Source organism: Solanum dulcamara, chromosome 3 (genome assembly GCF_947179165.1).
Source record: "Solanum dulcamara chromosome 3, daSolDulc1.2, whole genome shotgun sequence".
Lineage (NCBI taxonomy): Eukaryota > Viridiplantae > Streptophyta > Magnoliopsida > Solanales > Solanaceae > Solanum > Solanum dulcamara.
The window spans coordinates 67,124,892-67,196,980 of NC_077239.1; the positions used below are offsets into that span (position 1 = coordinate 67,124,892).

Here is a 72,089-nt window from a genome sequence, read left to right on the forward strand (position 1 = left end):
TTTCTTGATATCTGTCCTTACCTTCCTGCCATTTTACATACTCGTACATTCCACGTACTGACGTCATTCGATCTGCATCGTTTTATGATGCAGATACAGGTGTTAGAGATCCTCAATAGGCGCATCGTTGAAGATCATTTCTTTTCAGCTATTTGGTGAGTCCTTCTTGTATTCGAAGGAACTCCTTATCCTTTTATTATTGTTGAGTGTGATGTTTCTTTTGAGGTAGCCATGGACATGTCATTGGCACCATCTAAGAGTATTAGAGGCTTCATAGACAGAGTCTGATGATGTAATCGGAGTAGTTCTCCTTAGAAACTACTTCTTCTAAGAATTATCTATTTTTCCTTTGATTATGACAATCCCACATTAGTATTATTAAGTTTTCCGCTGATGAACAAATGAGTAATGAGACCAAGTGGTTCTCTCGGAAGCCAGAGATGGTTTCTGAGTGCCGGTCACGCCTAGGGTACCCTCTCGGGGCATGACACGATTACCCCCTCCAACCCACCCAAAAATCGAAATCATTTTTTTTTTGCATTTTCGTACACCTTTTTTGTTGACATGGCACATTCAACCAAGTAAGTTGGTTGTACACACGCGTCTGCCACATCAGTAAATATATTTTTTTAATTTTTTAATTTTTTAAAAAATTAAGTTTTAAATTCTTTTTAAATCTTCATATTTTCTTTAGCTTGTATATAAATTAAGTTAATTCACATAAAAAAAATCCTTGTATTTAAACTTTTTAATTTTTTTTACCTTCATTCATTGTCTTTTCTCTTGATTTTATTTACTCTTTTTATTTTCTTTGTCTTTCATTTTGATTTGATTTCAAATTTAATTTCAAACGGATTGTATTTAAAATAAGTTAATTTCAAATGGATATCAAAATAAGTGACGAAAATCAAATAAAATATAAAAAATATCAAAACGTTAATATTAAAAAAATTTAATTATTTATTATTTTTGCCTAAAGTTTCCAAAAAAGAATTGTCACGTATTTTATATTTTTGAGGAAAAAAGTAATTCCCTAAAATTTCCAAAAAGATAATTCATAACCGTCCTAAAATATGTATTTTTTTACAAAAACGTTTTTTAATCAAAAATCATTTTTATCAAACTAGATTAGATGTCTATTAATTTTTAAATAGATTTTGTTTAGCTTTGAATAACTTTAAAATTAGAGTTTCTTTAACTAATTAATTGATGATATTTTGTTTAGCTTTGAATCACTTTAAAATTAGGATTTCTTCAACTAATTAGTTAATGATAGTTGTCTTGTCTCTCTTTTTAAGTTTAAATTATTCTTCTAAAACTGCCATTTGTAAGGAAAAAAGTTAGGTATAAATTTTTCTTATCAATTGAAATCTTGATAATATCTATGATTCAAAGAGATAAATTTTATTGTAATTTGAGATAAGTTTTTTTTAAAAAAAAAAGATTTAGTATATTTTTGAAGTTTCTAATAAATAAATTACCATGTATTCTTGATGGACAATTGCTAATTGAGAAGTTTTTGTGAAATCTTGAGATATCTTATGATTGAAGAGACAAATTTACTTGTGATTTGATGCTAGTTTTCTAAAGTTTTAATATGTTTTTTATGTTTACAATTTGATAGTATCTATGATTACAGAATTATTATTTTTTTGTGATTTGAGGTAAGTATTATGTAATTTTAGTATATATGTTCTTGAAGTTTACATTAATTTATTATCATCTATTTCTGCTACACAATTGTTAATTTCGAATTTCTTTTATGAAATAATGATAGTACCTATGATTGAAGATATTTCTTAACTAAATATTCTGTTAATTAGGTTAGTTTAATTATATAGTTTATATTTTGGAAGTTATTTAGTTAAATATTAAGTTAATTAGTTTATTTTGTTAAGATTAGCATAAATAATTTTTTTCCTCGTTAGATTTTCAGTTCCCTCTTATTTCCTCCCAAACCATGTAGACCTCTATTCTGCTCTCAGTCTCTCACGATAACAATTGAGTGTAAGAAGCTTTAATCCCTGTAAGTCTGTAACTTTTTCTTTCTTTTACTTTTTTGGTTACTTTTCGTATATTCCCTACTCTTTGTTTGTGTAATTATTTTTGTGTCTTTGAAGTTTTACTTGAATGAATTGTTTCTCTAGTCTTTCATCTTGTATGTGTTTTTTATTTTATTTCTCTGTTATTTTAGATTTTCTCCACTGATTTAGGTTTTTTCTGTTGATTTAGTTTTTATCTAATGATTTTGGATTTCTCTATTTATTTAGATTTTTGGATACTTTTTTTCAGATGGAAACTACATCTACTCAAAAAGAGGTGGAGCCAGTGGAGGTAACCAACAAAGTATCTCCAACTACTTTGCTGGAACCTGAACTTGACGGTGATAAAACTCGCAAAATTACTCTCAATCATGCTAAAAAGTGGAAACAAACAACTCTTTGATGGTATTGCAGTAACATTGCAGTATCCATTTAACTGCAACTTGAAGAGCTACAATTCTGGCATACTGCAGAGCTGTAGCACACAAAGACTTCAACAAGAGCAAACCACCAACATGAACACCTCATAATTGATGTGCTGCAACATTCCAGACCTGCAACATAACACACAACAATTGAAACCAAAAAAACAAGCAAGCAAAGAAGTTTGATCAAGTCACAATCATGAGCCACCTCTTACTCCGTAATAGTTTGGGATGCTAGCCGAACGATCTTAAAAGTTAGATGCCTTAAGTTTCAGTTAAGATGTATACTTTTTGTTTTTTCAATATTAGCTATGATTTAGATAAGTTATAGCTTACTTGAATAGGAATAGGTAGCCATTTCTTCTATTTCGATTATGTAAGGGGAGAGTCTCCCTCTCTTAAGCACACTTAGAATCACTGTACCGAAAAGAGCCCTTTTTTAAGTACATAGTCTAAGTTTGCTACTTTCTCTTAATGCTTTCCTAGACACTTTGTACTGAGAAGAGTCTTCTCATAGGTGCATAGTTACCTAGGGGCCATTGTATTGTATTGGAGATGAGTCGCTCGACCCTAGGTTAGTCGACTCATGAACCACCTTAATAAGGGAGGTAAGGTTTATGCCCCCCTCTTTGTATTTTTATTTTTATGTATAATAAAGCTTGGAGGTGTGCGGCTCAACCCCTGGCTTTGCACGAGAGGTGGGAGCCTCGTGTAGAGTCTCTGTTCTCAAAAAAAACTATTTGTGACCCTGATCGTAGCCTTGTGAGTAGTGATAGGAGAACATCCGGCATTTGAAAACACTATACTGAATATCTTGATAAATGGGATAAGAAAAGGGCAAAATGTAATTACTGTACTAGTAACTTTGCTTCTGAAAGTACGAATGGGACCTCAACGCTATGTAGACATTTAAATGAAGTTTGTCCTAATTCCCCTCTTAGAATTATTGACAAAAATCAATTGAGAATCAAGGTAGGTAAAAAAGAGAACAAGCATAGAGTACATGTACTATAGAAAAGGTTGTGATAAACGTCAATGAGATTAGGAGAGCCATTGTTGAGTTTGTCATTATTGACGAATAACCTTTTAAAGTTGTTGAAGGGGAAGATTTTAGGAGATTAATGGAAGTTGCTTTGCCTAATTTTCAATTACCTTCTCGCTTGACTATTGCTAGACAATGTTTGAAAATATATCAAGAAGAGAAAGAAAAGCTTAAAAAGCTTATTCATAATCAATGTGTATGTGTTACTAGTGATACATGAACATCACTTTAAAATCTAACTTATATGATTGTAACTGCCAATTGGATCGATGATGAGTGGAATATGAAAAAGAAAATTCTCAACTTTTTCCAAACATTAGATCATAAGGGTGAAACAATTACTAAGGGGATTGATGCGTGCTTATTTGATTGGAAAATTGATAACATATTTATGGTGACCTTAGATAATGCAACTACTAATGATTCTGCAATTAAACACTTGAAGAGAAGAAGAATTAAGGATTGGAAAGGAGGCATCTTAGGAAATGAGTTCTTACGTGTTAGATTTAATGCTTATATTCTAAATTTGATCATGAAAGAAGGACTCAGTGAACAAAATGAGTCAATTTCTCGGGTAAGAAATGCTATCAAATATGTTAAGTCCTCAGTTGGAAGGTTTAATTCCTTTAAGTCATTTGTCGAGAAGGTTAAGATTGACACACATGGTCTTTTGACTTTAGATATTGAGACTAGGTGGAACTCCACATATATGATGCTAGATACAGCCGTAAAATTTGAAAGGGAATTTTCAAGAATATATGATGATGATCACAAGTACCTTAAGTATTTTTTAGAAACAAATAATGTGGAAGGGCATCCATCGATAGATGATTGGAAGAAGGTTAAAGTTTTTATTAAGTTCCTTGAGATTTTCTACTAGGTAACTTTGAAATTCTCAGGAACTTCATATGTTACTTCCAATTCTTTCTTCCATGAGATCTTTAATCTTTAAAAGATAATTTACAAATATGTTTGTAGTAAAGATTCTATTTTGAGTGGCATGCTAAAAAGATGGAGCTTAAATTTAACAAATACTGAGGTACTTTTGAAAGTATGAACAAGTTATTATTCATTGCTGTTGTTTTGGATCCTCGATACAAGTTGAAATATGTGGAATATCTATTTAAAAACTCTTATGGTTGTTTGGTGGGAGCCGAAAAATTGAAAAAGGTGATGGATACTTTGAGTCGCTTATATGATTACTACAAAGGGGTCTACGACTCAATGTCTGCGATTTGTAAACAATTCGACTAGTGGTAGACATGACTCATCCTACATGTCTTTGAAAATCTAAGAAAACTAGGTCTCTAAACTTTTCTTATGACTCATAGACTCTTTGGCGAGTTGCCGACTCCACTCGTAAAAGTGATATTCAAGTTCTGGATTTGGCTATGTGTCAGCGGGTTCTGCGAGTCATCTCTATGACTCATAGAAACCCTTACAATTCGTAAGGTTAGTCATAAGGTGGCTTCTCAAAATTCAAATTTTGTACCAAGCATTGGGAAGGTCTACAAGTTGTTCTACGACTCATAAAAACCCCTACGGGTCATAGAAGACCAGTCATAAAGCTGGGCTGGAAAAAGTTAAGGGGTCTATGACTCAGTGTCTATGAGTCATAGACACGACTCATCCTGCAGGTCTTTGAAAATCTAATAAAACTAAGTCTCTGAACTTTTCCTACGAGTTATTCTTATGACTCATAGACTCATTGATGAGTCGTCGACTCCACTCATAGAATTGACATTCAAACTCTGGATTTGGCTAAGTGTCAAGGGGATCTATGAGTCATCTCTATGACTCATAGAAACCCTTACAATTTGTAAGGTCAAACGTAGGGTGGCTTCTCATAATTCAATTTTTTTACCAAGTGTTGGAAAGGTCGGCGAGTCATCTCTACGACTCGTAGAACTCTCTACAAATTATAGAGGACACTCGTGTTCCATTGGGTCAGTACATTTCATCAATTCTTCTTATGGATTTCGGACTCCGTCTAGGCTAGAATAATACAGGGTATTACAAAAATCTAGTGAGATCATGTTACATTATGAATGTTCTCATATCAGATTTCTTGAATGAATTATGCTTATGATTTATCGCTCTATGCCTTTTTAGTGATCTTTTCTTTTCAATTTTAATAGCAATAAAGATGATAGTAGATGAATGGTGGTTGATGGTAGAGAGTGGGTGTTCCTTATTATGATAGTTGTGGTATGCTTATTTCAATTAATGTTATAGACGTGGAGAAAGAGCGAGATAGGATCTTGTTGTATGAAATAGATAGGTAATAGTATTTCGGTATACCTCTTGGTAAAAGTTAATACAATTGATGGTGTAGAGATGCTAAGATTGGAATGAGAATTCTTAAGAGATGTTGACTTCAAAGAATCCATAAAGTGATTAGATTGATAGGTTTGCATGTGTGGTGGTCATTATATGATTGATTGCAGTATGCCATTGATGATTTCTTGTTGAGCGTTCAAGTTAGTGTATTGGGATGGTTATATAACTAGGCTTAAATATGGTATTGATGGCATGTGGATGAATGCACGATGCATTAGGTGCTTCTTTTTTTGGACTCAAGGTTGGTTGAATGTAATGGAAAGAAGTAGTACTCTGGAGATGAGGTTCTCTATAAAGGTATGAAAGATGAAGCTTGTGGTCTAAATTAGCATAATTATATTATGTGTAGTACCCTGTGACTTAGCATTAGGCTTGCACATAATAAGGGTATGCAGTTAGACTTGGAGTCCTAGGTTGTGGTGAAGGTAGTCATATGTATCCTTGTGGGAGTTATTAGTTGCAGCCGAGAAAGAGTTATATGTAGAAAGAAGAGTATATAAGCTCAAAATCTATTGGTCATGTCAGTTAATTTATAGTGGTCATACTCTTATATTAGGCTTATAAGCCTCTTTCCTGAAGTTATGATAAATTTTGATGAAAACGTCGGAGATTGTAGCCCTCCTCTCATATTTGCTTCAGTGTCGAGGTTAAAGGTAATGTTCATATTCCTATCTTTAAGATAGTACCTTCTTGATTTTTAATAATTGAGTGAGTTATTCACGAGATTGAGTCTTTGAGTTTTTGCTTTGTATTCGTGCCTTCCAATGATGATAATATTCCTTTTTTTTTATCTTAGAGTTTATGTTCATTTCGAGTTTAAGTATATGATGAGTATTCTTGAGTTTGAGTAATAATGAATTGATTGTTTGAGTGTTTGAGTATCTGAGTTCTTGATTTACTCTCGTGTCTTGTGCAATTTCCAAGCTTGGTAATCATTCGAGGATGAATGATCCCAATGGGGAGATATTGTAACACCCTGAATTTTTTTAAGGTAAGACGGAGCCATCATTCATATGTGTATAGGGTTGTACCAGATGAGCCATAATTGTGTGCATGTGTGGAAGTTAATTCTTTAGTGTGAGAATAGATTTTGAGATGAATAAATGTCATAATGATCCTCTAGCACAAAGTCAAGTTGAAAACTTCCTTACCGATTGAGTTTCGATAAAAGATCTTACTTGAATCAACTTCCAACGACCATATGTCTCAATATATAAGAAGTTAGGTGGCCCAATCAAATTGAAGGTCTTTGAGTTTTCTTTCCAACGCCACTAAGTTTACATAAATTAGAGTCTGTAGGAAAAAGTTATACCCAATTTCTGGCACACTGTCTTGCCACGCGTCGGCCACACGCCTGAGGAACTTTCCACACGCTAGCTCAATGAGGAAGCGACTACTTCCCTCTTCGCGCATTGGTCACATGCTCGAAGTGTTTTCCACATGCTATCTGTTATAACCCGTATTTTTCCACATTAGGACATTTTGGGGATAATGGTAACAAGACTATGTTGGATTTTGTTGGATACAAAATTCTTATGACTAAATTGGGATGTGGAAATCTTGGAAAAGTTTAAGGAAAAAATTGGAATTTCTAATGTGGAAATATTGGAAAAGTTTAAGGGCGAAATTGGAATTTCTCATGTGGAAATACTATAAATGGTTAAGGACAAAATTAGAATTTTACATGTGGAAATACTATTAAAGGTTAAGGGCAAATTGGAATTTCAACTTGAAAATATTAGAAAAGGTGAGGGACAAAATGGTAATTTCACCTAGGGGTCTTTATATCTTCCAAATCCTAGAATATTCAAGAGAATTGAAGCAAGTTAGAAGATAGAAAATATCAAGGCAAACATAGAGGGAGTTTCGACCATGGAGGAGAAAACATAACTCCTTGAAATTTCATCCTAAAAATTATAATTTCCTAGTATTTCCACCATATCAAGGGTCTTTTATAACATGGTAAACTTAGTTTGGAAGATAGAAGGCTTGTTTGGTTGATTTGGAGCTTTGGTTAAGTGAAGAATTTAGAAGGAAAAGGTAAGAATTAATTCAATTTCCTTATGTTATGAGTTTGCATGGTGGGTTTTACATATGTATAAATCCATGTATATGAAGATTGTGGGGGCAAGATGAATTAAATTTTTTGTGTAGTATTTTAGTAGTAGTTATGGAGTAGTAGTTATGGTAAAAAATTTATGTTGGAATTAGAAGTTGAATGAATTTATTTGAAGTTGGAAATATGGGTTAGGTGATGAAATGGAAAAAAAACTAAGTTTGTATAGTTTGTTAGTTGTGTTATGATTCTTATAATATAAGTGAAGTTTAAATGGGTTAAGTTGGTATTGAAATGGATTGTAGAGAATTATGTATTTTTAGTATGATTTTATAATATTATGGAAGTAAAGTTGTTAAAAGTATGGATTATTGATGTTGATTATGAAGTTGAAAGGAAAAAAATGAATTATAATAGTTTTGTTGCATTTATGGAATTTTTGGGTGAAATATGGAATTGATGAATATTGAATAGCTTACTTGGAATACTTTTCACTTATGTTGGAATGAGTTAAAATTAATTATGAACATGAAATATTCATATTTATTTGAAAGTGCAAAGTTAGATTGGAAATTGTTGCATTATTTGGAAAAGAAATTAGTTTATGTTATGGTGCGTTTTAAATTGATTGTTGATCGTATTGGTGTTGCTGTTGGCATGGTTGTTGATATTGTGGCCGAGTTGGAATCTCGGGGTTGTTGTATATATAGGGGAGATGCTGCCAAAATTTTTGTAGGCAAGTATTGGTTAAGATTGGATTCTTAAAGTTTTATGAATAGTAATTGGTAAATGTGATCAATTGTAGATTTTGGAGGAAACGGGAATTGAATTTGGACAACCGTAAAAGGCCAATAAGGTATGTAAAGCTTTACCTTTTCTTCTATTGGCATGTCTTAGGTGTAATAGGTTTGGATACGAGCCTCGCGGATGACTCTACTCTTCGAAATCGACAACTAAATTTGACCCTTTTCTATTCAATAGAATTGAATTAAGTATTTATGAATATTTTTGAAAAATTGTCTAAACCTCTAGAATTTGCACAAATAGGACCCGACTATCTTAAAACTCTTATAAATAATGTTATGAATGTTAACACCTATAATTTTGATATGCCACCTCATTTGTCCGAGGTGGGCCCCACTATTTTGAATTTTTCTTTGTTATTCCGTTTGATTTATATTAGGTAGAATTTAAAGAAAACTCTTAGCTACTCTTCCAAATATTATATGACTAATTATTCCGTTAAGTCCCATAATATATTCTGAAATATGGAAACGATTTCAGAAAATTATTTTGACATACACTATCGGGATATTGAAAAGACTTGCACTATTATTACTATTCAAGTACTTTTATTTATGATTTGTTATCGAAATTATGCTATCGAGTCTATATAAATATTTTGTATTTTAAATTGCATTTAGTTTCTCACTACTCTACTCGTGCATACTGTAACCACTCTTTCACTGAGCCTGGGCCAGGATATATTATCAAGCGTATTTCTTTGCATTATTCGTCGTGCCCCGATGTGAGGGGGCAGGTACACCATGTACATGGGGTGGTGTATGTTATGCCATGGAGTTATGTTGTGCCATGTACACATATGATATGATATAATATGAGATGATATGATATGATATGATTTGGTATGATTTGATATGGCCATCTAATATGATATGATCTGTTACAAAGACATTCTCTACTCTGGTGTTATGCTGTGCTATGGCGCCAATGACAGGAGGGCGACCACGTTTTGTTCACCGAGTCCCACGAAAAGGGGCCGGATATGGCATATGTCTGTGCATATATGATTTGTGATTATGATAAGCATTTTGAAATTCTGAACATTTATTTCATTTTCTGCACCTACTATTCAAATTATGATTGTATTTACTACAGTTCATGCTTTACATATTCGATACATTTTTCGTACTGACCTCCTTTCTTCGGGGGCTGCGTTACATGCCCGTAGGTACCGAAGTTTGATTTGCTGATCCGCCTGTTTAGAACATTTCCTGCGTCGTTGATAGTGCTCCCTTGTTCGGAGCTTGTATGTTGGTACTGACTTTATCTCTATATACTTGTATATGTTGGTCAGGGGTACGACGGGGCCCTGTCCCGTCATATGACTATGTTCTCATCTGTAGAGGTCTGTAGACAGAGTTATGTTGTGGGTTTTGTATATATTGTTTGGGTTTTGTTTGTTTTGTGATGGCCTATCAGCCCTCGTTCCTATATCTACTTTTATGATATATTTAGCAATTTTTTCTAATCACTACCTATGTTTATTCGGTTAAAAAGGCTAATTTGGGATAAGGGTACGTTTGGGTGCTCAATTCGGGCACCAGTCGCGGCCTATGGGATTGGGTCGTGACACTATCACGGACTTGAGGTTTTTTAATAAAACTCTAAAGACGTAATTCATCTTTCTAGTTTAAATATTTACCCTAGAAAGAGAAGTTCTCAAGAAACCAACTCCCTCCAAGGTTCATCTATCATCAAAGGTAAGATTTGACCATGGAATTCCATAATTTCTTCATCTTAACACCAATTAATATCTTTTACCCATGAAATCTATAGGTTTTCAATAAAATCCACCTCTAAGGTTCAAGAAACGGATTCTTGCCATCTCTTCCGCCAAGGATATCACCTTTCTCAAGAATTAAGAGTTACATAAATATTGGGTTGAGTTCTTCTTTCACTTCTATTGACCTGAATTGAGCTTGAGTTTGAGATCCCGAGTATCTTGATAGAATTCTTCAATTATCTATTATCTTGTTAAGTTTCTAGTACCTATTTAAACATGTATCGATGGTATTCATGAGTTGAGTAATTTATTTGAGATACATGTTCATGTTTTCATTCACATGAACCCTAATTAAGGATTATATTTGATTTTATGCATAAATTGAGTTTAAAGGTATGAATTATGATTTTCCTGATTGGGATTGAGCCAAGCATGAGTTGAGTTGAAAGAGTCTTTATAATTATAATTATCTTGATCAGGATTTCACTATGCATTATTTTAAGTTGTGATTAATGATTTTCATGTATTTAACAAAGTATAATTTTTAAATTGAGTCTTTGCATGTTTTAAAAAGATTTAAAGGAATTGAGTGTTGAGTCTCAATGAGTTGATTTGAAAGAGTCTAATGATTCGAGATGAGATTGAGGTTTGAAAAGAGTCCAATGATATTAGTCAAATGGTTTGATTGAACTAATTGATTTGAGGTAATCGAAGGAATTGATCGGAGTCTTATGACCATAATGAGTCTTGGAATGAGTATCGAGCATCGAATTGAGTGAGAGTAACTAACAACTCGAACTCAATAACTATGCACCCAACTTAGGTAAGGATTATACCATAAATCTGGTGAATTTCCTTATTGTCCATAAAGTGGACTTGATTGATTGATTGTGGATCTTTTATTGGTTGATTTGTCCCTTACTCTGGCAAAGTATTGGACGAGCATGGCAACAACATCAGCTCGTTTTACTTCACCAACTCATAAGTGATGGTTGTCGAATAAGAGAAACTCCCAGATAGATCTTGATAGTACTCTAAATGATTGATTTGATTGGCATAAGATTGTTCTTGTTTAAATCATATTTACTTTATACTTGTGATATCCTGATTGAATTCCTTATTCTGATTTGAGCTTATTATATCATGATGGTTATTATTTTTCTGTCGTTTTACATACTTGTACATTCCACGTACTGACTCTATTTAACCTGCATCATTTCATGATGCAGATACATGTGTTAGGGATTGTCAACAGGCGTATTATTGAGGAGCATTCTACTTCCAATTGTTGGTGAGTCCTCCCTGCATTCGAAGGATACCATTTATGTTTTCCTTCTTCAGAGTTTAATAGTTTCTATTTCTTAGAGGTAGCAATGAATTTGTCGTTGGCACCATCTTGTCGGATAGGATAGAGGCTTCATAGAATAGACAGTGATAGATTTGGAGTTGATGTTTCTATTCTTTGTATTTATTTCCTTTAAAACTATTATCCTTTGAGTTGACTTGGACCATTTTGCTTAAAGCTATTCTTATGATATGGAATGATTTAGATTGTTGATTGAGGTAGCCCACTAAGATGTATTTTCTATCAAATTAAGTCTTCCACTAAGTAAATAAATGTGTGATTAGGCCAAGTTCTCTTGGGAGTCATCAATGGTTTCGGAGTGTCTATCACGTCTAGGGTACCCTCCCGAGGCGTGATATAGACTTCCTTGAGATGTGTCTGATCTCCGGAAATAACGGAAAGCACTTCGTTGTTTCAAGTTGATCTCCAAAAAAACCTTTGTTGACCACTCAATCAAAGAACTATGTATTTGATGTTATAGCTTTTCTCCAATCCTTGTAGAATGTCCTCAGAAAATTATGTAACCCTCATATTTATGGTTGTAGAGGGAAGCAGTCCAAATATGGATGAACTCTTTTGTCTTCTTCTAATTGATTCTTGTAAGTCTTCAAGCTTATCACAAATACTATGTGATAAGGTTGCTTTTTGATTAGTCGTTTAACTTTGACCAAGATTGCCATATCATTTGAACATGTGGCATCCTCTTGTTGGTCTTTTAACTTGACTGGGATGCCAAGTCATCTTGACACGTGGCATGAGCTTGGGCCTCAAGATGAAATGGTCCTTGGACTTTGAAATTAATAAAATGGACTTATGCATTTGTGCAGTTCAAATTAATTATTTATTTCAAAAAAATATGAATTTAATCCAAATTTGATATGATTTAATTCAATAAAATTTATGTGTATAAAACATTACATTTAGATTAATTTTTTGATGAGCCCGTTTAATGAGATTTTTTACTGTTCACTTCTTTAAAATGATGAACCCGTTTCTTAAAATCTGTGATCCGCCCTTATTGGTGAAGACTCATAATTACCCGTCCGATTTAATTAGGTGATTCATAAAAATCTAGATCCTCGTACTACTATCTCATTAGTTAGGTACTATGAGTGCAATTAATTTTTAATATATTTTTTTCATTATATTTTAATTATAGCACAGTGAATGATTTATTTTTAAGAAATAATTTTATTTCCATGAATAATTCACATAATAGAATTAAATGTAATTATAGAAAGACACTGTAAATGAATAAATTCGAAAAATATTCAATAGTTGAAATTCTTTAACAACGCACCATGTGTATCTGCTTGAAATATTATTAAAGCAAATAAAAATATGTGGTTGACAAAAGTGAGTAGTATCTATTTAAAAGTATAACGCTTTAAACATAAAAAAAGTTATATTTATCTTTATACTTTAAAAAAAATTATATTTATTATTATTATATTTTTTTTGATATATTTACTTGTACCATTGAATTTTGAATACATATTCATCCTTATACTATAAAATAATAAAAGTAAAAATATGAGACTTAGCAGTACAAAAACATATATACTTAAAATTGAATGATTAAAATATATGTATATATAAAAATATAACGAACAATATATATAATTATTTTTTTTCCTAATAGTATAAATATGACTCTTTTCTAAAACGGAATATTGAGTGAGACCCACTTATCACAGTTTTGTTTAATGAAAGACTGAAAGTCTTTTAATTAGGAAAAATACATCAGCCACTCTCACTACACTTTTGTGTAATTAAAGACTCAAAAGTCTTTTCTCAAAAAAATTTACTATCAGGCAGCGCCACAACCAGCAAAGACGATTCGCCGATCATCGCCGAAAATAAACAAAAGTTCCCTCTTCCTCACGATTCGTCCATGTACTGAAGTAATCAATTTTTGTTAAAATATTTTCTTGGTGTCTGAAATTGTGATCATCAAGCATGCTTTTGTTTAATTACCTTTTTTATGTGATTAAATTATAGTTTGACATAAAATTTAAGAAATAATATAGACCTTTTGAGATTTATGGTTGAAAATCCTCTTGGACTATTTGTGTGGATAGAAAAAAATTAAAGTTTTATTATTTTTAATTATCAACAGATAATATTCTTTTTTGAAAGAGAGACAAATTGAGACAGATGAAGTAAGGAAGAGGAACTACGGGGTGTTATTTTCTACTTTGAATGCTTTTTCACCTGTAGTGTTGTTTACTTACCTGCTAATGTTGACTTGAATGGGTAATTAGGGCTCCTGATTACATTTTTATTAAATTTGAGTTATCCAGAACCTACTGGCCTAATAATTCGACCCTTTAATGAGGAAGGGCTTCCTGATCAGAGGCGGACCTAGAGGTAATTTAGGGGTTCAGCCGAATCCCTCGGCAAAAAGCTATTTTTAAGAATTTTTATGTCTAGATATTAATTTTGACTCTTTTGAATAGAAGATTAGAGGTTGACTTAGTGGTTAAGGGGTTAAACATTAACCTTGAGGTTCCAAGTTCAAATCTTAAGCAGCTCCTGATAGCTATTTGTAAAAAAGGAGAACCCTACTCTCATATTGTGAAGGAGCTAAGGGTGTGTTTGAATGAAGTAAAATGTTTTGTTGGGTTTTTTACTTATTTTTTAGTCTTAAGTAAGTAAGGAAAAAGATATTATTCCAATAATATTTATATAAAACCTAGCAAAATAATATGGGGTTGAGGAGAGGGGGTTTGGGGTTTGGCGGGTTTGGGATGGTCAAGGGGTTGGGGTGCTGCATGAGTGAGGAGAAGACAATGAACTTATAAATCTGAGCAATTGAACGTAAATTTTTTAGCTATTCTTCACCCACTTCAGCAAAGGGAATGGATACAATTTCATATTATAGGAGGAATCATTTTGAATCAATTGTGAATTTCATCTGTGACTGGTATACCAGGGCTTTGCATTTTAACCAAGTCTGTTATTTGTCAATTTCAGCTACATAAGAGTTGTAATTGGTTATTACATTTTTATCAAAGACCGTTATAACAGATTTTTATTTATTTTTTGCGACTGATGAAAGGGGACATCTTTCTTCAAGCAAGCAAAGTGTGTTCCTCTATGATGTGAAGTACAGATCGTGTCTGTTAGACTTATGTTGAACAATTCTAATGGATGGATTAACAATTCGTATAAATTTGTGCAAAATTAGATCTAATGTATAAACTTTAGCATGTTACTGACTTACTGATAGGGGCCTGACTATAGCTGCTTGTATGGCATGTAGGAAAATTTGTTTCTTACCTCTCCTCCTCCTTGTGGTATTATCTCCTTTTATCTGACTATTATATTGCATGTTTGATATAAGTGACACTATTCGTTAGATTAAGATCAGCGTAAGTTGCTTCTCGTGTAGGTTAACTTGGCTACAAGAAAGAAAAGACTGACATAACTTCTGTCTTGTGGACTCTAGGATGGACTTGCTACACTCCTAAACTACTTAGAATGTGACAATTTCTTTCTTTTGTTCTTCATGGTACTTGATACTGATTTTAATTAATCCATTGCAATTTGTTATCATAAAATAAATTAACTAATAAATAACTATTCTGTACTGCAATGAGGGAGCACAACAAACTGCACAAGATGTCAAGATAAAATAAATACACGTTATCCTTTTAGGGAAAAGCTTTCAAGTCTATGTTTTGTGCATTAAAAAAAACTGGCAATCTTGATGCCGAGAAGCTATCTTATTGATCCAAGAAGATGTATTCTACTAGTATTTTAAGCCCCATGTCATTTCTCTAATATATGCACTCTACTAGACATGTTAGTGACTCACCGAGATTTTAAAGCACCTTTAACTGGTGTTAGCTAAGGGCACCAGTTTTGAATGCAGAGGTGTTGCTTATGATGATGGTTTTGTTGTATTCTGTTTAGAACTCTGTAATCGAGTTGATTGGTGCTTTAAATTTAAGTGTGCAAGTGTATAGTTTGCCTGAATTGATATTGCCTGACTTCAGACCATCTTTTTCCTTTTGTTTTGGGTTTTTACATGTTCAAATTCACCATGCACACAAATTCATTTATGTGAATGCAAATACCAAACAAGATGTATATAGTCAGACATATGCAACCTTATCTTTGGATGTTTCTTGCAAGTATTCTGGTCATGTTTTAATCCTATCATGATCAAAAATTAGATCTAATAATTGTGCCCTAAGTCATCTCCCTCCCACGCTCCCTCCTTCCCTCTCTCTCTTTCAGAAATTATTATATAGGGAAGGTCATGATGGGTATATGATCCCATCTGACCATCTCTTCTTTACGGAAGTATAATGCAACCAGTTAAATAGTTGGTATTAGGACTTATCCTTCTTCATTTATTGTGTAATATTCACATCTTTTCTGTTAGCAAACTGTTTTGAAGCCATTCTTCGGCTTAAAGCTGCTAATCATCTTTGTATTTCTTTGTTTAACGATTTCCGTTTGGAGTTTTTCCTTGTAAAGAACCTAGTGACGAGGTAATATTTTGTCTTTGGAAAGACCAAAAGGCCAACAAGGCTAGGTAAGGTGGTAGTAGACAAGAATTAAGTTCCATATAGAAAGTACAAAAAAACTGATGGAGTTTTCTATGTAAAACTCTATTTGCTAAGACTTTGTGCTGGAAATTATTTCTTGTAATTTTCATAAACCTGTGTCCCACCCTCACAAATACTGAAGGAATAACGAGATCCTGGCATGGAGTTTTTTCCTTTTAAAATGTTTTTGTTTTCGTTTTGGCTGCAGAATTCTTTTAGAGCTTTCTTTCTGATATCAGTGGATTTTAAGTCATGAGAGACTGGTGGCCAAGAGGTAAAAAGTGGCTTAAATTGGAATCTGTAGAAACAATCGCGCTTGAACAGCTGAAAGGAAGTACAATATCAAGGGAAACAAAAGAAGGAATGAATGATACTTTAGAGACCAAGGGGAATTGGCTTCCTGATGACTTGCTCTTTAAGATTTTTCTTCTACTTCCAGCTGAAACTCTCTGCAAACTGCGTTGTGTATGCAAGTCACTTCTCAAGATGATCAACAGTCCAACTTTTATTGAGGATCACTTTCGTCAATCTGAAACAGTTCTAATTACTGAAAATTCTTTTCATGAGGAAAACATGCGGTCACCTTTTCCACTACTTTCAGATAAGAATGAATGTTATTTCCATTTCTGGGACATCCACAGCGGCAAAGGCCATAAAGTTTGTATGCCAGATAATTTGAGGAACATAAAGTGCATTTTGGCTGCCTGCAATGGTTTGGTCCTTGCCAAGATTAGGAAAAAGGGAGGTCTAGTTATTACAAATCCAAGTACACGGAACCACATTAGAGTGCCTCTTGGTACAATTGGTTTCATGCAGGAGTGCTATGCCTTCATGTTCAGCCATTTCACAGGTGCTTATAAAGTAGTACACTTGTTCCGCGATAACTCTAGACACATTCGCTGTGAGATTCTGAACCTTACAACAAGATCGTGGCATGCAGTGGATGGACCTAATTCAGGGAAATTTGGATTGATCACAACTCATAGATCTGTTTCAGCAGTTGGTGCTTTGTATTGGCTTCCACAGAATGAGGGGTGTAACCATATTGTCTCCTTGGGATTTCATGATGAGAAATTCCTAACTGTACCTCTACCAATCAGCAGCACCAAAAACGATCGACTTGTTGAAATTGGAGGGTGCCTGAGCTTCATAACTCATGCCACATTAAATTTGATTCAGGTATGGATACTGAAGAGTGGGAATTGGTTAAAGAGATATAGCATCAATAGGTTATATGATATCACAGGATTTGTTCCCCTTTGTGCTTCAACCAAGGAGATATTTTTCCAGAGAGAAGGAGGACACCCATTGTTACATATTTACAAATTTGAAGCTGAAGAAATGCAGGAGGTTAATTTTGAAGGCACCAAGAGAGTTGGAGATGTTTATATGCCTCATGTAAAGTCCCTTGTTTCATGGGATAGTCCTCAACTTCAATGAGATGTGTAAATATGTCATTAGAACTTCGAAAACTTTTTAAGTGAAGGATTTCAAAAAATTTCCAAGTTGAGAAATATAGTAGTACTGCAATAAGAAACTTAAATATGTAAGGTTAAAGAGTTCAAATTCATATCAACTTTGAATTCGAATGGAATAGAAAGGAACTTAACAAGTGCATTCACTGTTTAGAAATAACGCGCGATCTGGTATGCATAAGAAAAAAAAGCCTTTCACAATGTCAATAAAGGATTTTGCTGCAGTAACATGAAAAATAACGAAATCTCATACAAGGCATCAAGTGATCAACTGTAAAAGTAAATCATATTTGCTAAAGCTATTGCTATGTATGTGCTGGATCCAGTAAACAAGGTACAAACCAAAGACAGAATTCAGTCGAATATCCAGTTTCCGAGAAGGCCAAAAATAGATGCAGGGGCTCCTTGGCTACCTACCCTTGCTGATTTCAAATGAATAGTTGAGCTCCAAATGGCATCTCTTATCATCATCCATAAACTGCAGAAAACAAGAATCCACAGAAAAACCAAATTCATCAACATCTTTACTCACCAATATGAATAGTAAATTGAAACGAAAATTGGAAAACTGATAAAGAGGCCAGACAAGTACACAGCGATAAAGTTGCGGAACATGCACACAACTGGTACAGGCAATTGTGCTAAAAGGACGGATACAAAAGCTAAACAACTACTTTTATACTGTGGATGCATTTACTGGTTACAGCAGGTTATTTACTTTATTTTCTAGGTTGCAAAATTAGGATTTTTACAGACAATTACACGTTGGAGTTCACTTTACCATAGTGCAAACACACTCACCGCTGTCATGCGTAGATATGCTCTATTTCAGAATGCAGGGCCAAAAAATATTTCTTTTCTATCATAAATCTGTTACTCATCATGACCCAAGTCCATGACACGTATTGTCTGCTTTGGCCCAACAAGCCTCACGGATTTGTTCCTTGGGCTACGCCATAATTGAGTACAAAAGAGGGCGCAGCATGTGAACTTGTGTTCCACCTTATAAAGCTCTTCACTTTCCTCTCTCATCGCGATGTAGGATTCAGGCGTCATGTGCACCCCTTTTTTAGAAGCTTGCCAGCCTAGAAGCCTGCCAATACTTCTCTTGACCCAAACTCATCGGCCATCTCTCCATCATGGGCATAACCTTACTTGATCAAACTAATTATGTTTTCTAAATACCAGTTAAATGAGCTATGTTCGCAAATTATGTGAACTGTTAAACAAAATCCTTCTGTTTTAAACTAGACAATTATTATTGACGTATACAGCGGAAGGATCATATTTCACTTTAAGTCCTACGTACAACCCACAATTTGGCCATGCACACAACAGAAGTATATCCCTACTGAGTCCAAGCACTGATTTTTGTTGCAGTCTTTTTATTGTCTGCATGAACACACAAATTGACCAGCACACGCTCAACAAGAATGCGATAGGAACTCTACTTATTCAATATGTAACTTCAGATGTTTCAACATTTCTAAACCTAAAAAAATATGAATGTCCTTTCTCACATATATTATCTAGTGCCAATTCAAAAACAATGGGAAACTAAAGGTTATAATCTGTACTATCTTGAGGATACACTAGATCTATATCAGTGGCAAGTTAATACATAATAACTGTACTATATTTATTCTTGTGGACAAGATGGACTTATAGAATGATTTCACTAAAGAACTGAAAAATACCAAGTGATATTGAATCCAATAGGAATATAAATGATCCTACCTTAAGTTTAGCTGTATATGTTCCTCTTGCAAGTGCACCTGATGGAGTGGTCTCCTCTTCTAACATATGTATGTAAGGTTCTCGCTGAGGAGCAAAGGTACCAAGCATTCCCTTACTTTGATCAACTGGCGTTGAAATGACCAAACAACAATATATTATGAAAGATAATAACAGAAGTAAGTGAATTTTGAAAAGTGGAGATAATACTTGTTTAGTTTTAAGTTAGACTTCCATTGAACATAACGTTGATCCTAGCGTTGGGAAAATAACCTTAAGCCATTGTGCAAGCATTTTAGCTTTTAAAAAAAGTGAATCAAGTTGACACAAATGTGTGGAATTAATGAAAAAAAATAAACTAAAGATAATGGAACGAGAAAGGTGCAAGAATTTAATGTGGTTCAGCAAGCATATGGTTTACATCCGTGGGAAAAGGAATTGTTCACTATGATAAGTTTAATAAATTTCATACTTGGATTTACAGTATCTAACAAACCCAACCCTTGCACTCTTTCCAACTGATAAAGAACCATGAATAAGCCACTTGCCTTCCTACTCTTTCTAGTTCTATTCCACAATTGGCACACCCTGCCTCAACTGTTTGTCTGCATTTTTACACACAGAAATGCATCTGATACCTCCTAGTAAAGGGAAACCCAGATAAGTAAAAAATCTACTATACGAGTCCATTCATACTTGAAGGAATCTCTTTCAACAAAGGAAATCACATCTATCTATATATATAGTAAAGCTAGGCATTAAGTAGGTGATTTGACACCTCTCTTAGTCTATCATTGGTATAAATATCTTTTTTGTCATTTTTTTGACCTTTTTCTCTTATAATTCCCTAAAATGTTGGCTGAATAGTAAAATCACTTTATCAATACAAACAACAACAACAAACCCAATGTAGTCAATTATCAGTGCAATTGAGAGAGATTAATACACATTAAATATTATTGTAATTAGAAGTTACGGAAATGGAAAAAAAAATTGTTAGAAATATAGTATTAGGGAAAACTGTTGTGGAATGTGAGATATATAACCTATGGTGACAAATGCTATTTAATATGGTAAGTGAGTCTTTACTATGATCGGGCAGATGGAACATTGATTATTTCATAAACTTATTGATAAAGTGATTTTGTTATGCACTATCTATATATAGATTGGAAGTGGATTTTCATACATACTCTAATTTGCATGCTCTAACATACTTTTTCATTGGTTTTTAGGAATAGATTATTGAAAAAGAAGAGTTGAAGTTGTTCTCCCTATCATATAATGAGGTAATTTCCAAAGATACAATCTCAGGCATTAAGCAGAATTTTTTTATTTAAAGAACCTTCAAATTTGTCATTAGAACAAGCCTTTTCCTGTATATATCAAGTGTTTTATGCTCTTTCGCTGTACAATTATATTACTTTCTTGCGCTCTTCAAGAGTCAAACTATATGAAATTTGGCAATATTTAAAGAATTTTTTCACCATATTATATGACTATAATTGCAACTTATAGTACTTGTAGAAAATTGAAGGCTGTAAACATCAGTTTATTTCATTCATCTTGATCCCTTGGTTTAGGTGCGAGTTCATTGTAGTAGTTCAACACTAAGCCTAATCTGGAAGGGTCAATATCAACTAAGCATCAACACTAAGCCTAATCTAGACAGCTAAAGGATGGAATTTGATTTTCAGAAGACTTTTGAATAACTGGGAGGTAGAAAGAGTGGCTGCTTTGCTTGGTAGAATAGGAACCTTCACAGGGACTATCAATGAACCTGACACCATAAGATGGAAATATCACACATATGGCCATTTCACAGTCAATAGATTTTACAAGAGGGGACTACCAAAGCTGTCAGGAAGACATAGAGGGTCCTGGAAAGCTACCTGGAAAAGTATGACACCCACCAAGGTCAAATACTTCACCTGGCTTACAGTGAGAAAGGTATGCCTCACCCATGAAGCACTCTAGAAAAGAAAGTTACATCTAGCATCCATATGCCCTCTTTGTATGGAAGCCAGTGAAACAAACAGTCATCTCTTCATTCATTGCAAGGTAACTTCCCAAGTCTAGTCCTTGTTCATCACCCTGGCTGGGTGAATTGGACAATGCCAGGACACACTGCAGATTTGTTGAGCTGCTGGATCGGAAGGGGGTGAAGCAAAAGCCAGAAGAATGGTGGAAAACTGTCCCAGCTTGCATATGGTGGACCATACGGTATGAAAGAATTTTCAAGGGAAGATCAAATTCTATCCAGAAGATCAAAGGAAAATGCATTTCCACTCTTCGCTTTGGTGTAAAGAACAATGTATAGAAGAAATACAGATAGTGGATTTCCTAGGCTTTTGTAATTACTAATTACCTATCTTTGTAATCTCACTTTTGCAGGTGGTCAGCATAAAGGGTATGCTGAAGAATACATGTTACCAGTTCCAAAAAAAAAAAAAAAAAAAAAAACTCAACTAAAAAGGCATCTATACATGTATGCCTCTTTAGCAATTTCAATGGAAACTGCTTTGTTTAAGATTTAAAGAGTGATATCGTAAGCAATTTGATAATTGTATATCTCTATTTTCTTGTAGTTATCCAAGTTTTTACTTTTTCATCACTCAATAGTATAAATTGGAAAAGAAGGAAATAACTTTACAAAGCACACACACAAAAAGAGAGAACTAAGTATGAAGAAGCAAAAAAAAAACTCCTGATAAACGCTTGTGCGAGATATAATGTAAGAAATAGAAAATGCGTACTTGTAGTTCCTAATGATACTTTCCTTTTTCTGGAGTGGAAAATATAAATTGTGGGGGAGGGGAGGCGCTAAAGAAATAGAGTGATACAGATGTGAGTTTAGTGTTTATTACCTCCGAAACACTAAGAAAGAATAACTTTCAAATTCACATTCCATAATATGAATCGAATATTTCTTATTGTTGCTTAGATGACAAAATTTACTTTGTGGACGTATAGATTGATTCTTGAATATGCATATCTTACTTTTGAATATTATAATTGGAAAGAGAAATCAAGATTGAATAACTTATGGTAAAAATATTATTCGGTCATGTATTTAGCAAAATTACAACAAAAATAACAATTGGAATATGCAGGTGGGTTTCGCCATAGAAGAGTGATGCAACTCCTAAAATCACTTAATGTTCTCCTGTGTAAGTGTCGCATGTGTTGCATGAAGAAAAAGACAGCGATATATGTATTGTAAACGGCAATAACCTCATTTACAAAATGTGGTGAAATTTTTTGTATGTATATATCCCAAAAAATTGAATCAAATATGACTCGAATGAAAATTTAGATCATAATGTACGTCGTGTATGGAGTTGAAATTTTTATAATTTCACAAACATGTTATTATAGAGAAGACAATTATTTATTAGATCAGTGATCAATACGTTTTTCATGACAGTGCTTAAATTCCAAGTTATCTTAGAAACCAAATCAGGCAACATTTGTTTATATTCCATCCAAGAAAGAGAGAGTCCACAAACTTGGAGACCGAGTCTTTTGGCCTATATTCCATGTCAAACTTGGATATCGGGATTTACGGAACACCTAGAACACAACCATAATCAATATTAACTGCTATATCGGGCTTTAATGAACACCTAGTGCACAATCATAATCCATATTAACTGCTTCATGAAAATCACACACAATCTACATGACTAAAATTTCAGAACTAAATGATTCAATTCACACACTATAACATTGTTTTTTCAGTTGATAAATGCACAACTCAAAGAAGTCCTCTGCTCGAATAAATAAATGTAAGTCTGACAACTTTATTTAATGTGAGGCAACCATTATGAATTTGAAGGCTTCTTTTCGAACTTCAAGATCCACAATATACACATGTGGATATTTAAAGAGTGGAGAACAAAGGTCAAGACAATTAGAAGCCGAAAAGAAGAAGTGTAACACCCCAATTTTCTTTTTATGTTTTCTTCTAAAAGATTGCCATGTGATCCATGTTATCTATGAAGTTCTATGTGAGTAGCGATGGTTGGAAATAGGTCTAGAGGGATTTGGAAGGAGTTGGAGGCCAAATAATGGGTCGTGGTAATCAACCTACTTGCGTAAGCTACCGACTTGGATGTCTTACATAACAAAGCTACTTGAGTACATGTCGAGCTTAAGTAGCAAGGATTTCATAGGTTCTTAAAGTGAGACGAGATTTCGAACCCACGAAAGAGGAATAAGGAAACGACGCACCTACTTGGACTAAGTAGGTGATGCACCTACTTGGACCAAGTAGGTGACGCACCTGCTTGGGTGGACCCCACCCCACCACATGGCAGCCATGGGGTGGATGCATGGAATGAGGTGGCGGCCTAAGGGCTGGACACGTGTCACCCTTAGGGGCTGACACGTGTCACTCTCAAGGGAGAAGTATATAAGGCAACTAATGACTAAGGGTTCTCATTGTTCATCTTTTACACTTAGAAACTTAGAGAAAATTTGAGAGAAAGCAAGAACAAGAGGAGATTAAGGCTACTTCAATGACGGAAATAGCCGAAAACTCGAGAGGGTCGTGCACACCACATATTTTAGCCAACTTGAGAGACCCACTTGTTAAGGTAAGATTGAGGTTCTTTTTCTTGTTAGCAAACCCGTTTTTGGATAGGACTGTCGTTAGTAATATTAGTATAACTCCTTGTGTAAAGCTTCGTTTCGAATGATTCAAGATGTTTTGGAAAGATATTTCATAGGGCTATAACTTTCATTTAGGCTCTAAAACCCAGTTTTGCTTTTATCTGCTCGAAAAAGGGTGATGAAGTATAGAGGAGGTGCTGCCCAAATGTTGTTTTGGAAATCCTACATGGACTGCTGTTGGTATTTTGGGCATATCTTTTTGTACAGAATTGTTGTAGGGGTGATTCGAAATTGTATGCGACCCTAAGACACATGTCTATAACTTTCATTGTGGCCACAAAGCCTACTTCCCCCATTTACCCCTTCGAAACTGAGCAACAATACAAGACAGTAGGTTGTCCAGAACTCTTGTTTTGATAGTTTGGGCTGATTTTCATTGATTTCATGTTTAGTTTCGATACGATGAGACTGTTAAACTTAAGTAGGTATTTGATTGTGTATTTAAGGTGTATATGCTCTTATACAAGCTAAGGGGAATTGTTTGACGAAGTGAATTTTGGTTGGTCTGTGGCGTAAATGAATTGAACTCCCCGAGTTGTGGTAGAACTTATGTGCTAAAACGCCAAGGTTTGTGTATAAACTTGAACTTGGAATATTTTATTTTTCTGAAATTTGAAGTATTTTGATGGGTTGTTTCCTTATTCCTTGTCTTGTATTATGGTATGACCGTTATCTCAAGTATTGCAAAACTTTCGCTAAACCGCCCACTTGTACAAATTGCTTGATCATTTTGCATTCTTGTTGGGACTTTGTCCTTCTTGTTACGGTGACTTGTCCTCGATATTGGCATGCCTCTCGATTCGGATCTTGCCCATCTTGAATTTGGATTTATATTTCGTCTTGACGATGGATTTTCGTCTATTTTCGAGTACGAGTGGAAAGCCACTTTCAACATGGTTCTTGATTCTCTTGATATTGAGTGACGACCCTTCTTGATATGGGTTTCGGTCCTTCTTGATTTCGGGGATTTGGTTCGTCTTCGTACTGATTGTGCTTAGTGTGAAGGCATGACGTATATATTGGGCAAAATGGATCATTTGACAACTCTTTTGAATTGAATTGTAAGCTTTCTTGATACTTGAATCTTCGACTATTAATATTGATATTTTGAAACTCTTCAAGGTTTGTATTCGATACTTTGATATACTTGTTCACTTGGGCTTATTTTTACCTTATTGAGCCACCTGCGACGAACAAGGAAATTGAAGAGTTTAATGGCTCCAAGCCCAAAGTTTATACACCACTAAGCTTTATGCTTAGCGATAGTTGTTTTCTATCGTAGGTAATGTGTGGGACGAGATGTGAAGATGGTCATTTGAAGTAGACTTTTGGAGCCCTTGTGAAGATCACATCTGCATATGCATCTAGTTTTGTAAATATTTTGGAGACTTGTACAGGATACATGTGGCACTTATGTATGAAATTTTGAAGGCTTGTGAAAACAAAACCAGATGCTTGTAACTTGAACAGGATGACTAGTTTTGCTATTTTTGGAGTGTGCTTTTAACTCAAGTCATGCCATGTGCTGGGTTTATACTTTGACTTGTCATTATGCACAAAGGAAGATAATAGTTTTGTGATAATTACTAATTTGAGTTTTGTGTATTTTATGGATCCGCAATGGTGTTGAATTGGAAATAGAATTTCAAAACAAGTTTTCTAAATGTGTTGACTATTTGAGATTATAAAAAAAAAACTATATTTTGCTTCGTAAGTGGCATCCTCCCAAAGGGGATGCTACAAGAAGACTCGTGTCTTTGGTCTTAAATAAGGAAGCCTTAAGTTAGAGAGTATTTAGTATTTTGGATTATCTTATCTTTTGAACCGATCTTGAAATATGTAGTATTTCATGTATGAGTTTATATTTCTTCTCCCTTTGAATTGTATCTCGTATTTGAAATTCAAATCTATTAGTTCCTAGATTCTCTTCACTGTTTCTTTGAGTAGATTGCATTGCAATTCTAAATTAACTAGTACTAATTACTTAGGTGTGTATTTATCCTAAAAATTATCTTAATCTTCTTATCGTTTTATTGATTTCCATAATTGTTCCTGAGGTTCATGTGGGATTGAAGAATTCATATCACAACTGCACCATGAAATGCTAGTATTTAATCCCTTAAGTGCTTGGCTGTCCAACAAAACATTTTTTAAACATGGGGGGCAAAAGAAAGAGGAAATGAGACTAGAAATCAAACCTTGAAGACCAGCCTTCCATACTATATTTGTGTAGGCCAAACCAGAAACAATGTTGTGCAGAACACTAAATGTTAGCTTAAGCCGATACTCAGAGCCCTCTCTGAGCGTAAAGAGAACAGATTTGCTTTGTTCTTCTTTGATAGGTAACGGAGTATTTATCTCCCCAAAGTCGGACGAAAGGATTCCAACTGAGTGGAACTTAACTTCAGGTTCCATTTGTCCTAGAAAATTGATCCAATTAATCGTCAAACAAGATTTAAAGGTTAATTGCAGAGTAGATGGTATGCTACGTTCAGGAACACAGATTGACAAAAGACAAACCATCTAATTCGCTTTCCAAACAACCAAGCAGCTTTTCTTTCCACCTCCTCAAGCTCTCATCCTCCTACACAAACATTAATAAGGTAACGAACAACCATATGGAAAGAGACCTAGCAAAATTTCAAATGCAAGAAACTAATTAAAATTAAAATAAAGGAAGTCAAAAGAGATCCAACTGGAGTAAGCAAGGCATAATTGAGAAGGAATTCCTTAGATGGTACAGAATAGAAATTAATTTTCTGATGCAAATGAGAGACAATTTCAACTTAAAGAATGACAAACAAAAAAAATCACTGGAGCAAGCAAGAATGAAGGCAACTCCAAACCATACTGGACAGCAAAGCAGAAGAAATACTTTAGATGTTACAACATAGAAATTCTATGAAACATCGGAAAACTCAAATTCTCAACCCTAAAAACCACCAAAGAAACCTGTTTCTCTCTTTTAAACTATCAAAATTGGTGCAAATTCAAAAATTACTGCCAGAAGAAACAACCTATATCAATGATGTTGAAAACAGAGATACAAATACAGATAAGCAGAACCCTAAAACAATCAAAGGAATTGAGACTTGAGATGCCCATGATACATCAAAAAAACTCATAAAGTTGGAAGCTTTTTGAGTTTGAGAATAAAATGAGAAAGTGTGTCACCTTGTCCTTTTCAATTTGATCTTTGAGAGAAAGAAGAGGACCAGGAACAAAAGTAGTTGCAGCAGCAGGATCTTGATGATGATCATCTTCTTCACTTTCTCCCTCTTCTTCCTCCTTCCTCTTATCCCAAGTGGCTCCTCCATGAGATGGGCCTGCTTCCTCTTTCTTGCCACCCTCCATCATTCTTGATTGATTTTTCTCTCTCTCTCTCCCGAGCAGAGGGCAAGTGTGGAAGTGTTTTACAGCAACAAAGGATTAGCAGTAGGGACACTCAAGATTTTGTTTTGACAATTATTGAAGAGGGAAAAATGTGCACAACAAGGTCCAAATTTTCAATTCTGAGAGACAAAAACACAACCTTGTGGGCAGTGTGTCTGAATTTTGTTTTCCTGCTTGATGTTTGTTTCCTTTTCTTTTCGTTGGGCGTGCTATTCTTTTCTCTCTTTACTAATTATCTATTTATTTTGAAAAATTAATATAATAACAATATATTCAGTAAAATTCCTCCAAGTGAATTTTGAGAAGGATAGAGTCATCTTATTATTATATCGAGTTGGTAGAGACTGTTTTCGAAAGATCTTCGTCAATTTGAAAAATTAATAAATTATTTATTTATTTGTGTTCATTGTACCCTTGTTATAAAATATTATTCAATATCTAATATATTTTCAAAATATTAAATTTAATATATTTCAAAGGGTAATATAATAATATTATCCTATCATTTATTATTTCTTAAGATGTATGTCAAATCAATAGTGAACAATTATTGTTGGATTGAGGGAGTACAAAACATTATTTGATTCGATATAAAATTTTTAAAAAATTTATTATATTTATTAAGTTAATTTTATTAAAGTTATTTTAGTGTTTAATTATAATAATTTTTTTCAATAAAGTATTAAGTAAAACTCAATAAAAATAAAATGAGAATAATATTACTAAATAATTATCAAAAAAATACATAATAGAGTCAAAAATGTCTCGATTGATAGTTTGAGCCAAAAATACCTTTATTATTACTTAATGGGTCAAAATATCATTTTTTCAATTAAATTTTTTTTTTAAAACACATTTTTTTCTAATGATGATTTTTTTAATTAGAAAATACTTATCCTACTTCAATTCGTAAAAAATATTAAGAAAAAAAATATTTTTTATTTTATTAAAAAAGATTATCGTTACCTAAATGAAAAAATTAATGATGGAGTTACTATGAGGACAGTTCAATAAAAATATTACTTTAAAAGAACCTCATTCTAGTTTTTTTTCTATTAAAATTACTTTAACTAGTAAATAAGTAGAAAATAATCTCTTTTTTTCTTCTTAATCTCATTTTAACAATTAAAATAAAATAACTCCGTGTATCTTTTTAACCGATAATATAAGTCATATATATAAGTTCATAGTGACACCATCATTAATTTTCATTTAGATAACGGTTAAAAATTTCTAATAAAATAAAAAATACTTTTATTTCTTAATCTTTTCTGAATTGAAGTAGGATAAATTTTCTAATTAAAAAATATAATTAGGAAAAGAATTTGTTTTAAAATATATATATTTATAGAAAATAACATTTTTGATCCATTAAGTAACAATAAGAGTATTTTTGGATCAAACTACTGAAGATAAGGATATTTTAAAACCAAATTATCAATTGGGAGCATATTTATTCATTTCACGTAATAAAGACATTTTTAATTCTTTTCCAAAAAAAATATAACATTTTTTTTTGAAATGGACTTGTTGTCAAGTATATTAAGGAGGACATATGATATTATTTTGGAGATATGTATTTAATATTTGGAAAATTACATTTAAAGATATGAAATGTTTTCTCTTAACCAACTTCTTTTTGCAGTACAAAAGGAATTCTCGGTTCCAACTTCCTGCTAGAGTTTTTAAGGAATATTCCTCTTCTCGATCACAACTGACATCATATTCGGGAAACGGAGAACTATTTTTATTGGCTAAAAAATAGCTTGTGTATGTGACAAAATATTAGGTGAACGCGTGGCACTTAAGATAAACAGAGAGTACTTGGGAAGGAATGATTGGCGGTATGTTCAATAAGCCAGATTCTGACTTGATACCACGATAGGGAAGTGATCAGGAAAAAAGTGAGAACTTGTGATTCAAAGATAGAAATAGACCTGTGTCCCAAAGATCTAGCAAAAAAAAAAAGGACAAATACTCTAGAATTACAACTATATATCCTGCCTACAATAGAGGAATATTAGCTGGCACAGCTAACGATATTCCCCACGTTGAATATTACTATTGAGTGAACTTTAGGGATGAGTAAAGCCATTTTATTGGTTGATGTATTATCTTGGTTGCATTTATGCATTTTCTTTTTATGCGACAGGTATGTGACCTTAGGAATTAGGTTCGGAAGTTGCTTTAAAAATTGTTGCTGGCGTTGCCTATAAATAATAGTTTTAATACAATTGTAAAGATTTGGATTCTGTACAATATTAAAAGCAATATTGATATTCTTATGCTTCAAGTTTCCAAAAAAGGTGAGAATTTAACTTTGAGAGTCTGTTTGAAAAGTCACCTAGTAAATTTAATTGGTGTAATTACTAGAGTGGTAATTACAATGATATGTTTATTTGCCAGAATGTAATTATAAGTGTACTATTTAGTTATACAAGTGCAATCATAAGGTTATATTAAATTTTAAAAATAAAAGTTAATCATTTAAAATTTATATTAGACAAATAAGGATATTTATAAATAATATTAAATTAAATATTTAGGATATATATTAATTAGTAAACATATGTTCTTAACCAATATTATAACAAATAATTTATTTATATTTTTTAAATTAGTGTATTTTAATTAATTTAATCATAAAAACTAAAAGTATTAGATTTTTATGAACATCATGACATGTATGTTTGACAATAATGTTAATAGTATAAATATAATGTCATAAAATTATTAAAATATTTGACAAAAAAATAATCTATCGAGTTTAACTAAAAAAAAAAATCTATCGAGTTTAACTAAAAAAAATAAATGATTCGTAATGTGAAATATCAAGTTAATACTACTAAAACAAATGAAATTGAAAATATGACATAAATTATAAATTCAAAAAAAAAAAATTAACACAATACTCTTAGGGTCGTTTGGTTGGGAATAAATTGTCTGGGATAAGTTATCCTGGAATAAGTTATTTCACTATGTATATAAGATAACTTATTCATCACTAAGTTATAAATCGTGGGATAAATAATCTCAGGACTATCTAATATCTCCAACCAAACGCTAGATAGTCCTGTATTTTATCCCTTGGGTTATTATACTTTATACATCACACCAAATGACTCCTTATATCAAATTTCAACACAACATACATAAATATGATTTAAAAGAAAAGGAAAATGTAAGTCTATAACCTTATTTAATAATGAATTATACTTTAATTTAAAAATTAGAATCCTAACAAAACTATGCAAATAAAAAAACTAATATGAAAAATTGCATGAAATCACATGAAAAAGTAAAGGTTGAGAATGAGAAGAAAATAAAATATAAATAATAAAAAATTAAAAATATATTTTAGAAAATATTAGAATAATAAAAATATTTTTAAAAAAATAATAGAAATAAAAAATAAATAATATAAATATAAATAAAAGAAGAATTTTAAAAAGTTTCATGTAATTACATGATATAATTACACCAATTCTTTATCATCCTTTGGGAATTAAAGAGTGAAATTATCCATCTTCAATTACACACAATTTTGAAAAGAAAAGTCAAAAAGGTTGGTAGGCACAACCACTTTTGTTGAAAAAGAAAAGTAACGCGTAGAAGAAATTGGCAACGCGTAGAAAGGCTGCCAACCTTTTTGACACAAATTTACACACTTTGTTGAAATACAAAACGCGTAAATTTCTTTTACCCGTTTTGTTCCTTTTATAAATAGAGTGCCTAATGCCCTCATTTATTCCATCCCAGAAAAAGAGAGTAAGAATACAAAGAGAATTATACACCAAGATAAATTTTGTAGTCTTGAGTGTCCTCTTTAGTAGTTGTTCCTTTTACAAGAGAAGTGTTAATTATTGTTTTCTCCTTGTATTTGAGAGCAGTGTACTCCATATTTTAATAGTGAGATCTTTCTACCCCGTGGTTTTTCCCTTCTATCTGTTAGAGGGTTTTCACATAAAATTCTCGTGTCCAATTTATTTTCATATTTATTTTTATATTTATTGTCATATCAAATTTTAGTTGTGGTGTTTCATCCCCCAACAATGGTATCATAGCCCTCGGTTATTCTGTCTATTTTTTGCAAAGGTACTATCTATGAATAGTAACTTTTTGTGAATAGTAAAATTCGGTGAATAGTACTATTCACGTGAATAGTAAATTTCGGTGACTGTACAGTTTGTCACGATTGTTCACAAAATATTCAGAAACGATCTAGAAGGGTGTGAAGCAAATAACAATGTTGAGTACAACAAAGTTTGACGTTGAGAAATTTAATGGGACTAATTTCTCACTGTGGAAAATGAAAATAAAAGCAATACTGAGAAAAGACAATTGCTTAGCTGCAATTGAAGGCAGGCCCACAGACTTTGTTGATGACAGCAAGTGGAACGACATAGACAGCAACGCAGTTGCTGATCTACACTTGGCACTAGCTGATCAAGTGTTATCTAATGTGGCTGAAAAGCGGATGGCGAAGGAAATATGGGATACTCTTACAGGGTTGTATGAGGCCAAGTCTTTATATAGTAAAATCTTCTTAAAAAGAAGATTGTATACTCTTAGAATGATAGAGTCCATGTCGGTTACTGAACACATCAATACTTTGAATACTCTGTTTTTGCAACTTACAATAATGGGTTGCAAAATAGAGGGGACTGAACGTGCGGATCTTCTACTTCAAAGTCTGTCTGACTCGTATGATCAACTCATCATCAACTTGACGAACAATATAGACAGTCTAGTTTTCGATGAAATTGCAGCCGCTGTCTTGAAAGAAGAAAATCGGCGCAAAAATAAGGAAGACATACAAGCAAGTTCGCAGCAAGCTGAAGCTTTGAAGATGGTGAGAGGAAGACCAACGAAATGTGGCCCTAGTGGAAGTCACAATCATGGTAGATCTCAATCAAGAAGTAAAAAAAATATCAAGTGCTACAACTGTGGCAAGAAATGACACTTCAAGAAAGATTGACGGTTCAAGAAAAAGAGTGAACACTCTGAGCCATCAAATGCTCAAGGGAATGTTGCATGTACCTCGGATGATGGCGATATTTTATGTAGTGAGGCAATATCAAATAATGAAGGCAGAAAACATTTCGCTGATGTCTGGATCATGGACACAGGAGCAACATGGCACATGACTACCCGGAGAAAATGATTCCATCAATATAATCCTATCTCAGGAGGGTCTATGTTCATGGGAAATGATCATGCTTTGGATGTTATTGGTATTGGGTCCATCAAAATAAAGATGTATGATGGCACGATACGCACCATCTAGGAGGTACGACATGTAAAAGACTTGAAGAAAAATCTATTGTTTTTAGGACAACTAGATGATAATAGATGTTCATATAAGACTCATGGTGGAGTCATGAGAATATCCAAAGGAGCGCTTATAGTTATGAAAGCAGAAAAACTTGCTGCAAACCTATATGTGCTTAAAGGTGAAACACACCAAGAAGGAGAAGCATCAACCGCGTTAGCAAATTCATTTGAAGAATCAACGATGATATGGCATCGCAAACTTGGCCATATGTCGGAATGAGGTTTGAAGATTCTTGCTGAGCAAAAGCTTCTTCCCGGGCTAAAAAAGGTCTCACTATCCTTTTGTAAGCATTGTGTTACCAGTAAGCAAAATAGACTGAAATTTAGCAGTTCCTTTGCTAAAAGCAAGGAAATATTAGATCTGGTCCACTCATGTCTGGCAAGCACCAGTGAAGTCCATAGGAGGAGCGAAATATTTCGTGTCATTTATCGACAATTACTCTAAGAAAAGTTGGGTGTATCCAATCAAGAGGAAGGCAGATGTTTTTTCAGTTTTAAAGAATTTAAAGCGCGGGTGAAACTTGAATCTGAGAAAAAGATCAAGTGTTTAAGGACAGATAATGGAGGAGAATACACTGGTGATGAATTTAATAACTTCTGTAAATAAAAAGTTATTAAACGGCAGTTCACGATGGCATATACTCCACAATAAAATAGAGTAGCAGAGCGGATGAACAGAACCTTGTTGGAACGGACAAGAGCTATGTTGGCAACTGCAGGGTTGGAAAAACCATTCTGGGTAGAAGTAGTCAAAATCGTCTGTTATGTGAGCAATCGGTCACCATCAACCGCAATTGATCTAAAAACGCCAATGGAGATGTGGACAGGAAAACCAACGTATTATTCTCGCTTACATATATTTGAAAGTCCTGCTTATGTTATGTACAACACCCAAGAAAAATCGAAGTTGGATCCAAAATCTAGGAAATGCATTTTCTTAGGGTATGCTGAAGAGTCAAGGGGTATTGCTTGTGGGATCCCACAGCCCGCAAGGTGGTAATTAGCAGGGATATTATATTTATTGAAAACAAGATACAAGCAAAAAGGTAGCACTTCAAAAGAAAAATCAGAGACTACTATAGTTGAAGTTGAAGAAATAGAAGAAGTTTCAGTTTTTTCTGAAGCAGCACCAGAGTACGAAGAACAAGAACAAGCTGAGATCGAAACTTCACAAGTTTGATGGTCAACTAGGGAGAGAAGAGAACCAGCTTGGGACTCAGATTATTCTATGGAGAGTAATATTACATACTGTCTACTAACAAAAGATGGAGAGCCTTTAACTTTTTACGAGGCTATGAAAGGCCAAGAATCATCTCTGTGGGTAGCAGCAATGCAGGAAGAAATTGAAACTCTTTATAAAAATAAAACATGGGATCTTGTTCAATTACCACAAGGAAGGAAGGCCATTGGAAACAAATGGGTCTACAAGATCAAACGCAATGGTAATGATCAAGTGAAAAAGTATCATGCAAGATTGGTGGTGAAAGAATTCGCTCAGAAAGAAGGTATAGACTTCAATGAGATATTTTCTCCGGTGGTTCGACTTACAACAATTCGAGTGGTCCTAGCGATGTGTGCTACATTTAACTTGTACTTGAAGCAGTTAGATGTCAAAACTGTATTTCTTCATGGAGAACTTGAAGAAGAAATTTATATGCTCCAACCAGAAGGTTTTGAAGAACAGAAAAAGAGAACTTGGTTTGTAGGTTGAACAAATTTTTATACGGTCTCAAAAAGGCATTGAGGTGTTGGTATAAGAGATTTGATTCCTTTATTATAAGCCTTGGATACAACAGACATAGTTCAGATCCTTGTGTTTATTACAAGAGATTTGGTGATAAAAATTTTGTTATTTTGCTGTTGTATGTTGATGACATATTGGTAGCAGGCCCTAAAAAAGATCGTCTCATAAATTTAAAGGCACAGTTGGCTAGGGAGTTTGAAATGAAGGACTTGGGATCACCAAACAAGATTCTAGGGATGTAAATTCACCGAGACAGAAATAATAATAAGATTTGGCTTTCTAAAAAAAACTACTTGAAGAAAATCTTGAGACGCTTCAAGATGCAAGACTGTAAGTCAATTTCTATCCCACTTTCTATTAATTTCAAGTTATCCTCAAGTATGAGTCCTAGCAATGAAGTAGAGAGGATAGAGATGTCTCTAGTATCGTATGCATCAGCAGTGGGAAGTTTAATATTCGTCATGGTATATACAAGACCTGACATTGCACAAGCAGTGGGAGTGGTTAGTCGATACATGGCTAATCCTGATAGAGAACATTGGAATACTGTTAAGAGGGTCTTGAGATACATCAAGGGTACCTCAGATATTGCAATGTGTTATGGAGGATCAGACTTTAATATTAAAGGTTATGTTGATTCAGATTATGCAGGTGATCTTGATAAGAGCAAGTCCACCACATGTTATGTGTTTACTCTTGCAAGAGGAGTTGTAAGTTGGGTTTCAAAACTGCAATCTATCGTGGCTACATCTACGACGGAAGCAGAATATATAGCAGCTACACAAGCTAGCAAAGAGGCAATATGAATGCAAATGTTATTGGAGGAGCTCGGGCACAAACAAGAGAAGATTGCTCTGTTTTGTGACATTCAGATCTCTTTGCATCTTACAAAGAATCCGGCATTTCATTCAAGAACAAAGCACATATGAGTTCAGTATTACTTTGTTCGTGAGAAGATGGAAGAAGGCAGTGTGGATATTTAGAAAATTCACACTAATGACAACTTACAAAGCCGATCAATAGTAACAAGTTCATATGGTGTCGATCTTCTATTGGCCTAGTAGAAACGTAATATTGCAGTAATTGGGTAGAAAAGATGGTGTGAAGACTTAATTAATTCTCAATTAAATCTTCAAGTGGGAGAATGAAAAGAAAATTCAAAAAGGTTGGTAAACACAACCACTTTTGTTGAAATAGAAAAGTAACGTGTAGAAGAAATTGGCAACGCGTAGAAAGGCTGCCAACTTTTTTGACACAAATTTACACACTTTGTTGAAATACAAAACGCGTAAATTTCTTTTACGCGTTTTGTTCCTCTTATAAATAGAGGGCCTAATGCCTCATTTATCCCATCCCAGAAAAAGAGAGTAAGAATACAAAGAGAATTATACACTAAGATAAATTGTGTAGACTTGAGTGTCCTCTTTAGTAGTTGTTCCTTTTACAAGAGAAGTGTTAATTATTGTTTTCTCCTTGTATTTGAGAGCAGTGTACTCCATATTTTAATAGTGAGATCCTTCTACCCCGTGGTTTTTCCCTTCTATCTGTTAGAGGGTTTTCACGTAAAATTCTCGTGTCCAATTTATTTTCATATTTATTGTCATATCAAACTTTAGTTGTGGTGCTCCCCCCAACAAAATCTTCTCTTATCAAGTAATTATTTGGTCTACCAAATATGCCAAAAAGTATAATTACACTCAATTACACCAAATTTCAATTACATTGTGGCTTTCCAAACAGGCTCCAAGGGAAAATTAAGAGATCAAAATGAAATCAACCATAACATAAAAAAAATAAGCATGCGTATATATCTCTGTTCCTCTATCTATTTTGCTTATCTGCTTGGAGTGTAATCCTCCTTCCTGTTGAGTAGCATGACATAGTTGCTCTTACTTTAAGTCAGAACCTCTTCATCTAGTGAGGTATTTTTTATTTTATTAGGGACTTGATGGAAAACCAAAAAATATAGTATGTTTTAATAAATTTTATAGGGAAAAATAGGTGATACTGAGCGGAAAAAAAAACTTGTAGGGGTCTAGTCTCATATGTACTGTGACAGTTGTATAAAAAACTGAATATTATACATAATAATTCAGTATCTTTTCAAATCCTATTGATTTGTTTTTTTTTTGTTTTTTTTTTAAAAAACATATCTATCTATGTCTTTGTTCCTCTATCTTTTTTTGCTTGGAGTGTAATCCTCTTTCCTGTATGGTCTTTCTTTGAGTAGCAAGAAATGGTTGCTCTTACTTTAAGTCAGAACCTCTCCATCTTGTAGTACTGCTTTGTTTGCTTGGTACAAGTCTCGGAGATGGAAAAAATTCTCATGAAAAATCTCTTACTTTTATTAGGACAAGACCAAAAAATTAAAAAAAAAAACATAAGGAAGACATTATATTGGCATGACATACGTACCTATATTCCTCAATTAATACGTATTTTATTAATCTGACATTTGCATTGTGTCATATAGAGTCATAAGAAAGACATTAACTAAGAATATATAAACCCCCTCAAGATAATCCCAAAGCACATATAGTATCAACCATGAAATCCTTAAACAACTCTGTTATGCTCTCAATATTTATCATAGTCTTATTCTACTCATGTTCCAGCTCGTATGTTCTTTCAGATGTTCCAACGTCGTCGTTTAATGGAAAGTTGTACGAATGTATTTGCCAGAATTCTGATTATTGTGTCCCTTTCTCCACAGCTTTTGTCACCCCAACAAATGATTCGTTCACCACAATCCTACAATCCACTGCACAAAATCTCAGATGTTTGCTTCCTTCTGTTCTCAAACCTCAGCTTATTTTCACACCAATGGCAGAATCTCATGTCCAGGCTGCTGTCATTTGCTCAAAACAGCTTGGCCTTCAGCTTAGAGTTAGAAGTGGAGGCCATGATTACGAAGGTACCTTATTTTTACGTGTATTACACTACATCAAAAATGATCGTTAGCGGAACTTACTTAATGAGAATAGCTTAGTTGTCGCTAAATATGTTCTTTTAGAAGCAATTACTACTTACAGTCACATTTTAGCACTCTTTTGTTAATGTCCCTAAAGCCTATAGAAACATTGGATCCAATGACAATTAACTAATTCCTAGTTAAAGCTTTAGCGTTCTTTGTTAATGTGCATATTTATTACTGCTCAAAGTTATTTTTTTTATAGTGTTAATATTATATATCAAATACGGATAATATCTCTTTAACAAAAGTTGTTCTCAGTTTACCCCTCAAATTTTTAACTTTTTTTTGACAGGTCTCTCTTACATTTCTGCTATGGAGGCTCCTTTCATCATTCTTGATCTGTCAAAGCTTCGAGAAATCGTGGTGAACACAGAGGACAACTATGCTTGGGCTCAGGCAGGGGCAACTGTTGGTGAAGTGTATTATAGGATTTCAGAGAAAAGCAAGACTCATGGTTTTCCAGCTGGTCTTTGTACAAGTTTGGGAATTGGCGGTCACATAACAGGTGGAGCTTATGGTACTATGATGAGAAAATACGGATTAGGAGCTGATAATGTGGTTGATGCTAGAATTGTTGATGCAAATGGCAGGATTCTTGATAGGCAGAGTATGGGGGAAGACTTGTTTTGGGCAATTAGAGGAGGTGGAGGAGCTAGTTTTGGTATTATACTTTCTTGGAAGTTAAGGTTAGTACCTGTTCCATCAATTGTAACAGTTTTTACTGTCCCTAAAACACTTGATCAAAATGCGACAAACATTCTTTACAAATGGCAACAAGTTTCTGCTGACAAGCTTGATGAAGATCTCTTCATTAGGGTCATCATAAATGTGGTTAATAAAAATGGTGAAAAGACAATTCAGACCGCTTATAATTCAATGTTCCTTGGTAGAGCGGACAGACTTTTACAAGTAATGAATGACAATTTTCCTGAATTGGGATTGACACAAAAGGATTGTACAGAAATGAGTTGGATTAAGTCGATTATGTATATTGCTGGTTACCCAATTAACACCCCACCAGAAGTACTCCTTCAAGGTAAGTCTTTGTTCAAGAATTACTTCAAAGCAAAATCAGATTTTGTCAAAGAGCCAATCCCAATAGATGGTCTTGAAGGGCTATGGAAAAGGCTGTTGGAAGAAGACTCACCATTGGTTATATGGAATCCATATGGTGGAATGATGGCTAAAATCTCAGAATCTGAAACCCCTTTTCCTCATAGGAAAGGAGTCATTTACATGATCCAATACTTAACACTTTGGAATGACCCTTCTAAAGAATCAGCCACAAAGCACTATGATTGGATTAGAAGACTTTATAATTATATGACCCCTTATGCTTCTATGTTCCCTAGAGAAGCTTATGTGAATTATAGAGATCTTGATATAGGGATCAATAAGAATGAGAGTTCTAGTAGCTTTATAGAAGCTAGTGTGTGGGGAAACAAGTATTTCAAGGACAATTTCAATAGGCTAGTGAAAGTGAAGACTAAGGTGGATCCAGAGAACTTCTTCTTGCATGAACAAAGTATCCCAACACTTCCCATTACAAGGAAGAGGAAGGGGAAGAGTGTGGATCAGTGGAGAACTGATAGTGCTAATAACTTTGAAATGTAATATGATGTATTATTCAAGTTTTTAATCTTCGCAAGGTTATATAATGTTCAAATGGTTTTGACAAACCATATATAGTAGTAACATCTAGTATTTTTAGAGTCTTGGTGGGAAGAACCAATTTGCCTTTTGTTTGTTTTAGAGTGTTTCAATTTTTTGTCTAAGAAATTGTGCTCTCTATTATTATTGACCTCGATTGTATAGATGTTATAGAATTCTTGAAATGAATTTGTGTTCTACATTAAATGGTAGTTTGGTGCATGAAACTCATGATATATGCAAGATCTAGAGAAAAGTCGAACCACATTGAATATTCTATCGTATGCTGATGGTATATCTCCCGATCAATGTAAGTTAACATGATACTAATATTAAAATGGTGGTACATACTTTGGCAAAAAATAAGTATCACTAATATAAATTTATAGACTTGGGATAATCTTGTTTAATATTGTCCCATTAGAAAGTGTCACTGAAATTATGGATAAGGTATTAGAAAACCCCAAGTGTACTTTATTAGTTTATAAGCATCTTTGAAAGTTTTTAAATGTGATCATTTTTTTCCCACTCGATGTTTGGAGCATGTACTGGAGCTTCGACTAAATTCGAATCGCGCACTACAGGGCCCATTGATGATGGCGCTCCCAACACGATTTTTCTCATATTCAACGCTTGAACTGAGACCTCTGATTAAAAATGGAGCAATTTCATTACTGCACCACAACTAATATTGATTTTAAATGTGATCATGGCAATAGGTTCAAGGGAGCTTTTTAGTTATGTGAAAGATAAATTGCTATCTTGTTTATAAGGAAAACCGAAAATGGTAGTAGTCACGATGTCGAACAAGTTATCTCGGAGTTAGCTATTTCAGAATTGTTATTCTATTCTTAATGTGGAATAAAAATAATATTACAATTCAGGAATAACTAATTCCGAAATAAATTATATATTCCGCAATTTTATCCCAACTAAACATGAGATAAACTCATCCTACAAATAATCTCAGGATTAATTATCTCTTATCATTTTCTCTATCAAACGAGCCCTAACTGTCATCTCTTTTCCACTATATCATGTATCTTTCTCACGAAACAATTAGAGAACTATTCTTCTCCAACATTTGGGCAAGTTTATACCTCAAAATATCACTCAACTATATAAATTTATTTAACAAAATCATTATATTCTTTCTTTTTTATTAATAAAATCACTTAATTTAAGGCTTTTATATTTTGAAATCAGTAGGAGATATGGGTAACAAATAATTTTTGGCTTGTGTATCTATTGAATCTTTATTCTCATTCAAAAAAAAATTATTTCATTCATATGTCACTTGCATCAAAACATGTCCATTTAAGGAAAAAAAAAGAGGAAGAGACTCAATTTCAGTGAAATACATTTAATAAGGGATGACAAGTAGTGTGGTTGCGAGGCAAACACGCGAAGATTTCAACTCATCTCACCCCGCCTACATATTTTGTTGTTTTAAAGTCGTCCCACCCCACCCCACCTAGCACAAACCTGCTATTCATTAACTTTTTTAACTGAATTTAGTAATAAAATATGAAATTCATAAAACACAAAAAAATATTTTCCCGCTAAGTAATTTTTTTTTATATAATATGAAGAAGGAATTTTACCTTTTTTTTGTTTTTAAATTCATCTAGTTTTTTTTAAATGTTTCTTTTTGTACTGCTTTGTAATGCATATACTTGAACTGGGGATCTATAGAAAATAATTTTTCTATCTCCCAAAATAGGGGTAAGGTCTGCATACATACTAACTTCACCTATTCCACTAGTAAAATCATCCTGAATATATTGTTGTTGATGCATTCTGCATCTGCAACACTTGTCAAAAGTTGCAGATGCACAAATCAGCAACAACTTTCTTTCCGAGAAGTTATTCCTTAGTCCTTTCCTGAACCCAAAATGAAATTGTACCTAATCCAATAACTCTCTGATATGCCCCTCCCCCCTCCCTCCCCTGCCCACCAAAGACAACATAATCCAAATTTAGAATCTTGGAACAACAGTAAAGTTGTTTGTTTGTAAGCTGTAGAATTAGTCATTGATGCTTGCATCAAGATTAGGCTGCCTACATTACACCCTCTTAGGGTGCGACCCTTCTTCAGACTGACATGTGCAGGATGCTTCATGCAACAAATTGCCCTTTTATGTTGGACCCCTCAAGAATTCTATTGTAACACTTCGCAACTTCTAATCAAAGATCCGAACCATTCTCTATATGCGTGTAGACCTGAACCCAATGATTTATAATTTGTATGCATATGTTAAGTCCATTTCACAGGTGGAGGAAAAGTATCAGATGTGGTTTAGGGTCATAAGAGATCTCTAGCACTAAATCGAGTTCAAAGCTTTCCTACCAATTAAGTTTTTTCATGAAATCATACAAGGGTCAACTTCAAATGATTATATCTCTCAAAATATGACGACTTAGGTGTCATGACCTAAGCTAGGACCTAGGTGCGACATGATGATTAGAATTCCAGAGGACCCCAACCAAGTCTCTTAGCATATCATTTAAGAGCATACAAAAGGTAAACAAGCAAAATAAGCTAAAGCATAGACACAGAAGCATAGTCTCAAAGTAAAGCATAAGTCTCAAAATATAGAATAAAAGAAAATATAGACTCGAATCATCCAACATGCCTCTACTAACTAGATGGAGGCATAAGACAAGCTCCTAGCTCACCCATGACAACATAAGAGGATGAAATAGTCAAATGATGTAGTGAAGATAGAGTGTCTTGTCCTTAAAGCATGAGGACTCACCACAAGTGCTAGTCTAGGCTCAACTCTACTCACTAATAGGAGGTGCGCGATAATCGACCATCCCTAAGTTATGATACAAGATAGGCAAAAAGTATGTGTTAGTACATGGAATGCACTAGGTATGTGAGAAGTATACATGAACAATAGACAAAGAACATAATCAATATAAATCATGGGATGGACCTATATCTTAAAGCATGAGTAAAACCATGAAAACATTAAAACATCATAATCATTGGTCAATGCATCAAAACATCATCATTATCATGAGAACTTTATAACTTTTCTTTAACTGGTGTGGGATAGGACCTTAACCGACACTTGAGACCATGTGAGCTAGTATATGGAATCTAATGATCTCCACATTGAGAAGGGGGAGGCTACCTTGCCTGGGTATACTCCGATTAGATTTTTGTAGATCAAATAGTACTAGTTGGGTAGATAGAGGTTGTGAAATATAACCTTTGCATCGATCTTCTTTAGCAGGGCGGGTCGCTTGAGTTTCAAAACCAAGCAGTGGTTATTTTTCCTTGGTTTATCGAACCAGTGTATGGTACATTCTTTAACTGGGCTATATGTGGATCCACTAGTTTTGCCATATTGGCATCTTTAAACCTATGCGGTCAATGTAGTTAGGGACTAAAGGTTGCTACAAGGATTTTTTAGGTGGATACAATGGCTACGGGACCAAACACCACCTTAAAGTCCTCTCGGTGCTAAGTCTTTATCCCAACAGAACTTCATAAAAACATAGTCATTAACATCATTAGGAAAGATAATAATAAGTATCAATCCATATTTATAAATATAACATAAGAATAGCTCATCTATCATCATCATAATAGTAAAATCATAAGAATAACTCATTAACTTGCTTGATTCATAAAGAATCCATGAATTAGTGAGAATTATCCTTTCACCTCTTCAAAATGATTGTGTGAGAATTGTCTTTCACACCATAACTTATTTGCTTATAGCATCATTGAAATATCATTCATATCTTATTGCTTAAAAGCATCTTTGAAACATCACTCATAATGCTTTCATTGAAATAACTTGAAAATCATGATCATAACTCATAAATCATGCTTGAAACTAGCATATAGCATAGGTTTTTGAAATTCATATTGAAATGATGCAATGTAATGTGAATTATGCATAATTAGGCAAATAACATTAAAGTACATCATAATTAACAAGACCCAATGCAAATCATGAAATTAGGTTTTTAGAAGAAGAATTCATAAGAAATTTGAGATCTTTGGGATTTTTTGAGTGAAAAGGCCCAAGGATGAATTTTCATATACCTTGACCTTTAGAAACCCTAAATTGCAGACAATAGAAGCATGACCTTGAAGAAGTTCTTAAGAATTCAGGGAGTTAGGGTGAGAATGAGAGGGTTAGGAGAGCTTAGGATAGTTAATTGGTTAGAATAAACTTTCCAAAATCATCCACATTTATTAATGAAAACATGGAGAAAGATCAAAATACCCTCAACTTAAAACTGAAAATCACCTGGATGGGGCACGGTCCGTGAGCCTCACCATTGCCCGTAGTGGTGGTCGTGATGCCTTTCTTGAACTCTGAAAATTTAGGGCTCTGAGGGGTAACCTCCACGGAGGCCACCATGGCACGTGGTACTCTCCATGACTCGTGGTGCCCTTCCATGGTATGCACCTTGAACAAGCTTCTGGGAGTGTGTTTCATGGACCACACCCTGACTCTGGTTCCCACCACGGGTTGTGAAACCATCTGTGGTCCCTTCTCCCCATTCCCCTTGTCATCAGTAACCGTCATGGGTACTCTCCATGGCTCGTGATGAGAACCACGGCTAATGGAGGGCTTCATGGAGAATCACTTACTGCCAAAAGTTGAGTTTTCTAGGGAAACTTCCTTTGATCCTCATTTTACGACTTTTTCAACTTTTGAAGTTTTACAATATCTCTCCTTAGAAACATTCATTCTTGAATAAAACTCAAACTACTATGAATGGAATAGGGAAGAACATAGCAGCCCAACATGAATGCAAAACATTTCAAAAATGCATAAGACATGAAATATTCAATCTCAAGCTAAAATATGACTTTAAAACTCATTTCATGAACATGAATGCATATGAAAATATAAGAATGACTGAAACACATAGTTTGAGTTGAATGGATCATGAAGAAACTGAATACCTCAACTAGAAAAGGAAGAAAAAAGGAAAAAGATGAGTATATCACGACATCATATCGGCTTTGGCTTTCCATGTAGCCACCTCAACCTCTTGGTTCTTCCATAAAACTTTAACTAAATTTATTTCTTTATTCCTCAACTTCCTAACTTACCGGTCTAGGATCTCAATCGTAACTTCCTCATAAGAGAGACTCTCATTCACCTCAATGATGTCCAAGGGTACAATAGAGCTAGGATCACTAAGAAACTTCCTTAATAAACACACATGAAACATTAGATGCATCGATGCCAAATTCAAAGGTAAATCTAACTCATAAACCACCTTGACAATCCATTTCAAAATCTGATATGGGCCAATATAGGAGGGACTTAGCTTCCCTTTCTTACTAAAACGCATCACACCCTTTATGAGTGAAATTTTCAAGTAAATCCAATCATTAAACTCAAATTCAAGTTCCCTTCTCCTCACATCTAAATAGGAATTTTGTCAGCTTTGCGCTGTCTTCGATCTTTCTCTAATCACCCTTACCTTTTTCATAGCCTCATGTACTAACTCGGGTGCTATCAAAGAAACTTCACCAACCTTGAACCAACCAATAGGAGACCTACACCTCCTAACATATAAGGCCTCAAATGGAGCCATCTGAATGTTGGAATAATAGTTGTTATTATAGGCAAACTCTATTAATGGCAAATGATCATCTTAATTTCCTTTGAAATCCATAACACAGGCTCTCAACATGAACTCTAGGATATGAATGGTGTGCTAGACTTGTCCATCCGTATGGGGGTGAAAAATGGTACTAAGCTTCACTTGAGTACCAAGATCCTTCTAGAAAGATCTCCAAAACTGAGATATAACTGAGTACCTCGGTCCAAAATGATAGACAATGGAATACTGTGAAGCTTAAACAACTCTCAAACATACAATCTAGCATAATCCTCGGCTGAATATAAGGTCTTAACAAAAAAAAATGAGTTCACCTAGTCATTCGGTCAACAACCACCTAAATTGAATAATGTTGCCATCGAGTACAAGGAAAATCTATAACGAAGTCCATATTCAAGGCTTCCCACTTCCAAATAGGAATCTCAATATCCTGAGCCAAACCCCCCAATTTTTATGCTCAACTTTCACTTGTTGATAATTTGGACATTTAGCCACAAACTCCGTAATATCCTTTTTCATGGCATTCTACCAATACACTTTCCTCAAATTACGATATATCTTTGTGGAACCTGGATAAATAGAATACCTCGATCTGTGAGCCTCAAACAATATCATTCCCCTTAAGCCATCAACATCGGGCACACATAATCAACCTTGATACCTCAAAATACCATCTCCCCTTTGGGATAAAGACTCAATGGTTTTTTCAACAATCGATTTCTTTAACTCAACCAAAGTAGGATCACTATCTTGGTTTGTCTTAACATCCATCACCAAAGATGATTCAGATCCATTTTGCACAATAACACCACCATCCTTGGAGTCAACCAATCGAACACCCAAACAGGCCAATCTATGAACATTCTAAACTAGATCTTTCTTCTCATCCTTAGAAGTATTGTTCATGGACAACCTACTAAGAGCGTCGACAATCATAGTTGTATTTTTCAGATGGTACAACACACTCATGTCATAATCCTTCAACAATTCAGGCCATCTTCTTTGTCGAAGATTCAAATCCTTTTGAGTGAAGACATATTGAAAACTCTTGTGATCGGTATGGACACCATATAAATAGTGTCTCCACAATTTCAATGCAAATACTACAACTGATAACTCTAAGTTATAGGTCGGATAATTTCTTTTGTGAACCTTAAGTTGCCTATAAGTATAGGCTATCACCTTACTATTTTACATTAGCACATAACCAAGACCAACTCGCGAAGTATTACAATAGACAATGAACCTATCGAAACCTTCTGGTAAAGTCAACACTGGCGCAAAAGCAAGTCTATCCTTCAATGCTTGAAAACTCTTTTCACATGCCTCAGACCATTAGAAATTCACCTTCTTTTGAGTCAAAGTAGTCAAGGGCGATGCAATGGAATAGAAACCTTACACAAACCATCTATAATAATCGGCTAAGCCTAAGAAACTTCAACTATCAGAAGGGGACAACGGTCTTGGTCAATTCTTAACCACTTCGGCCTTTTTAGGATCAACCATGATTCCTTCACTGAAGACAATATGGCGAAGGACAACAACTGATCCCAACCAAAATTCACACTTGCTAAACTTAGCAAACAATTGACGATCCTTAAGGATTTGCAAGACCATCCTCAAATGATCGATATGTTCCTCCTCACTCCGAGAGTAGATCAAAATATCGTTAATACACATAATAACGAACATATTCAAGTATTTATTGAATACCCTATTTATAAAATCCATAAAAGTTGTAGGGTCATTCGTTAGTCCAAAAGACATAAAAAAGAATTCAAAGTGATCATACCTTGTTCTAAAAGCCATCTTCAAAATGTCACACTCCCTTACTCAGAGTTGATGATAGCCCGATAGAAGATTAATCTTTGAAAAGTAGCTTTCTCCTTGAAGCTGATCGAACAAGTCATCAATCCTTAAATGGGATACTAATTATTAATTATGTCCTTGTTCAATTTTCTGTAGTCAATATACATATGGAGAGATATTACATAGAATTAGATGATTCTCACATCGAGAAGGGGTGGCTACCTTATCGGGTATACTCCTTCATGGTGCTTTCTTTAACTGGGTTATATGTGGATCCACTAGTTTTGCCATATTGGCATCTTTAAACCTATGCGGTCAACGTAGTTAGGGACTAAAGGTTGCTACAAGGATTTTTTAGGTGGATACAATGGCTACGGGACCAAACACCACCTTAAAGTTCTCTCGGTGCTAAGTCTTTATCCCAACAGAACTTCATGAAAACATAGTCATTAACATCGTTAGGAAAGATAATAATAAGTATCAATCCATATTTATAAATATAACATAAGAATAGCTCATCTATCATCATCATAATAGTAAAATCATAAGAATAACTCATTAACTTGCTTGATTCATAAAGTATCCATGAATTAGTGAGAATTATCCTTTCACCTCTTCAAAATGATTGTGTGAGAATTGTCTTTCACACCATAACTTATTTGCTTATAGCATCATTGAAATATCATTCATATCTTATTGCTTAAAAGCATCTTTGAAACATCACTCATAATGCTTTCATTGAAATAACTTGAAAATCATGATCATAACTCATAAATCATGCTTGAAACTAGCATATAGCATAGGTTTTTGAAATTCATATTGAAATGATGCAATGTAATGTGAATTATGCATAATTAGGCAAATAGCATTAAAGTACATCATAATTAACAAGACCCAATGCAAATCATGAAATTAGGGTTTTTAGAAGAAGAATTCATAAGAAATTTGAGAAGAGATCTTTGGGATTCTATGGGTGAAAAGGTCCAAGGATGAATTTCCACATACATTGATATTTAGAAGCCCTAAATTGCAGAGAAAGGAAGCATGACCTTGAAGAAATCCTTAGAATTCACTTGAGGAAGAAGGAGATTTGGAAAGCACACTTTTTTGAGAGAAGATTTTGATTAAGGGAGTTAGGGTGAGAATGAGAGAGTTATGAGAGCTTAGGGTAGTTAATAGGTCAGAATAAACTTTCCAAAATTGTCCACATTCATTAATGAAAATATAGGAAAAGACCAAAATACCTCTAATTTAATACAAAAAATCACCTGGACGATGAACCCACTACAGTTCGTGAACCTCATCACGGCCCATGGTGGTGGTCGTAGTGCTTGCCTTGAACTCGGAAAATTTAGGGCTCTGAGGGATGACCTCCTCGGAGGCCACCACGGCTCATGGCGCCCTTTTGTAGGTTGCACCCTAAATAGGCTTCTGGGAGTGGGGTTCACGGACCACACCACGACACATGGTTCACACCACGGGTCGTGAAGCCATCCATAGTCCCGTCTCCCAATTCCCTTTGTCTTCAGTAACCTTCATTGGTGCTCTCCACGACTCATGAAGGGTTTCATGGAGAGCCACCTGGTGCCAAAAGCTGAGTTTTCTGAAGAAATTTCTTTTGATCTTCATTTTATGACTTTTTCAACTTACGGGGTTTTACATTAGGTGACCCATAATCTACCAAATTAAAAGCCTATGAGTCTTCTTTCACGCCATTGATCATTGTTAATATGAGTTAAGAGAATTTTCTACTTAAATTAAATTGAATTGGAAGTTTCAACAGATATAAATGGAAAGAAATTGATAAAAGATACCTAGAAACCAACTTTAGCTGGAGAGGCCTACCTAATATAAGAAGTGCTAATTTCACCATGCTGCCACCACGAAGCAAGCTTTCCCGAGTAGAAACTTATAGTTGTTTTATTAAAATATGTCTGGACTGAAAAATTTAACGATGAAATTGTCAATTTGGCGAATCATCAAATAGTTTGGCGTATCACCAAATTGCATCATTGGCCTAAAAAAACCTTCATAAATTGTTAATTCTGGCTATCAAAAGGCCCAATTTGGCGATCTGATGAATATTTTGATAATAGGACTTCCAAATCGCCGATTTGATCGGCGGGATACATTAAAAGGTCATTTTTCAATTTTCCTAGTCTTCTTACGTTTCAAGAGATTCCTAATTTTCCTTCTCCCAAAGTTCAATAACTTTAAGAAAGGGATTTTTCTAATTTCGGAAGATCTAAAGGCTCCAAGTTCAAAATTTCTCTTCAAGAATCCTAGGATTTTCAGTCAAGATTCTTCTCCAAACTTCATCTCCAAGATCTACATAGAAGGGTCTCTCAAGTTTAAGATAGGTTCCAAGATCAAAGCTTTTTTCCAAAAATTCGTAAAGTTCAGGTATGTAGGACTACAATGAAGAGTTTCATTCATCCTTATGTTTGAAAACTCAATTCTCATGAATTTAATTTTGTAGTTAGGGTTTATGAACCCACTTTCAAATTCACCATTTTTATGATTTAATTGCATGATTTCTTAAATTACTTACTCATGATTATGAATTTTGACTATTGTATTTTCTTTTTATGCTTAACAAGATTTTTCATTGTCATCCTTACTAGTTCTTGACATGATTTATCTATGATTCTTGAAGCTTATATTTCAAAACATGATTTTGAAGTCTTTATGTTATTATGAAAGTTATTTTGAGAACCTCCAAATTATGCAAGTTCTAGAAAATTCTTCTCATTATTTGAAAGATATGTTTTAGAAAAGATTTCAACATATGATTTTAGAAAGCAAGATTTGAGTTTTGTCTCATAGATTTGAGCATAGTATCACAACAAGATGTGTTTTAGAAAAGAGATTTTGAACAAGACTTATGATAAGCTTAACATATATTTTATGAGAAATATGGATATATGTTTTGAAAGTAGTACTTAACACCGAGCGAACGAGGGTTCTAGATAACCCAAAGTTCCAGAATTACATGCCACCGTAGAATTATATTTCACAACTTTGTCGGTTGACCATTTGGCCCTAAGAGGCTTAGATTAGTGGACCCACATTAGACAAACAAGTTCTCTACCCTGGCAAGGTATAGGGCATCCTTCTAACTGGGACATTCGTTGGTGCTTCATGAGCTCACATGGTGTATATCGATTAAGAGAAACTCGCTCCTAAAAGATATAACTTCATTCTTTTATTTTTCTTGATATAATCGTTATAAGATTTCAATTAATAGGATTTTCAGATATGCATACTTTCAGATATGATTTCAAAAAATGTGGTCTCGTATATATATATTTTTGTTTCTGAAATATTATGGCATATGTCACAGTTTTGATTAAGTCCTTCGGTTATCGTTTGTGTATTACTCATGCTCAGATTTATAGTTCTTTCAGTTGTTTGTATAATTGTTGACCTCAGTCTTTACCTTGCATACCAATACATTCCATGTATTGACTCTACTCTGCGCTACATCATTTTATGATATAGATTTCAACACCTTGATTCAGATTCACTGGTAAACGTTCAACTAAGTTCCTCTACTTTCAACATTGTGGTGAATCCTCCTTGCATTCAGAGGACTTTAGTTATGAGTCAACTGATTTTATTCACTTCAGTTGTATTAGCTTTCAGGCAACCCGTAGTCTTGTCCCTACAAATTATCTCATTCAGTTCAGAAGCTTTGGGACATTAGTATTAAGTTGTAATAGACTTATTTCTGAAATCTATTTTAGTTATGATTTTAGTTTACAGCTTCCGCTTCAGTTTTCATATGATATGCTTAGATACGTTATGCCAAGGATTAGCTTGGAATCACTTGTAGTTTCAAGCACCGTGTCTCAACTAGGCTGTAGACTCAGATCGTGACAGCTATTGTGAGGTGCTTCAAACCACAAGGTGAAGACTTTGTTCCTGCAAACATGAGGCAATAAGGTCTATGCAGTATAATATTGAACTCTTTTGATACTTTTCCCACTCTTATTGCACTACACATTCACATCTCCTGAGATGGATTCATTAGATGTACAGATTGCAACTTGAAAATCTATATTAAATTATGTACAGACAGGAAGTCATCTAAATGGTTCAAGAGGTTCAGTTTCTTCCAGAAGAATAGCAGCTTCAATACACTCAACAGTTTCTGATGCTGAACCTAAACCTCCCTCTTTGTATAGCAGGCCCAGATTATACCATGCAGAATCATTCATCTGATCAAGCCGTAGTGATTCTGTTAGAAGGCTTCGAATAATTGCAGGAGACTGTTAACCTATCTTCCTAAGCAATACTGCACTTGAAATCAGACTTGGCACACGGGATGGATTAACAGCCAAAGCATTGTAATAGTCTCCCAGCGCTGCTTTATATAAGCCCTTCGATTGGTTTAGCAAACCTGAGTATGACAACAAAAGTATACTATATGATCAGAACAGCCTGCTAGTTGGAAGAAAGAATTAGTTGCTCATAACCAGACAGGTGTCAATAAAATAGCGTTCACCATGCCACCATGGACATCAAAATTTGATATAGCCACCAAAAGTATGAACCATTAACACTACAAACAAGTAGCTGAATCAAGAACAAGAGATGCACATATACCATGTAAAAACTCAAAACTTTGCAAGATGACCTTTACGCCTATGACTGCCCACCAGTAACTATTTAATGTAGAAGATACTGGAGTCGATAACCAAAAAATGTCAGTAAACAAGAAGTGGATTCCCCCACATCTACACACATCCCACACATATGATCTTGTCGATCAGTATAATTTTCCTGACCCTTTACTTGTATATAGCTGAAGCATCAGACGTCGATGGGATTCTCTGCTGGTAACACTAAAAGGCCTAGAAGATAATAGCCAAATTCACATCGAAGCATATAAAAGAGAAGGTTTAATGGAATTCAAGGAATTAAATGACTTGCAAGTTATGTACACAACAGTGAAAGAAAAATTCACTTAATAAAGAACTTTTGAACAAAATAGGTTCAATGGGAAAACATCACACAAAGGTTGAAACTAGTCTTTGAAACTTGGCTATAGGTAAAATGGGGGATAGACTTTATAAACTTTTAAGAGAGTAGATAAAAACTCCCTAACACCAATGAATTTTTCCATAAAACTGGATTAAATGGTCCAGTCCTATAATTACAGATCCAACATTACATCATTCACCTAGAAAGTTCCCCCCTTGGATGCTGCATTTAGAGCATAGTTAAATTGGCTAAAATCAACAAGGACTTGTAATTACGTTTTTGTTGGTTTTTCCATGAATATAAATCAGCAGGCGTGAACATTTTGAGTAATTACGTTTTTGTTGGTTTTGCCATGAATATAAATCAGCAGGCGTGAACATTTTGAGTAATTACGTTTTTGTTGGTTTTGCCATGAATATAAATCAGCAGGCGTGAACATTGTGTTTAGAATAATGAACACAATCAGAGGAGAATATGAGAGAGATATCTACCAGAAGTATACAATCTACAAGCTGAATATGAACTAATGGCCTCAGTTTTGGAAAGACACTTCTCTGCATCTCGCCACTAAGATAATTTAATGTAGATGAAAGCAAGATCTAGTCAGGTTTCCAGTTCCAATGTTCTGCAATGGTCTCCAAACTCCTGTTATGTACATAAATCAAATTTTTACTTCTTCCTCCACAGAAAAAATGTTATTTCAAGAGAGTAAGGTAGCAAAACGGGCTACACCAGAGAAGTATTTATCGCTAAGAAGGACTAGTGAAAAAGTCAAACTCTTCAAGGTTGCACATTAGAAGAAGCAAGAGAATCTGCCTAAGGTTTAAAATGAGCTTTAAGGTCATATCAGTTTGCATTCACCTCCCATTATGTCAAGCAAACCACTAATGTGCTAAGCAACTTAAGACTTCTCCTCCATCCCGAAAGCCAAAGTTAGCTAATAATACCAGAACAAAAAGCCTAACATTTATAACAATCACACTTGTAAAGGTCAGAGAGATACTGATAAAGCCCATACCTTCCCCTCTCTTACCTACCCAACCCCTTCCTCACATGCACACAAAAAAGGAGGGGGAAAAACCTTTCCCTAGTCACCAAATAAACAAGCTGTATCGGACAGTTATGCAATTTGTAACCATATGAAACAAATAGGAGCATTTCAAATGAGAAATAAACTCGTGCTTTGGCCTGCCGATATCCCAATTAAGCGTGTTTACATGAGCAGCATGGTTTGATTGAGACCCCCAAGCATCTCCAAGCAATTCATTTTAGGAAGCAATACAGCATGCTACATGTGTTCAGTCCCTCATTTCATTCTCCTGATTCTATCTAATTATTTAACCCTTTTCCTCTGTCCATAGGCCTTGCACGCTCGGTTACTCTTTGGCGCTGTCTGTACTGTGAAGTAACCCATTTATTTTTTCCTAAGAAATATTTATCTCTGAATGACAGGGTAGTTCTGTTGGCTTTCAATAGCCAAGGAATTTTTGTATTAGCAGACACAGCCTGAACAATGGCTAGTTAACAAGCTTGTTAATTGATATATAGTGCATAAGGAGTTCAAGCTCTATAGAGTATGTATAAAAAGTTTTATAGTCATTTTACTTGTAAACCCTTTACAACAACAACATACCTAGTGAAATCCCACAAGGTAGAGTCTATGCAAACCCCTTACAACCTTTAAAAGCGCCAAATAAGACAGATGAAAAAATGTTTTGTTAAAAAGCTCCATTTCAGCTTATAAGGACAAGAATTGCTTACCTTGAGATCTTCCCCCAATCTGAAGCTTTTTCTCTGAACCTGAATAATAGTAACAAGTTGAGTACATATCTCTATAGCATTTTTCACTTGACCCTGCACGATTTGGAGCTTAGCTTTGTTCCTCAACAGTTCTCCATGATCCCACTTTCCACTCTGCTCTAGGGCAACATTAATGACAGTTTCAGCATCCAGAAATCGTTTTTGAGCTGATAAGACCCGAGCCAAAAGCATCTACCCTTTCAGAGTAGAGCCACCTTCAAGTTTAAGCAACCAGTTTGAGTAATGGACTGCAACATCCAACTTTCTTTGTTCGGCATTTTCTAGACAAATATGGTAAATGACATTAGTATCGCTCATCTTTGTCAGCTTTCCAGCAGATTCAAAGGACTTAAGTGCATCTGAATGTATCTTAACCCTCTCGGAATCTGTCAGTGTTGTTCTAGAATGAGCTGTAAGTGAGAGACCTAATACACAATTGGCAACACCCAACAACTGACTACATCTTTCTTGCAGGCTTTCAATAGCTCTGTGAGCATAAATTATCCCCTCGCTTGTAGAATCCGGGCTTTCAGCACATACTTTTGAAGCCAATAACAAAGCTGAATCACGGGTGTTATCCTCTGTGCTACTCAACAGTTTTCGTAACAAGTTCAATGCAGTTAAGTCATCTCCTCCTCCGTAATAGCAGAGAGCTAAAATAAGATACATCTCTTGCTGATCTATAGTTCTGGGAAGCAACTCTTCTATTTTGCTAGATAAAATCTTTAAACCCTCTGAGATAGATAATGCATATGAGAGATGGTTAGGAATCGAAGGGTCCCACTCTATCCTTTGTAGAGAAATCTTTTTCAATAAAATCATCAAGAGAAGAATAGCCTCTTCAATATTGTTTCTGGGGACAAATGAACCGTCCATTTGGGATCGGAGATTAGGGGGACACGATTCACCTCCAGTATAGATAAGAAAGATGGCAAATTCTTTCTGAATCTTTGCAGTAGTTTGGATGTCAAGGTTCCACTGATGCATAAGAGCTCGACGGTATGACATAATTGCTTCTCGAGGAGCATCTGCAAGTTTCCATAATTCAGGAAGTAGCTCAACAGCCTTGTTGAGAGTATCCTGCAATTTACAGTCAGTAGCAAAGGTTTCAGGTAAGCCTGCTGGTAATGAAGATTCAAGAATGTCGAGAAGTACTGTACATGATTGAGCAGCTTCTGCAAAAAGATATTGGAAATACATTAGCTGAATATAGGGTGAAAACCAGCAGTGGGTAAGCTTTCAGGTACACATATCATTTCCCTCGTTGATTATAGCCACACATGGCACACTAAAAATTAATCATAAGCCACCTCAAGACCAAAATGTGTGCTTCCTAGGAGATAAAGGACAATCTTCTCTTACAAGTCTAGAAGAAAATTTATGACCCAAGCCAAATCAGTTGAAAAGGTCAAAAGGTATTTTAATCAGAATGCCCAGTCAAAAGCCTTAAGCACGCTCATTCACGAAAACCAAAATATAGTCCAAGCATTGACATAGTAAAAATTTTAAGATAACCTGATACACTTGGGATGGGTGTAGCAGAGTTGCAGATGACTTTTTTAGTTCTCAGTTCACCAAGAGTATCAAGTATGACGGAAATCCAAAATCATGAAAAAATAAGGTAATCCAAAGGTTTCAGAATAATTTATAGACTCAATTTAGTAGATAAGTGAAGGATGAGTCAACAATAACAATCAATCAATCAACTAAGACTCAACCATGAACTAATTAGGAAGTGAAGGATGGGTAAAGTAACACAAGTACAGACAGCAACTGCAAACATTTTAGAATTTCAACATGAATATATCATGTAAAACTGATGAAAAAGCAACCACTTTCCAGAAAAAGGAAACATTAGGGAAGCTAGTAAAAGAGAAATATATGAAGTATTTTGCCCTTGTACCTGACTGATAAATAAAATAATAAATGAACCAAACTGAACAAATTTTTCCATTATTGAAGATGACTAGTACAAAAAGAAGTGATATTGACTGCGACATATACTCTACCTTTGTACCTCTGAAGAACCTGCAATGATTACGCTTTGAGATAGACTGCTTCCAGGAGCAAACTCGCAGCGTGTATGGACAATGGTGGGGTAGAAAAACTCTGTGAACGTCTCTTTTGAGTTTGCACTCTTTTGGCAAGGGCAAGTTTCAACTTAGGAGTCACCATGGAAATATCTATCCCTTCAAAAACATGTAGAGCAGCCTCTATATTTCCCTTTTGGTATTCATATCTTCCTAGTAATGCTCTTGCTTTCTAGAAAATATTGATAACTTAGTTAAACTGCCACCAAATAGAAATTCTGGTACATGCAAATTAAACCTTGAAGCAGTTAAGGATGAGATGATGCATGGAAGGAAGATTTACATTTCATTATAGTAGGACAAAAAGAGAAAAAGAAAAGATTGACATGTAATAAACAAGGAAGTCACCTCATAATTCAAACAACCACTCTCACGCAAAGATGATTCCGCTTCTTCAATATTTCCAGTATCAGGCTTCTATCCAACTTCTCCAGCTCGTGATGAATGGACACTTGATGTGTAATCCTTAGTTGCAAGGGACTCGGGAGATGGAACCATTTCATCCATCAGAATTTGTTTCGATGAGCGTAGGCAATTCATTATCTTGTGCACTTTCAAAATAGTCCAAGGTCTTCCCCTTTTATTGACTCAATTAACATTCTTCATATTCTACAATCTCTCTCACAATCCTTCCTTCAATGTCAGCAACACTAACAGGGATTTAACACAATCATTGGATAACAAAAAGAAAAGGATAAGAGGATTCACATGAAAAAAAATCAACCATGTTACTGCCTCCCCTCAATAAATTTACTGGTTTGCCAGCTAAATATTTCTATACTAACTTTCCCTTGCTTCTTTTATCTTTCTTTTGTTTGGGGGAGGAAGCATCACAACTAAAGTTTGATATGATGAAAATGATGAAAATAAATTAGACACGAGAATTTTACATGGAAACCCCTCTAAAAGATAGAAGGGGAAAACCACGGGTAGAAGGATCTCACTATTTTATTACGGAGTATACAACTCTCAAATACAAGGAGAAAACAACAATTAACACTTCTCTCCTGTAAAAGGAACAACTACTAAAGAGGACACTCAAGACTACAATATTTATCTTGGTGTATAACTCTCTTTGTATTCTTACTCTCTCTTGTGGGATTTTTTTTGGATGATATAAATGAGGGCATTAGGCCCTCTATTTATAGGAGGAACAAAACGCGTAAAATTTCTTTTACGCGCTTTGTATTTCAGAAAACGTGTTGCCAGCATTTTCTACACATTTGTTTTTGCTGTTTTTCCAACAAAATAGCTGTGCCTTTTTGACTTTACCATTTTTCAACAATGGTTGCCCTTCTTTTTTCCACAGCAATTTATTGCATTTTTTATTTTCTTTGCATTCTCCCACTTGAAGATTTAATTGAGAATCAATTAAGTCTTCACATCATCCTTTCTACCCAATTAATGCAATATTACGTTTCTGCTAGGCCAATAGAAGATCAACACCATATAAACTTGTTAATGTTGATCGGCTTTGTAAACATATCTGCTAGGTTGTCATTAGTGTGAATTTTCTGAATATCCACACTGCCTTCTTCCACCTTCTCACGAACAAAGTGATACTGAACTCGTATGTGTTTTGTCCTTGAATGAAATGCCGGATTCTTTGCAAGGTGCAAAGCGCTCTGACTGTCACCAAGCAAAGCAACTCTCTCTTGTTTGTGCCCGAGCTCCTCCAGTAACATCTGCATCCATATTGCCTCTTTGCTAGCTTATGTAGCTGCTACATATTCTGCTTCCGTCGTAGATGTAGCCACGATAGATTGCAGTTTTGAAACCCAGCTTACAGCTCCTCCAGCAAGAGTAAATACATAACATGTGGTGGACTTGCTTTTATAAAGATCACCTGCATAATCTGAATCAACATAACCTTTAACAGTAAAGTCTGATCCTCCATAACACATTGCAACATCTGAGGTACCCTTGATGTATCTCAGGATCCTCTTAACAGTATTCCAATGCTCTCTACCAGGATTAGCCATGTACCGACTAACCACTCCCACTACTTGTACAATGTCAGGTCTTGTACATACCATAGCGAATATTAAACTTCCCATTGCTGATGCATACGGTACTCGAGACATCTCTATCCTTTCTACTTCATTGCTAGGACTCATACTTGAGGATAACTTGAAATTAATAGGAAGTGGGGTAGAAATTGACTTATAATCTTGCATCTTGAAGCGTCTCAAGATTTTTTTCAAGTAGTTCTTTTGAGAAAGCCAAATCTTCCTATTATTTCTGTCTTGGTGAATTTGCATCCCTAGAATCTTGTTTGTTGGTCCCAAGTCCTTCATTTCAAACTCCCTAGCCAACTGTGCCTTTAAATTTGTGAGAAGATCTTTGTTGGGGCCTGCTACCAACATGTCGTCAATATACAACAGCAAAATAACAAAATCTTCATCACCAAATCTCTTATAATAAACACAAGGATCTGAACTATGTCTGTTGTATCCAAGGCTTATAATGAAGAAATCAAATCTCTTATACCAACACCTCGGCGCCTGTTTGAGGCCATATAGAGATTTGTTCAACCTGCAAACCAGGTTCTTTTTTTCTTGTTCTTCAAAACCTTCTGGTTGGAGCATGTAAATTTCTTCTTCAAGCTCTCCATGAAGAAATGCAGTTTTGACATCTAACTGCTCCAAGTATAAGTCAAATATAGCACATATCGCTAGGACCACTTGAATTGTTGTGAGTCGAACTACCGGAGAAAATATCTCATTGAAGCCTTTACCTTCTTTCTGAGCAAATTCTTTCACCACCAATCTTGCACGATATTTCTTCACTTGATCATTACCATTGCGTTTGATCTTGTAGAATCATTTGTTTCCAATGTCCTTCCTTCCTTGTAGTAATTGAATAAGATCCCATGTTTTATTTTTATGGAGAGCTTCAATTTCTTCTTGCATAGCTGCCACCCACAAAGATGATTCTTGGCCTTTCATAGCCTCGTGAAAAGTTGAAGGCTCTCCATCTTCTGTTAGTAGATAGTATGCAATATTACTCTCCATAGAATAATCTGAGTGCCAAGCTGGTTCTATTCTCTCCCTAGTTGACCGTCGAACTTCTGGAGTTTCAATCTCAGCTTGCTCTTGTTCTTCTTGTCTGGTGCTGCTTCAGAAGAAATTGGAACTTCTTCTATTTCTTCAACTTCAACTGTAGTAGTCTCTGATTTTTCTTTTGAAGTGCTACCTTCTTTTGCTTGTATCTTGTTTTCAACAAATACAACATCCCTACTGATTACCACCTTGCGGGCTGTGGGATCCCACAAGCGATACCCCTTGACTCTATCAGCATACCCTAAGAAAATGCATTCCCTGGATTTTGGATCCAACTTTGATTTTTCTTGGGTGTTGTACATAACATAAGCAGGACTTCTGAATATATGTAAACGAGAATAATCAGCTAGTTTTCCTGTACACATCTCCATTGGCGTTTTCAGATTAATTTCGGTTGATGGTGACCGATTAATCACATAACAGTTTTGACTGCTTCTGCCCAGAATGGTTTTTCCAACCCTGCAGTTGCCAACATAGCTCTTGTCCGTTCCAACAAGGTTTTGTTCATCCACTCTGCTACTCCATTTTGTTGTGGAGTATATGCCACCATGAACTGCCGTTTAATACCTTCTTGTTTACAGAAGTTATTAAATTCATCACCAGTGTATTCTCCTTCATTATCTGTCCTCAAACACTTGATTTTTTTCTCAGATTCAAGTTCCACCCGCGCTTTGAATTCTTTGAAAACTGAAAAAACATCTACCTTCCTCTTGATTGGATACACCCAACTTCTCCTAGAGTAATTGTCGATAAATGACACGAAATATTTCGCTTCTCCTAGAGACTCCACCGGTGCTTTCTAGACATCAGAGTGAACTAGATCTAGTATATCCTTGCTTTTAGCAGAGGAACTGCTAAACTTCAATCTATTTTGCTTACTGGTAACACAATGCTCACAAAAGGGTAGTGAAACCTTTTTGAGCCCTGGAAGAAGTTTTTTCTCAGCAAGAATCTTCAAACCTCGTTCCGACATATGGCCAAGTTTACGATGCCACATCATCGTTGATTCTTCAAATGAACTTGCTGACGCTGTTGATGTTTCTCCTTTTTGGTATGTTTCACCTTTAAGCACATATAGATTTACAGCAAGTTTTTCTGCTTTCATCACTACAAGCGCTCCTTTGGATATTCTCATGACTCCACCATGAGTCTTATACGAACATCCATTATCATCTAGTTGTCCTAAAGACAATAGATTCTTCTTCAAGTCTTTTACATGTCGTACCTCCTAGATGGTGCGAACTGTGCCATCATACATCTTTATTTTGATGGACCCAATACTAATAACATCCAAAGCATGATCGTTTCCCATGAACACAGACCCTCTTGAGATAGGATTATATTGATGGAACCATTCTCTCCTAGAAGTCATGTGCCATGTTGCTCCTGTGTCCATGATCCAGACATCAGCGAAACGTTTTCTGCCTTTATTATTTGATATTGCCTCACTACATAAAATATCGCCATCATCCGAGGTACATGCAACATTCCCTTGAGCATTTGATGGCTCAGGGTTTTCACTCTTTTTCTTGAACCGACAATCTTTCTTGAAGTGTCCTTTCTTGCCACAGTTGTAGCACTTGATATTCTTTTTACTTCTTGATTGAGATCTGCCATGATTATGACTCCCACTAGGGCCACGTTTCGTTGGTCTTCCTCTCACCATCATCAAGGCTTCAGCTTGCTGCGAACTTGCTTGTCTGTCTTCCTTATTTTTGCGCCGATTTTCTTCTTCCAAGACAGCGGCTGCAATTTCATCAAAAACTAGACTGTTTGTATTGTTCGTCATGTTGATGATGAGTTGGATCATACGAGTTAGGCAGACTTTGAAGTAGAAGCTCCACACGTTCAGTCCCCTTTATTTTGTAACCCATTGTTGTAAGTTGCGAAAACAGAGTATTCAAAGTATTGATGTGTTCAGTAACTGACATAGACTTTGCCATTCGAAGAGTATACAATCTTTTTTTAAAGAAGATTTTATTATGTAAATACTTGGCCTCATACAACCCCGTAAGAGTATCTCATATTTCCTTCGCCGTCCGCTTTTCCGCTACACTAGACAACACTTGATCAGCTAGTGCCAAGTGTAGATCAGCAACTGCGTTGCTGTCTATGTCGTTCCACTTGCTGTCATCAACAAAGTCTGTGGGCCTGCCTTCAATTGCAGCTAAACAATTGTCTTTTCTCAGTATTGCTTTTATTTTCATTTTCCACAGTGAGAAATTAGTCCCATTAAATTTCTCAACGTCAAACTTTGTTGTACTCAACATTGTTATTTGCTTCACACCCTTTTAGATCGTTTCTGAATATTTTGTGAACAATCGTGACAAACTGTACAGTCACCGAAATTTACTATTCACGTGAATAGTACTATTCACCAAATTTTACTATTCACAAAAAGTTACTATTCATAGATAGTACCTTTGCAAAAAATAGACAGAATAACCGAGGGCTCTGATACCACTATTGGGGGAGGAAGCATCACAACTAAAGTTTGATATGATGAAAATATTGAAAATAAATTAGACACGAGAATTTTACGTGGAAACCCCTCTAAACGATAGAGGGGGAAAACAACGGGGTAGAAGGATCTCACTATTTTATTATGGAGTATACAACTCTCAAATACAAGGAGAAAACAACAATTAACACTTCTCTCCTGTAAAAGGAACAACTACTAAAGAGGACACTCAAGACTACAAAATTTATCTTGGTGTATAACTCTCTTTGTATTCTTACTCTCTCTTGTGGGATTTTTTTTGGATGATATAAATGAGGGCATTAGGCCCTCTATTTATAGGAGGAACAAAACGCGTAAAATTTCTTTTACGCGCTTTGTATTTAAGAAAACGTGTTGCCAGCATTTTGTACACATTTTTTGCTGTTTTTCCAACAAAAAAACTGTGCCTTTTTGACTTTATCATTTTTCATCAATGGCTGCCCTTCTTTTTTCCACATCAATTTATTGCATTTTTTATTTTATTTGCATCTTTAAGTAGGAGCAGGTCAACTGACACAGTTTCTGTCCAAACCCAATATTCCATTGTAATAAACACAAACTTTTTGAGAAAAATAATAATATCTATACCATCTTTAAATCAACAAGTGAAGAAACTAAAGCATAGTGACAAAATTTCCATATTATCTACATCTATCTTCAAACTTATATTCTGTCCCTCAATTCCAAATTGATTTACTTTTTTCCTTTTTTCTATGTCACATAGAAATAGGGGTGAAACAAAAACACCTTCAGATATCAAGTAACTAGTTTGTTCAATCAGAAAGAATTATTTGCAAAACATCATAAATCAACTAGAAATGACCAATAAGTGAAGTCTAAAATAATAATGGACTCATCATACACCAAAAAGAAAAAAAGCAAAAAAAAGGAGAAACTGGAACAGGGAGAAGGGATCATACCTTTCACCATTAGGTGAATAACATTGAAAACAAGATAAGCAGCCACAACAGTTTCCATACTTTATCTCCAATCAATCAAAATTCCATTCTTTTTGTGATCAACCAAAGCATTAATATAACAAAACTTCAAACTTTTCTCCACTTTTTATTTGTAAAATTACCATAAAAAACAGAAATCAATAATGATTTGGGTTTATGGGTAAGGACCGTTTGAAAAGATAGGTGGGTGGAAATTTGCAATCCACCAAAAAGGCCAGAATGGGCACTCTCTGTATTCTCAAATTTCTCCACTTTATTTAAATTATTACTACTAATAACACAGTTCCAAAAAGAGTCTAATAATGATATGGGGTTGTGGATAGGAGTATTTAGCAGGGGTGGAGGGGATGTATCTACACAAAATTAAAGAAGAAGATTTATCCTTACAAAGTAGTAGTAGCAGTAAAAAGACAGTAGTGGAAATTGTGGGTGGAGACAATTCTTGAATCTAAGAAAAAGAAAGGGTCTTTTCACTAATAATTTTGTATAGTAACTGATAAAGTCAATGTCAATTTCATCAACTTTGGAAGCTGAAAGTGATGATATCGGAGTAATGAATGTTGTTAGTAAATGTTTTACCTAAGCATGCTGCTCTGTCATCAATTTGCCATTTATCACCCCTACAATTTTATTTTGTTACGAGATATTATTTCGTATTGTTTTGATTTGACATAAATTTTTTTTTTAAAAAAAAATTAATAATTTTAAATTAAAAATACATCAAATAAATTAAAATATTCTAAAAAATAAGACAAATAAATTGAAGGAGAGAGTAATAGCATTACGATGGATGTTCATACGTACCGAAAAGTTACTCTCACTATTATTCTCAGTAAATATAGTAATCTTCCATTACTTCTTACCATTATTTATGGAATTAACTTTTAAACACCATGACCTTTCCATTATCTTCCTAGTTAATGACAATTGTCATGTTGTAACAACATTTTGTATGTCTATAAATGTTGGATTTTGGCATTTTTCTTTTGGTATGTGAATAAATAAAAGTTCAATTTGGACTAATTCACTTGTTCATAATCCCAATTTCTATGGTGCACTTGTAACACTCTTTTAGGTCTTTTTTTTATAATTTACAAGAGAGATCAACAGCCACAATATAGATAAAAAGTGAGAGAGTGCAGATTTTCGCACACGCCTTAGCAGTCATTTTCAAATAGCGATTCCCGCTTCGTTCTTTGTTCGATTAATCTAATTTTTGAAAAGCTTATTCCTTTTAACTTAATATTTGATTGGGAACTGACAAAGGTAGATTTGGAGTCTTTAGCTCCAGATTTTAGCTCGCAAACAGTAGCTGGATTTTGGTGATTTTACTCATTTTACTTCTCTAGTTTTTTGTGTTATCTTGTAGTTGTTCTTGCTCATTGTTTGACACTTCTTTGGTGGATATTTTGGAATTTTTCTTTTGGTATGTGAATAAATAAAAGTTCAATTTGGACTAATTCACTTGTTCATAATCCCAATTTCTATGGTGCACTTGTAACACTCTTTTAGGTCTTTTTTTAAAATAATTTACAAGAGAGATCAACAGCCACAATATAGATAAAAAGTGAGAGAGTACAGATTTTCGCACACACCTTAGCAATCATTTTCAAATAGCGATTCCCGCTTCCTTCTTTGTTAGATTAATTTAATTTTTGAAAAGCTTATTCCTTTTTACTTAATATTTGATTGGGAACTGACAGAGGTAGATTTGGAGTCTTTAGCTCCAGATTTTAACTCGCGAACAGTAGCTGGATTTTGGTGATTTTACTCATTTTACTTCTTTAGTTTTTTGTGTTATCTTGTAGTTGTTCTTGCTCATTGTTTGACACTTCTTTGGTGGATATTTTGGAGAACACTTTTGTAACTTTTTTTTTATTATAGTGGAGATTTTGGTCTTTGTGGTTTTTACTCTTCACATCGAAGAGGTTTTCCACGTAAATCTTGGTGGCTCATATTGTTGATTTGATTTTGTCTTGCTATATTTATATTCGTGATATGATTGCTGCCCTAAATATTGTTTATGCTTGAATTGGTTTGCCTCATCTCGGTTCAAATAGAAGAAAAAGTTTAGATTTGAGTTTACTTCCGATATTGCCCTGTCGTGCACCTTTGTTTGTGCCGGCCTTTCCCAACAAATGGTATCAAAGTATTGATTTGTTGTTGATTTTCTATTTGAATGATGGAATCAAATATGAGAAAGATGGTGTGTTTGAATGGTAGCAATTATCATATTTGGAAAGGCAAAAATAAAAGATCTTCTATTAGTCAAGAAAATGCATTTACCTGTGTTTGCTTTCAATAAACTCGAGTCTATGAATGATGAGGATTGAAAATTTGATTATCTACAAGTTTGTGGCTATATCAGACAATGGGTTGAAGATAATGTTAGAAATTACATTGTGAATGAGCCACACGCTAGAAGTTTATGAGATAAGCTTGAGATACATGCTTCGAAGACTGGCAATAACAAGTTGTTCCTGCTAAAATAATTGATGAATATCAGATATAAAGAGGGAAATCCTATTTCAAATTATATAAATAATTTCCAGGGTGTCCTTAACCAGATATCCAAAATGGGTGTAAAGTTTGATGAAGAAATATAAGAACTCTGCTTCTTAATATTCTGACAGATTCTTTTGAAACTCTTCGAGTTTCTTTGACTAATTCAGCTCCCAGTGGTGTTGTAACTATGGAATATACTAAGAGTGGTGTTTTAAATAAATAGATAAGAAGAAGATCTCAAAGCTCATCTTCTTCAATTTCACTCTTTGATGTTTTGGTTACTGAAAACAGGGGGAGAAACAAGTTCAGAGGTCACAATGACAAAGATAAAATGTAACACCCCTCAAAGATTTTCCCTAAGATTCAGACCTTCCTTGTACACGTGTAGGGTCAATCGTATTTATTTTAAAGTATGTGCTTGAGTTAAGATAAGTCCCTGAGAAATTGAAGAGTATTGGAGGTGATGTGGGGTCATAGAGGACCCCTAGGACCGAGCTAAGTCCAAAAAGGTTCGTCGTGGATAAGTTAGGATGAGTTCGTGTATGGGATCGACTTCTAAAGACCCTATCTTTGGAAAGACGATAATCAGGGTGGCCTATGACCCATCAAATTAAAGGTCATCGAGTCTTCTTTCCAACGCCACCAAGAATGTAATTTTTGGAGTTCAGAATCAAAAGATATGACGATCCTAAGATGAACTAGCACAATAGAGATTTTCAGGCCTGGGTTGCAGTTGCTGGAAAACTGGGCTTGGCACCGCAGTGGCGCGATGCGCCACTATTGCATCAGGAATACACCTCAGTAGTTTGGCCCCTGGTGCGGTACGCCACTACGACGTGTGCAGGGTTTTCAAGCTAATTTCCAGAACCCAGAAAATATTGGCCTTGGCGCTGTAAAGGCGCGACACGCCACTATCGCACCAAGAATGTTCCTCAGTAGTTTGGTCTTTGGCGTGACGTGCCACTAACCAATGTACAGGTTTTAGGCATAATCGGCCTGGCGCTGCAATGGCGCAACGCGCCACTATCGCGCCAGGAGCATTTTTGCATATTTTCAAAACTTTGTGAGAAGGGGCAATTTGGGAACTTACCCAAATTATATATGTATCACCCTAGACCATTTTGGGAACATATTTTCAGCCCCACTCTCTCTCTAGAAAAGCCCTAGAAAACTCTCTTCTTTATCTTCTTCTTCTTCCCCTCTATTTCCAACAAGAGATTGTTCCAAGAGCTTTAAGATTCGAGTACTCCATTGAAGACCCAACACCAAGGTTTTCTTCAAGAGTTTATTCTAAGGTATGTAAGGCTATCCAAAACATGGGTTGAGTCCACCCATGTGCCCTACTCTTGCTTTGATGTTAGATGTCCATAAAAATAGAGTTTCTTTGTATGGTTTGTGTTTGAGTGAGTTTTGTCTCCTATTAATTTGATCCATTTGTGTTGATGTTGTAGAGCTAAAAAGTTCCTAAAATCTTCAAGTTAGTATGAGTTGATGGAGGTGATTTGTTAATATGTTTTGTTGATCTCTTTAACCATGTGATTATGTTATATAAGTTATTTTCCTTAAATGTGTTATTCTACTTGAATTGTTGGGCTAAAGTCATAGAGTTGTGATGAGTATTAAGGAGATGTCATAAATGCTTCTTAAATTAGGCTTGATTGAGTTGATTAGAGGATAGAATTGATGAGTGGACAAGGTCCTAAGTGAGACTTGCCCTTATGAATTGATTGAGTTAAAATGAGAATATAGTTGATGAGTTGGCAAAGTCCTAAATGAAACTAGCCGTGAGGGCTTGTTTGAGATGATTGGATGGAGTCTTATGAGCATAGAGTCATGGGAGGAGTATCGAGCACCGAGGCAGGCGAGAGTATAGTCCATTCTCGAACCCCAGAAACTACGCCGCCAACGTAGGTAGGGATGGAACCGTTAAAGTCGGATGCTTCCCATGGGATCAAACCATTAAAGTCGGATGTTTTCCATTCATTTGTCCTGAAATGATAGGACTTGACTAATCGATGGAATCCATAATTAGGAGGCGTTCATGCCCTGGCAAGGTATGGACGGACGTGGCAATGACGTCTGATTGTTGTACTATCATTGGCTAATAAGTGATGGTTGTCGGATAAGAGAAACTCCCATTTAGGTCTTGATAGTACTCTGTGTCAGTTGAGTTGAGTGGCATGAGATTTGGTCCGGTCTAAATCACTTCTTGTTAGACTTAGGGAACTTGATTGAGTTGTTATGTATATATATATGAGTTGAGATCCTGAGTTGATATTGATGCTTTCTAGATGTTTGTTTCCTCCGGCCATTTTACATACCCGTACATTCCATGTACTGATGCCATTTGGCCTGTATCATTTTATGATGCAGCAACAGGTACTAGAAATCATCAACCGTCTCTCCATTGAAGATCCACATACACTCCTAGCTAGTTGGTGAGTCCTCCTAGTTTCCGGAGGATGTTGAGCTTCCTTGTATAGTTTTGCTGCTGTTGTTTCCTTTATCTTGATTGTTGGTAGCCATGGGCTTGTCATTGGCACCTTCTAGACTTTGATAGAGGCTTCATAGACTAGAGTGTGGGAAGGTTGGACTGCTATTTTTGAGAAGTCCTATTATACTTATTTTGTTGAGTTGAGAACTATTTGGCCTTCGGCCCCATGTCGTGAATAATATGTTACGATTGAACCCTCTGTTGAGTGAATGTGATTGAACGATAGTGCAACTGAATCAGGTGGTTCGCTCGAAGGTTAGAAATGGCTTTCAAGTGCCGGTTACGCCTAGGGTACCCTCCCGGGGCATGACATAAAAGTAAAAGCAAGTCAAAATCTAAGTACAAGAATATTACATATGACTATTACCACAAGAATGAGCATATCAAGAAATATTGGTACAGGTACAAGAGAGATATGAGATAACAAAAGAAAGATAGAGATAATACAAATCGTGTTGCTATTATTGTTAAGGATGATCTTCTTGTTGCTTATGGTGAAAATGTCATTAATCTTATTTGTGGTGAGTCTAGCTGGTTTGTGGATTGTGGTGCTACTTGGTATTGACACAGTTTATTTGGAAAGTAACAATGATTTGAGACTATTTCTCAGCAATATCAAGCATGCTCCAGATGTTCGCTTGAATTTGATTTCTGTAGGAAACTGTAACACCCCCTAAAAACGTTGTATATGATGTTCCAATTCTTGATCAAAATGATATCTCTTCTGGGCATAACTTTTAATAATATGGTCCAAATTAGGTGATTCAAATTTCTAAATAACCCTAACATCATTACCTACAACTTTTGTGAAGACCATATTTTAAGTTTCGGAGGTTAAGTAGGTCAAATAATTTAATTATTGCAAGACATGGTATTGTGACGAAATGAAGTGTTTGTAGAAGAAAAATCATATCTCACTGTAGGTTGCTCCAAATCGGTTGATTTTTAAATGACTTGAAAGTAGATAGTCCTCCATTTGACATCACCTATGACATCACTATCTTCTATTAAATTTTCAGATTTTTCTTTATAATTATTTTAATTATTGTTAGGTCTCTCCTTCACACCTATAAATACCCCCTTATTTCATCATTTTGTTCATCAAGCAACTCTTCTCTCTATACACTCCTTTACTCATTCTCAAAATATAGTTTTAGTTCTTAGTAGTATAAAAATATTATTCTGGTGATTCATATACTTCGGGTAGTACACAAAATGCTCCAACGAGGAGAAAAGACTAGGATTCAAGAGTGTTCATTAAGTCGTTTGATTCTAAGTAAAGCTTTGTATTTCAGGTATGTAAGGCTTCAATGAGAATATTTCTTCCACTTTCATGACTAAAGTATTTTGATTATATGATAAATTATGTTTATTTTCTTTAAGCTTTACTCTAAGTTATGTGGGTGTTTATCCATGAGTTCTTTCATCCATGTAATCCAAAACTCTTTCAACTAAATCACTTAATTTCAAGTAAGATTTTCTTATGGGAAATTCTTATTTCTATTTAATAGAATAAATCAAGGTTAAACTAATGATTATTAGTCTATTTTAATGCAAAATGATTTCATAGGTATGGATTGATGGTTTGCAAGTATTTTCTCTATTTATCTCTTTAAAGGTTCTTGAAATTTATGGTGGTTGTTTAAAGCATCATTTTTTTATTGATAAATTTTAAAGTATTTATACATAATTTTATTTGCATACATGCTTGAAATTTGAATTGATTTGAACAACCTAGTTTTATTATATTTTCAATGAAGTTTGACTTGAAAGTTTTGACTCCAAATAAATATTTATGAAAACAATGTCTATGATCAAAAGGGAGTCTTATGAAATGACAGAATGATGAAATGATATGAATGATGGATTCTTTATGCAATAAGGACAATTCTTGCATATTTAAATTACCAAAGGTTTTAATGAGCTATTCTACCGAATATGATGTTTTGAATTCTCAAGGTATATACTATGACTATTTTGAAGTATTAAACTATTATGTGGGATTGACTTTGCACCAAATGGGTCATTGAGGTAGAATTCGATAAGGAAATCCTAGTAGCAACCATTTGTCTCATTAACTATATGCCAACATAGGAGTCATAGTAGGCTTAGGCTAATGGATCCACAAATATTTCTTAAAATAAAAGTTAAAGAAATGAATGAAGGTGATGGAGTTTTACTCGGAAAGTAGTCTCCTTGGCCAACATAGGGGGTTACGTTGGATTCCATATAATAGCTCACATGGTCTTAAATATCGGTTACGGTCATTTTTCCACAAAATGAATGTTTTAAAGGATATCTATATGATTGATTAAGCATGCACTACATTATGTTTCATATTACATAAATGTTTTAATGTTTCCTCAATATTCATGCATGCTTACATATTTAGTACATTTAAAGTATTAACGCATACTCTTTTGCCTACATGATATTACTATGTAAGGACCGGTGCTCCTCCTCGTTCTCCTCCATGTGGCTAGTTGAGATTTTGTTTGAAGACTACTTTTGGTGAGTTCCCATGTTTCGGAAACAATACTCCTTTTTCTTTCTAGCTTATGATATGTTGAGACCTCTAAGCACTTACTATGGAAATTTATTCTATTTTGATTGAGGGTGAGCTAGAAATTTGTCTTAGCCCTTGATAAATCTAAAAGTTAGAGGTATTGTTAGACATATGTAAGTTTAAGTTTTACTCTAATGGTTTCTGTTTGTTTTTTTTATCATTACCTATGAAAGGCTAAATAAATTCTAAAAGGCTTGTTTGAGGTACTTTCGAGTTTCTTATTAGCCGTGTCACATCTAGGCCCTAGGCTTGGATCGTGACAGAAACCTTGATGATGAGGGATATGTTAACACCCTTGTTGGTAGCTAGCGAAAGGTTACTAAAGGTTCAATGATTGTGGCTCGAGGTGGCAAGTTGTTTAACTTGTATGTATTCGAGGGCTATATTTCTAGATGCTTAGAAACTTGGTGGAGAATGGTACTTCATCAGAGTTATGGCAAAGAAGACTGAGTCATATTGTCATGACCCAAGCCTAGGTCCTAGACGTGATACGGCGAATGAGACCCCCGAAGGTACCTCACCCAAGCCTCTTAGCAATCATTAAGTATTTCATTGGTAACGGTAAATAATAATAAGCAGAAATAAAAACATTTCCTTTCCATTTGTGTCCAAACATACCTCTACTAATAGACTTGGCGGGGGCTAAGACATATCCCTAGCTCACCCTCAATATAAGTGTCAAGAAATACCTTAATAAAAGTCTTACTATTCTACATAACACAAGCTTAGAGTAAAAAGGAATGTCGTTCCCGAAACATGGGAACTCACCATAAGAAATCTTCAACTAACTTGAGCTAGCCACAAGGAGGAGGTCGAGGAGTGACGTCAGCTCCTACATGGTGATATCATGTAGGCAAAAGTATGCATTAGTACTTTGAATGTACTAAGTATGTGAGCATGCAATGCAATATATCATTATACAATAAGGTGAAATAATGGAACATATTAGAACCTTGTATTCATTTGAAATACCATTTGGAGTTATGAAGCTTAGTCAATAAAATATAGAAACCATCATAATTCATAAAAGAAACTTAAATATTTTAGAGGTAGTCATGAGTCGTTATAAGAAACCATATACTTGCAAAATACCATGAATAGTAAATAAGTAATCCATAAACCTTTTGAAAGAAATCATTAGTTTTGTGAGAGCACATACTTTACCTTGTGATAGACATAGTAGATATCATATGATATATCTTAAACATTGGAAGAGGGACTTTGTACCTTTGTGAGAGCGACCATCAACCGACATAAACCATGTGAGCCATAACATGGAGTCCTGATGTTAACCCTACACCAGAAGAAAGGGGAAGACTACTTGCCAAGGTAGACTCTGTCATGCCTAAGTGGATCCACTAAGCTATTATGTGAACCGGGTACTCACCTCTAGTTCTTAGACTTGGGTACTCACCACTAAGCCTTGATATTTCGGGTACTCGCCTCTTAGAGATTGGGTATTCGCCTCTATCTTCTTTATACCTACGGTGGCACGTAGTTCTGGGACATGGGTATTCGCCTCTTGTCCAGCTCGGTGCTAGGTAAGCTCTCAGTAGAATAACATTTAAGTATCACAATAACATAAGCATTTATATAACTTTAGATATCAGATCATCATCGGTTGAATAGCTCATTAAATCTTTGGTTTATAATATCATCATGACTACCATGCTCTATTTACCGTTCTACTAATGAACCTTGGTTTATAAGAGAATTAGGTCTACAATCAGTGATGGCATTCCAGGTACCATGCTAATCGGACCTTCTATTTTGGAAAAATGTTCAAAAGCATTGACGGTCTATAGGGAGGTCAAACATGTCATATCATAACCTTAAACATTTCATTTGATTCAATGTGAGAATTGTCCTTTCACATTAAAACCTTAATTTGGCTAAGAAGCCCTTTTATCAATCAAGCATTTTATAAAGACATTTCAGTTGATTCAATGTGAGAATTGTCCTTTCACATTGAAACCTTAATTTGGCTAAGAAGCCCTTTTATCAATCAATCATTCAATCATTTCACTAGACTCCCTTAAATATAGGCATTTGCTTCATAAACTTTCATTTAGAGTCAAACTTTCAATCCAACTTCATTTCAACATAAGAGAACTAGGTGGGTTCATTTCATATAACTTTCAAATACATTTAAAGAATACTTGTATGCATGAGAGTGATATGAATGCATCTAATCAAACATCTTAAAATAACCCACCATATGTACTTTAAAACTACTTTCAAACCTTCATATAAGTACCTTGATAAACTATCCATTTCATGTAAATATGAATCAACATAAGTCAATATAGGTAATAAACTTCAAATATTCAAGAATCTATACATTTGAAATCGTAGTATGAAAATCCCTAAAAACTCATCACATGAAATTAAGAGTCA

At 34.7% G+C, this 72,089-nt stretch overlaps 3 protein-coding genes and 1 pseudogene across 4 annotated transcripts; 2 read left to right on the forward strand and 2 right to left on the reverse strand.

Moving 5' to 3' along the window:
* The first annotated feature begins 13,466 nt into the window (after positions 1–13,466).
* On the forward strand, positions 13,467–17,808 carry LOC129882730 (F-box/kelch-repeat protein At3g23880-like). 2 transcript variants are annotated; one of them, XM_055957160.1, is made up of 2 exons: positions 13,467–13,681; positions 16,545–17,808. In XM_055957160.1, exon 2 carries the CDS (start codon positions 16,589–16,591, stop codon positions 17,774–17,776), a length of 1,188 nt encoding a protein of 395 aa, XP_055813135.1. In that variant the 5' UTR covers positions 13,467–13,681; positions 16,545–16,588; the 3' UTR covers positions 17,777–17,808. The 2 variants fall into 2 exon arrangements, with proteins under 2 accessions (XP_055813135.1, XP_055813136.1); XM_055957161.1 differs by having other exon boundaries at positions 13,467–13,673.
* Positions 17,809–17,902: 94 nt separating this feature from the next.
* Positions 17,903–27,779, reverse strand: LOC129882731 (rho GDP-dissociation inhibitor 1-like). The gene is made up of 5 exons (XM_055957162.1): positions 27,394–27,779; positions 26,740–26,803; positions 26,418–26,639; positions 19,549–19,673; positions 17,903–18,289 (listed from the first exon to the last, which is right to left on the reverse strand). Exons 1-5 carry the CDS (start codon positions 27,574–27,576, stop codon positions 18,221–18,223), a joined length of 663 nt encoding a protein of 220 aa, XP_055813137.1. The 5' UTR covers positions 27,577–27,779; the 3' UTR covers positions 17,903–18,220.
* Positions 27,780–37,143: 9,364 nt separating this feature from the next.
* Positions 37,144–39,413, forward strand: LOC129882732 (berberine bridge enzyme-like 13). The gene is made up of 2 exons (XM_055957163.1): positions 37,144–37,604; positions 37,957–39,413. The coding sequence occupies exons 1-2, from the start codon at positions 37,238–37,240 to the stop codon at positions 39,276–39,278; spliced, it is 1,689 nt and encodes a 562-aa protein (XP_055813138.1). The 5' UTR covers positions 37,144–37,237; the 3' UTR covers positions 39,279–39,413.
* An 11,265-nt stretch (positions 39,414–50,678) lies between these two features.
* Positions 50,679–62,302, reverse strand: LOC129882733 (protein NPGR2-like; annotated as a pseudogene).
* Between the last annotated feature and the right edge of the window lie 9,787 nt (positions 62,303–72,089).

Coding starts and splice junctions, on each gene's coding strand:
- LOC129882731 (XM_055957162.1), bottom strand. CDS start 27,576: ATGATGGAGGGTGGCAAGAAAGAGGAAGCAGGCCCATCTCATGGAGGA. Junction 26,640..26,739: donor TTTGGAAAGCGAATTAGATG/GTTTGTCTTTTG, acceptor TCAATTTTCTAG/GACAAATGGAACCTGAAGTT. Junction 18,290..19,548: donor CATATACAGCTAAACTTAAG/GTAGGATCATTT, acceptor TGTTTTCTGCAG/TTTATGGATGATGATAAGAG.
- LOC129882730 (XM_055957160.1), top strand. CDS start 16,589: ATGAGAGACTGGTGGCCAAGAGGTAAAAAGTGGCTTAAATTGGAATCT.
- LOC129882732 (XM_055957163.1), top strand. CDS start 37,238: ATGAAATCCTTAAACAACTCTGTTATGCTCTCAATATTTATCATAGTC. Junction 37,605..37,956: donor TGGAGGCCATGATTACGAAG/GTACCTTATTTT, acceptor TTTTTTTGACAG/GTCTCTCTTACATTTCTGCT.